Below are 71,736 nucleotides of genomic sequence, written 5' to 3' on the forward strand. Positions count from 1 at the left end.
AAAATTCCAACTCCTCCTTTGCTCAATGGATACTTCGCCGTTAAATGTCTTGTAGAAATGATCGCCCCCAATCTGTTTAGTGATGGCCTCCCAATAAGTACATTGTACGGTGAAGTACATTTTACTACCAAAAACTTAATAGCAAATGCCTCCGCATTCTTCCCTTCTCCAAAGACAGTTTTCAATTCCACATATCCTCGAACAAATACTTTTTCTCCAGAAAAACCCACTAAAGAACCATCACAAGGCAACAAATCAGATTCATTTAGCCCCAACTTTTCAAAAGCGTCACCATAAATCAAATCCGCCGAGCTTCCTTGATCCAGAAGTACCCTCTCAATTTCATAATCAGCAATCCTCAGCATTACAACAATTGGATCGTCTTCGTGAGGTTGTATTCCCTCAAAATCTCGCACAGTAAACGTTATATCGGGTTGATTGGTTGCCCAACTTCCCCAATCGTTAGAGTAAACAGCATTAATGGAGTGAACGTACCTCTTACGAGCTGAATTAGTCATTCCTCCGCCACGAAATCCACCAAAAATAGAATGAATTCGCCCCTTTGCTTTTCCATCTGACTGTCTATCTTGACCATCGCCCTCAATCTCTTTTCCATCTTCGGTTCGTCTTGTTGAAGTTCCTGCTTCATCTGAATTGCTTCGCCCCTCAAGCTGCTTCATATACCCAGCCTTTATCAATTTATCAATCTCCTTCTTCAAAGTAAAACAGTCATCAGTATTATGCCCTGAAATCCTATGATACTCGCACCACTTCTTCTTGTCCACGTAACCCGTTGACGGCTTTGGCTGCCGTGGAAAACGAATAACATTCGCCTCCAAACACGTGTGCAAAGCTTCAGTCAAATTAACCGCCAAAGGTACTGCACGGTCATTTTGGTTCCGAGTCCACGTCATCGAATGTCCTGGCCCACGCACTCCATACGGTTGAGCACGATTTTTGAAATTAGAACGGTTATCAAATCGGCCGTCATAACGGTTACGATTATTATACCCTGCGTTGCTACGTTCGGTCCATCCCTTCGAATATTGATCTGCAACCGCTCCCTTCTTCGTCTCAAACTGCTGTTTCTGCCCTGGAACCGCTGCATTCGGGCGGTTGTTCTTGATCCGATCACTCTGCTCCTCCCTGATGTACCCTTGTACCCTTTCGCGCAAATGCACCATTGTCTCCACAGGTTTTCTACTCAAATTACTGTTCAAACCACCAGGCTTCAAGCCCAATTCAAAAGCTGCAATGCAAATTTCTGGCATTTTATCCTCCAAATGAACAGATAATTGATTGAAACGCCCCATGTAAGACTGCAAAGTCTCATTTGGTCCTTGACGAACATTAAATAATGTCGCCGGAGTTACTTTTTGTGCACGACTGGTAGAAAACTGAGACAAGAACTTTGTAGATAATTCAGTGAAATTGACAATTGACCTTGACGGTAGAGTTGTAAACCAAATCATCGCCGATTTCTTAAAAGTTGATGGCAACATTTTGCACTTCAACGCGTCTGATGCGCCTACAATGACCATTTTCGTGTTGAAATACACTAAATGGTCCTTTGGATCTGAATCGCCATAGTAAGAGTCGAGTTTCAATGTCTTTAAATTGTCTGGGACGGCAGTGTTCGCTATTTCCTCTGTAAAAGGTTGAAAGTCCACCACCGTCTCAGCCATTCTTCGATCGCCCTCTCGTAAACCCTGAGTCTGATTGATATCAGTAAGTTGATTCTGTAACTGTTGATTATGTTGACGAAGTTCATTGAGATCGTCCATGATCCGCTGAAGAACATCGGGAGGAACATCATTTTGTTGAACACGATTCCTCTCTCCGTTCGCCCCGGATCGAGTCACCATTGCGGTGAAAATTGAAGCCTAGGAAAGTATCCAAGGCCCCACGGTGGGCGCCAATGTTCCGGTATGGAACCGCAGACTAAGGCTAACCAATATCGAGAGTAAGCGAGAGTAAACAAAGCGAATAAAATGCGTGAAAAATGATAGGCCCCTGCCGCTTGGGCGGTCCTTCTTTATTTATAGTTGGGTTTTGATCCGGTTGGATCATGGGTTACCCGGCCCATCTAATACATGATTCGGTCAACCTAAGTAATATACATATTGATCAGCCCATACCATACCAGATATCATGCACATTGATAAAAGAATTAGAATGCAATCAAATATAATCAAAAGATAACTAGTTTATAAAATTTTAAAGTATTACAATAAATATTAAATATTAATAATATTCAGCGTGGACCACTTTTCATTTGGACCATCCATTTTTGGTTCTGAACCATGTTCTATATATATAACTCTCTCTTGGAAGGCCAAGTGGATGGAACTGCAGGCTTATTTCTCTTTCAGCCTTTACTAATGGGACCAGTAGTGAAGCAGTGACAGTAGTACTAGAAGATAAAAAAAAAAACGTGTTGCGAACACAAATAAGGTAATGAAGAAATGAATAAGCGAACTAATATTTTGCTTGAATAAGTACTGAATTAATGTGCCCACTAGGGTGAGTAAGTTTGAAATTGGTCTATCGGTGGACCAGTCATTTTGACCGGGTTTTCAAGGTTAGTGGGTTGAGGGGTGCAGTTTGATTAATTTTCAAATAAGGGCTTCGTAAATACCCAAAATTAAATTATTGTCCCCAAATGCTGCTGTCGGATCTGAGAGCCTTCTTTTACGGTGGTGTCGGCAGTAGACAAAGGCGGAAACGGCGACGACGGCGGCAATGGCGAAACCGAGGAATTATAGGTATTTTAGTATTCTCCCGCTCATGGCCGCTGTCGACCATCGCGCAGCGCCTCTCCGCCTCCCGCCCTGGAAAAAAACGCCCACTAACACCTTGTCCTCCGCACCAACCACTCGCCCTCCGGAACGCCTAGCATCATCGTCGAGCGCGAGTTCTCCTGTGTTGATTTCGTTGCTTGCCTCGTGCAAGGGATTTGGTTCCACTGAATCTATTCTTCATATTTAAAAAGGTTTGATCTTCAATTTTCCTGAGCAGTTAATCATTGTTTCAATAAATTTTTCTTCCAAATTAATCTTCCTGTCTATGTAATAATTTGTCTGTGAAATTTGAAAATTGGGTTTGAGTTGTAATCTCTTATAATTCATGGTTGATTACTGTAATCATCTTCTAAACTTTTATGATTTCCATTGTTTTCCCCTTTTGTGAATCAAGCATCAGAATTGTATTAGCCTTCTTCCTCATCATCAATGACTTGCAAATTGTATTAGCCTTGAACAAGGAGTTTTATTAGTCTTGTTACTCATCAATGACAGTGAAAATTGTTCATATGTTGTGAATTATATTTTATGAATTTCAATTTCATTCATTACTAGTTTGATAATTTGCAAGCCAAAAAAAGTATTCAAGAATTGCAATTTCTTGTAGTACTAATTTCATTCAGTACTATTTTTGGATGCCAGATGGATAGGTTGAAGACGAAGCTTAGGCATGAGGAGAACATCAAAAAAGCATTGGAATTGAAATTGATGTCTGCTGCTAAGTTAGAAATTGCTGTCAGTTGCTAAGTTAGAAAGAAAGAAATTGAATCTGCCATTCTGATTCTTGAAGACAAAGGTTGTTTAGTAGTTGAAAAGCCAAGTGTGAAGAACATCTAGAATAGGAATTATGTACTCATTAGTTGTACCACCATGTTGTAACAAAAGTGTAACAAATAGGAATGAAATGATATTTGTCCAATTCCTTGTGGTTCATATACATTGAACTTTTTCATGTTTTCAAGCTTCTAATAGATTCTTTGTTAAAATGTTATATTTCTTTAACTTGTCAGCATACCTTTTCCAGTCTGGCTCATTCAAATAACTGTCCTTATGAAGGGTCAATGACACATTTGTGGTTCCTACCATTTGTCAATGAAGAAGACTCTGTAATTAATTGAAATTAAAAGAAAAGAAGATATCAAAGCAAATAATCTAGAAGAAAGAATAATAACAAGAAATACTATAGGATCCAAAATATAATAAGAGGTTATTGATTATGACCAAATGCCATTGTATAGAAGCAAAGGAAAAGAGAATAAAAATTATATCAATGAACGAGAAAGTGGGAGAAAATGAGATATCTTCCAAATTGAATAAGATGAACTGAGATGATAACAACTGATGCTATTTGCTGCTAGAGGAGAGCTTCTACCACATGTATTCGCCTTGGATCCATTGACAATGTCTATTGTCATCATAGCACACCACTATATTCATCGATCTCCTATTGTTATTTTGTAATGTATTTGAGGCACAAGAACAACTTTCAAATTTTATTTAGGGGTTGTTATTTTGCGATGTTGGGATGACATATAAGAAATGTACATAAAAAATTGGACTTTAAATCTCATTTTATTGTACTAATATATTTTGTTACATTATGGTAAATCTAATGAACAAAGAGTACATGAGTCCTATTCTATGTGTTCTTCACACTTCACTTCCAACTTCAAACTTGAACTACAATTGCTTTGGTGTGAGTTCTTGAAGCTTGACTTTCCAACAAACTTGAACTTCATTTGTTTTGGTGTAAGTTCCTCCCACTTAACTTTGCATATCCTGTCCTCAAGGATGAACAAATACTACAATCTGTAACTTCTGGATTCTGTTAACAATCTGTAGAAGACAAATCCACCAGAAATAAATATATAAATAGATTCATCATATCTCAGGCTATGTCAAAAAAATACTTAGATTGATTTGAGGAAGAGACTGTAAAAGCATAACTAGGATATTTCTTCATGGCAATTAGTTTACTCTCAAGCAGCTCCAGCTTCAAACAATGACTCATCGTTATGCAAGTCCAATATCACTAACACATCACCTAAAACAGACAAATATGGTATTCAAGAAAAAATCGAAGTCATCAATTCATAATTGAAAAATTACTACAGATAAGCTCATTTCTATAAGTTGCTACAGTGAGAGGAGCCATCATTAGTAATTTAAAACAACAATGAAACCATTTTGAACCTGATTAAAAAATTGAACCTAACATTTTCCTTTTCAATGTTATTTTACAGGGAACAGAATGGAACCATTTTCCTTTTCCCTTCAAATATAAACAAAACAAGCATAGTCAAAATGAAATTTCAGAACTCTTCAACAACAACAACAATAATAATAAAACCATAAATGGTGAACAAGACAGCAAGCAAGACCACTCAAACAGCCTCCACCCGCAGGTGCACAAGAGAACTACCCCAGAATCAAAACCACTCAAAGCACCAGAAGCAGTAACAGTTCAGAGCACTACAGCAGCAGCAGCAGCAGCAGCAGCAGCACCCGATGTCACTCCACCCCACCTATGCACATATCACATGGTAACCGCCAAACCCCCAACAAGACTAGGCCTTTCAGGCCTTCCAACCTTCCAATCACGTGAAGAGTTACCACCGCCAACATGGTTCCTCTACAACACACAGCTTAGGATTAAAATTCCACTCATAAAAGGAGAAATTGAAGTCCTTTAAGTTGCTCTTTAGCCAACACCAAGCTCTGAATTTAGTTAACTCCACTACCCTCTCTGCATCAACAGCAACACCTTTGAAAATATCCTTATTTCTATGAGACCAGAGCGACCACACACATGCAGCCCACACCGAACCCAAGCAATTCTTTGATTTTTAGTGACAAAGTTGATCTCACACAACCAAGTTAAAAACCAATCACACGTGGGGCATTTCGTCGAACAAGTGAAATGCAAATTTGGAGGACAAACCGCTGGCCTTCGTGAATTGGGTTTTGAACGAACACAGAGTGCAAGTGCTTGTTCTTCATAACCTAACAATCGTTCCACATATTTCTGGTTTCATGGATAGTGGAGTTGCCTATATTTTCCTTCATAACCTATCGTGTATATCAAACCTTGCCTATATTTGGGCGAACCAGCCCCCTCCTACCTCATCTCAAAATAGTGGACACCCATCTCTCTTCTACCTCTTGTTCTGCAAAACCACAGGATCATTTCACCGCCCACCAATCCGCCACTTCCGCCCCCGCAAATTAATTCATGCTCTTGAGAGTCTTCGTTCTACGATTCGTAGTATGGGGAGTAAGAACACAAACGAAACTGAGAATAGAACTTAGGTTTCAATTTCTGGGGCGTCAAGATTTGGGTTACAGGGAGAAGGGAATGGATTGCGTTTGGGTTACAACACAGGGATCTCTTAGCAAATTTCAAAAAGACTATATTAAACATCTACTTGACCTGTTCTAAAAGTCCAAGGTTGGAGATCCTGAACGCCCCTTTTAAAAACAATAAATCAACGGTGTAAGGGCCTATTTGATTGTGTTTTTGTTTTTTTGTTTTTGAAAACTGTTTTATAAATCACATTTTAAAAACTATTTTTGAGAACAAAACAAATAAAAAATCTGTTTGGTAACTCTGTTTTGAAAATGGATTTTAAAATGAGAAAATAAAGAAACTTGCTTGGTAAATAGATGCAAGTTTCTCATGATTTGTTCCTCTGAATGAAGATTGATTTTCTTTCCCTCACACCCACCAAGTTTTACCCTGAATTTAATATGTTTACTACTCTACTGTCATGTTGTTTCCATATCAGTGCCAATATCAGCCCTTGTAAAATTGCAATATGGAAGAGCACGAATTAGTCCCCACCCACCTAATGACCCAATCCAGATATCATAGACTTTCTTTTTTTGATTGTGAGATATCATAGACTTGCCTTCACACTTCCACCAATTTCACCCAATTCATAGTGGCCCCAACAACAACGCCATAACTTGGATCCAATGCACCAGATATATGCAACAAACTCCATGGCAGCCAGATAAGTCTCACGCTTCACCCTCTACACCTGTTGAAGGTCTCGCCGACAACTCCTTCACCGTTTTCCACCCCTCCTGACCCATTGTTCAATGCCACCATAGCTACGAGCTCGAAAGCAAAATCACTACCACCAGTCCCTTCTTCACTCCTTCAATTTCACAATCCTTCAGAGGGAGGGATTCCAATTTCGATTCTGATTCCAATTCCAAATTCCAATTGAAGAATTCAGGTTGGGAACAACTAGTGGTGTTTCAGAGGATCAGGAGTGAAAATGGCAGCAGCTCTGGCAAGGAGAGGGTGGAAGGGGATGAATTAGCTGGGTGGTGATCCACAAAGCAATACTGAGGGTGTCCCTGAAGAACAAGAAGAAACTGCTTGTGAAACAAGACCTAGAAGCTTTGAAAGAAGATGAAGCTCTGAAACGCGTCTCCGTGTTTTTTATTAAAAGCAAGAGTTTGTGAAAATTGCAATTTTGCCATTAATGAAAATAAGAGTTCTCCGTGCTTTTTTATCAAAAGTAAGAACAGAAAACAGAAACAACTTTTTGTTGTTCTCTAAAATCTATTTTAAAAACAGAAATAGGAACTGTTTTTAAAAACAATCTTAAAAAGCATCTATTGCCAAACAAATTTTATTGTTTTTTAATTTTTAAAAAAAGAAAACTGTTTTTAAAAACAGTAATCAATTAGGTCCATCCATGGACCAATTCCAAACTTGCCCACCCTAGTGGGCACCCTGAATTAATATGAAGGCCATGGTCTTAACCACTGGCCGGAAACATTCATTAATCTAACAATGATATATACACACCTCCTCATGTTTTAAACACTTTATTTCCACCTATTTTTATTTCTATCTCTCTCTTCTTATCATTTATCACATCTCATATTTTCTCTCTCTTATTTTTTCTTTTCTTCATATCTCTCTCATCCTCTGCCTCTCTCCACCTCATTTTAAAGGTGTGAACATAACATTATTTTTAATCTAACGAGAATTTATAATAAAAAAATGTGTTGTTCTCATATAATTTACTTCATTGACAATATGGTGAAATAACCGGAATGGTTAATTTGGTGATGTGAAGTTGGGTGGATATCCGTCAAATTTGGCCCAAAATACATTATCTAACCAAAATCGAATACACCATATTTTGAACCATCATCAAACGATTGTATCTTTGGACTGTTCGTATGCGATTTGGGTAGATATAGTATTTTAAAATTCAGCTTATATAGTAATCAACTTGGATGATGTACTGAGTCAATGAGTCAGTGCAGGCAGTGATGAATGCATAAATATTTTATTGTGGGGGCAATATGCACATGTGAATATATATATCCGACTAAAAGCATAATATGTTATTGTAATATTTTTTAATATACTACAAGAAAATTGCTATATACCAACAGTTGAAAACTGTCGGTAAAGGGTTAAAAACCGTGGGTATAACCCCAGAAAACCTTTACCGACGGTCAATTCATTTCGTAGACTTTGATTCGCTATACCTACGGATGTAATTCCGTTGGTATATCTTTCAGTTACGGTTGACCTTCTGTTGGTATATCTTTTAGCTACGGTTAAGCTACCGTTGGTATATCTTTCAGTTACAGTTCAGCTTCCGTTGGTATATCTTTCCGTTACGGTTAACCTTCTATCACTATAGGTATTAATGGCAAACAATAACTTCACTATACCCACGGAAAAATTCTTATCTCTATAGCCTTTAGTGACGGTAATAAGTCTAACAAAACTCAAGCATATACTATTTAGATTATTAATCCATCTGAATCTACAACACATTAACGATGAAGACAAAATTAATAAAACAAAAACTCATTCAATCTTAAAAATAAAATATGAATAATAACTATCAAAATCTAATTCATAAGTAAGAACATTTATACTAAACATCTAAAAGTTCAATATCAAATCCTACTAAAGTAAAATTTAAATACATATCTGCATGACACATCTTCCTAATCTTCGTACCATTAGGTTGCTTCTTTTATGAATCGGCCCTCGTGACTGGTGCCATCCTTTGTTTCTATTATTGTGGGTTTTAGATAGCTGGTGCGAAGTCTTTATCTTCACGAGTTTTCTCCTCATAGTTCGATTCTTCAGCTATAGTAGAGATTCTTGATCTTCTTGAAATTCGCTAGAAGCATCATCTTATGCTTATCCTCCATGAACTGGGCTATAGTAGAAAGACTTGAACTAAAATAAACAATTAACTTAATTATACAATCAAATTAAACTATCAGTAAATGTTATTGCAAAGATTTTCATAAAAGCTATACAACATCCTGATACAATCAAATCAAACTATCAGTAAATGTTATTGCAAAGATTTTCATAAAAGCTACACAACATCAAAATAATGTAGCCCAATAATTGTGAATACAATATAGACAATATAATGAACCAGAAGCCACTAAACCTATAACTCTAATTTGGCATCCTCATTCTAAACATTATACATCCATAGCCATAAAAAAATTACTTAGAATATGATTAAAATGATTCCCTTAAGCTATGAATCAAAGAAGAGAAGTGATTTATGTGTTTACTTGCTACCTAAAAGAAGTGAATGCCTCATTTAGAAACAGTAACTATAACAGGAATACCAAAGCCATTGAGCTCAGGAAATTTTATTCTCCCTAGCAGCCTTCCTTTAAGCCTTTGCACTAACGCTAGTTTAGAGAACAAATAAGAAGAAACAGTTGGTAAGATACCACAATTTAAAATGTTTATAACATGCTGGGTAGGGAGGAAACAAAAGAACTTACCCAGATTCTCATAGGACATCCCAATGGATGGGATGCAGAAAGCTTAACTAATGTCTTCAGCCTTCATTAGCAAAGAAATTTATCAACAGAAGGAACTCTTAAAGACTGAAACCATATGGAAAGTCAAATAAATTGCAATGGTTTATAAGTGCTTCGCACATCCTCTAGATTTCAAGTGATGTATCAAACTTAAATTCTATAATACCAATGAATAGAGAAAGTCATTTGCTAGTATCGCTCTCTGATTTTCCAGCAACTTAGCAGAGATTTTAAAAGAATAATGTCATATGAGAGAGAGATTGAATACCTTTCTCATTGTCAAAGCATGAATCAAATTCAATACTAGATCTCATAGGCACCTTAAATCCTCTTAATGTGATTGCAGTGGCATCCCCGTCTCAAAACACACAAATGTTCCACCCATTTAGACCCTACCAAATTAACATGTCAATCAACGAGAATTGATAATAACAAAGTTCAATCAATATAAGCAGAAAAGGAGTCCAACCTGTCCTTTCATAGAAGATAGTGCAGAAGTTGCACATCAAATTTTATCAAGCTAGTATTAAAACAAATATCATTTATATCAGTGGCTTCTTAAACCAGTTACGGGATTTAACCTTAAGTATTATCACCCACAATCTGCAACTAAAGCTCAAGTTGTATAAACAAGAAACAAAAGATTAAATTGGTAAATCAAGTAATTAAGCTATTGATAAATCAAGAAATTAATCGTAGAATTTTTCACCCAATTTTTCACCCAATTTGTCACCCATCAATTCACCTAACTTCATAGAGAAAACGTTAGAAAACCAAGTAAATATGGTTACCACTTACCAGCTACAGAAAATTAGAGAGAAGACCATGGTTACCAATTTTGGAGAGGAAATCGTACAAGTGCGATCGTTAGGGATTTGATTCGCAAGAGAGAGTAAAGACTAAAGAGTTTGATTCGTGAGAGAGATTCCATTGCGCTTCTGAATTCACCAAGAAAAATTCGTAGGAAAATGGTACCTATAGCCACGGTAAAATACATTTTGTTGCTAAATAATGTCTATACCTACACTATCCATTTCTATCACTAAATAATATACTGACACAATCTGTATCCGTAGGTATACGTGATATATACCCACAAATTTTAAACTCGTCACTAAAACATATAGTGACAAAATAAGATAGTTGTTAATAAATACTAAATAGTGTCTTTACCCATAGTTTATGTTTCGTTACTAAACGACTTAGTTATAGTAACAACAATCCGTAAGTATAGCACATCTATAGCCACGGTTATTAATGTGTCTATCGGTAAAGAATGTCTATAATTTTGGTATTACCGTGGTTTTTCATCATTTATCAAAATATGCAATCGGTTGTTTCAAGCCATTAAATATTTATCCATAACTAAATTAAATAATTACAGGCATAGTTATTTCTTTTTCACACATAGTAACTCTAAGTTAATGACTTAAATGGCAATATAAATAATTATATAAAAATATAAATAACACTTTTTTCATAATATAAATAATTACATCTAGTTGTGGGGTAAATAACACTAAGTAACATAATATTTAGCACTTTTTTCAAAATCATGTGGGGGAGATGCCCTACTCTTCCCTAAGTGGATCCATGCATGACTACAAGTGGGATTAGTGAGTTATTAGACGGATTGTTTGACTCGTTCATATTAAAAAAAATAAAAATACTAGCAAGAATTAATTTATAATTTGATATTTCAAATTTAAAAAACATTAGTAGTAGTGTTTTATACATTACCCTAAATTTTTTATTTGTTGTATTCACTTAAAAACTTACAATTTCACTTTTATTGTTTATTTATTATATGAATTTAATGTGTGTGTGCATTGTCAGTGTAAATTTTATTTACACAGTCACTCAATTGAATTCCGCTACATCAGCAAATATATTCTTGTTTTAATTAAAATTTTAGGTAAAAGTTATTATTCCAACTCATGGAATGTTGTGATTGGTTGTCAATATAAAACTATTTTACATTGATAGTGCATATCCAATAAACTCTTGTTATATTTAGTTGAGTTTAATTTTGATGCACCGACGGTGTAAAGTTTTTTTACACCATCAACCAATCAAATTTCAAGGATTTGAGAAAATCTCTGTTTTTATTTAATTTCATTAATTGACATGACACATCCTTAAAATTTGATTAATTGACGGTGTAAAAAAACTTTACACCGTCGTTGCATCAAACTTTTTCTCTATTTAGTTACTATATAAAAATTTACATGAGCAAATTAGGCCTAGTGGTAAAGCTATTATTAATCTCCTTCCAGGATACAGGTTCAATTCCTGCTTGGAGGTTTTTTTTATAAAATAAAAAACTCACACTGAAATGAATTTAGGAGGGTGACCCACCGGTTCAATCGGAGACTGGCCGAGTCACCAGCTTTATGATCAACTCGGCCGAGTCATATCGGTTCAATCAGTTCAGTTGTAATTTTGATCCAACTACTCACTCAGATCGATCACACCATCAAGTTTCAATCCGATCGACTGATTTGAGTTGAGTTTTAAAACTATGGGTAGATGAATGGATCATTCGAGTGGGTTCACATAGGAGCTGGGTCTAATGACTCTATTGGCGTAAATAAATTTTCCACACAAATTTATTGAGATAAAAAAGACAATTTCTTTGATATCCACTCAAAATTGCGGAGTTCCATATATTTTACTTTGATTTGTCAATTATCATGATTTCTCTTATCAATTTTTTTTTTAAATTTGTAATTCACTCCTTTTATGATTCATTACCACACTAAAGAATAGTAATCCTTTCAAATAAAAAAAAGAGTGATATATAATTTTCTATTAGGTTAACTGTTTACACCTATTTCACAATTCATGCTTATTTGCTTTGGAACTTTGATTTATTCACGCTTCATTTTTTATCCCTTCAATTTCGCTCATTTTTATTTCTATCTCTCTCCTCCGATCTTATCACAACTCATACTTTTTGTCTCTTTCTTTTTTCTTTTATTTTTATCTATCTACTCCTTCTAACTTTTTTCACTTAAAGATGAGTTATGAGGTGTGAATGAAACATTAGTGTTTCAATTGTATTGCTACATTTTTTATAAGTGTAAACATAGTGTAATGATGTAAAGTAACCATCGATCTTTTAAATCTCAACAATGATATGTTCATATTTCACTTTCTCTTCCATTTTATATCCACTTGATTTTTCTTCCTATCTCTTCATGTCTTTATCTATCACATCGCACAACATATCTCTTAATTCTCCCTCTTCTTTTCCTATCTTTCTCTATTAAATGAAGGTGGAGGGGTGTGTACAAGTCATTTTCTTTTAAATCTCTAACCAAAGAATATATATATATATATAGATGATGTATCATATGAGAAAGATGTTCTTATATGAGAAAATAAGAATAAATAATGAACGTTAGATCTGATCATGAATATTAAAGATTGGGCTGGCCAGATACTTCCCAGACATGATTTCACCATCTGGCGGACGATCTCCTCAAGCGTGGACGGTTCGGTGGCGCTTATGATTATTAGTTGCCCATTTTGGCGAGTTGTATGTTTATTATGCCATTGTTCGTACTTACTTTTATTAGTTGCCCCTTGCGGCGGGTTGTATGTTTATTACGCCATGTTGGCGACCTATATGCTTTATAGTGACTTATATGCTTTATAGAGGGCGAAGTTCATTGTCCAAGTCGAGATTAGAGCAATGTAGCCTGGAATGATTGCAATGTGGTTAAGCACTTAAATAATTGTTGCTTAGTTCAAAAGAATGAGGCTAACGAATATAATTATTTACATTTGATTGTTTAAGTAATTGTATGGTATGTACCAAATAAAAAGTAACTTTATGGTATTTAATTTTTCTAATACAAGTTTTCTTGTTCATTTACGATGGAGGAGAAAGAAAAAGCAACGCCAAGGGCGTTCAAAATGTTTGATTCGCCATAATGAGGCGATAAATCATGTTGATTATATTTATTGGAAAAACTAATTATTATTTTCAAGTTGACACATGTGAAAGACAGGTAACAGGTCATACAAAGTGGGGCTAAGATAAAGCTTGTGGCAATTAGCTTGAAAGGCGAGTATGACTTGAAACGAGCATGACTTGAGGCGATCATGACTTGATGGGAGAGCTTCATGGCGAGTCTTAAGGCACAACATGCAATCATGGGGATTCGAGGCAGTAAAGACACTTTGTCTTCATGCTTTAGACGCAGTGTCTTGTGGGCTGGTCAGATACTTCCTAGACTCGATTTCACCATCCGGCGGACGACCTCCTCAGGCGTGAACGGTTCAGTGGCGCTTATGATTATTAGTCGCCCCTTTTGGCGGGTTGTATGTTTATTATGCCATTGTTGGAACTTACTTTTATTAGTTGCCCCTTGCGGCGGGTTGTATGTTTATGACGCCATGTTGGCGACCTATATGCTTTATAGTGACTTATATGCTTTATAGAGGGCGAGCTTCATTGCCTAAGTCGATATTAGAGCAATGTAGCCTGTAAGACTAGTTGTGGGAAGACATCCTGTGGTATTGGTCGTGATCGTCAATCGAAGGGTTATCTCCATAACTAGTCATCCAAGGGCGGCATCTGTTCATTGAGACTTGCGACTATTAAGACACACTTTTCCCACATGCTTCGCTCGTGGGCTTGTGGACTGGGCGGGACCTGCCCATGATAGGACCCGCCCAGAGTTACAGCTTGGCCCAACCATCTGCATCTTTAGCTTGTGGGCTAGGCAGGTCCTTCACAAGCCCCGGGACCCGCCACACATGGTTAGACGAGCAAGTCAAGCGCCTGGTGTGCTTTCCCGGAAGCTGGATTGGAGCCTAGCATACTCTTTTATATTAGGAATTGGGCCTTGGTTGTAAGGCCCAATTTCCAAGTCAAGCGTCTGGTGTGCTTTCCCGGAAGCTGGATTGGGGCATAGCGTACTCTTTTATATTGTAAGACCCAATTCCCTTGAGCCTTCTAGAAGGAGATCCACCCACTATAAAAGGGGGGAGGGGGTCCTCCATTGTACTAAGGATCTTTTTACTCACTTAATGAAATAATAATTTTCTTACATGATATTTCTTTATTTAGTGCTCTGTGAGGGTTTACCTTGAGATTACTTATTGACTCATAAACCCTAGTATGGAACACACACATACACACACATATATATATATATAATATATATATATATATATATATATATATATATATATATATATATTTCTTTACGCTCCCATCACACTCACGCTAAGTGAGAGATATCAAATATGAAAAGAAGGGAGAGAAATGAGAGATATTTGATAGAGGAAGAATAGAGATATGGAAAAGAAAAAATCAAAGACGACGAAATATAAGATAGAGCGTGATATGAATGAATCAATATTACCTATCAAATTAAAAAGAAAATCATATAGAGATGGAAAAACTACAACTAAATAGAACCATTGACTAACTTGACACCAAAATAGTAATCCTTGCACTTCCTCAACTTAAGGAAAGAAGAAAAATCTTCTATGGGCTTTCCATTGCAGTAATGCTTGGGAGGAATATGATAACAAGGCTCCATTGAGAAGTCCCGTTCACATGGTGGAGAATGGGTCTCATTATTGACTAGCCTGTAAAGAAGCCAAGGCCTCAAATTTCCCAAACCCTGAGCAACATATCCAAAAGTTGATAGAGAGGTAGTGACCAACACATCAGATAAACTTAGTAGATACATGTCTACCCAAGCCTTCATATTATGCATGTTATCATTAATCTTTTGATGCTCTTCGTGACTAGCCTGATAAACCTCTACAATTTCCCCTGTTACTGTTGGTTTTCTCAGATATATAGCCCTTAAATTCTCACCATATTCTGGATATAAAGATGCCACCAGAACAACCTTTGTAGTCTGGTTTTTGATTGTAGAAGAAACTGATTTTTGCATTACTTCTGGTAGTAGCTTATGCTGTTTTGTACAACTTAAAACTAGATCCATAATTGCTTGTTGTGGAGTGGAAACAGGATTAAATACTCTTATCTGGAGGCCTATTTTTTCATCTGCCTTCTCCAAGTGTTCCTGATAGAAACTGCTGATTAGTCTCCATGCCTGATTTGAAGGGTGGAAAAGGTAGCGCCCTAAATGGTGGAAAATTGTGTCCTTTTCTGGGAACATTTTGTTAATCTTCAAATTGAAAAATGGGGTCATGAATAGAGAAGGGACAAAATACTGATCTGACCTCAAAATCAACAAAGGAACCTTCCGGAGAAGATCTTGACTATGATCACAGTGAAAAAACTTCTCAGGATCATCGCGGGTGTGTTTTAGATTAAGAAACAAAACTGATGGTAAATTCTCAATTGAAGTGTTGTTAGCCATGTCCTTGTCTATCATGCTTTGATATGTTTGTAATTTCCCCACATTCCAAAATGGAGACTCTTCAGGCAATATCCAAGTTGAATTGAGAAATGGCTCACAAAACAAACCATGCTTATCTTTCCCAAATTTGACAAGCAACACTCTATCTGTTAGGATAGCATAAAGAAACGTTGCAACCATGCTAATCATTTGGTTTCCTAAACCATTGGCAGGTGCCCACACAAGGTACTTACACATTGTACTAGCACTACCAATATTGTTCTTAGAACCTTCAATCTCAATCATGCTTATGTTGTAAGCTCTAGAATTAGGTCCACACCTAATATGAATTTCTTCATAGTTTCTTAATTTAGATACCAAATATGGAGATGGTATGTGAGGAGAAGCTTTGCGGTAAAACTGGGATTGTACCCTGCTTAAGCATGATGCTTCATCAAATCCAGAAGCTAGCAATCCATGAAGCAATTTTTCTTTGTCATCAGAGATTCCAATACGCGCTGTTGAATCATTTTTTTTGAACTTGTAACAAGTGTGTCATTTTTGGAGCCTGATGATTTGTGGTAGATAGATTGACAGAGAGAGAAACATTGACAAATTCCAAAACAAAAATAATCGGAAAATTCATATGTAAAAACAGGTGTTTGAAATCTGTTACATTACATACCTCCAATGGACACGGTATTATTATGGCTTCCAATTCCATCTCCTATGTTCTGATCTGATATATTATGAACACTTCCTCTTCCCCCTAACGGGAAATCGTTGTTGGTTGTATTGTTTAGCCCTCTATTTCCCAATTCATTTGTAACGTTATGAGTTTTTGCATCATGGACTTTCGATACCACCTCAAAAAGTGCAAAACTTGAGTTTTGGTACATGATTAGAGTGACTATGACAACAGGAAACGCTATGAAAAATACAACAATGGGTGTCATCAATCTCTTGAAACTATGTTCCACCTTCTCCAGTGTGGCTTGGAGGATTTCCATGATTTACAAACGGCTTGGCAGTGGTAATCAAACCATTATCACCACCTATTTCTAAATTGAGCTTTTAGATTTCATTGTGGTAAGAAAAGATACGACTACCTGATTTCTTAATTTACGTAGTCTTAATTGTCACTGTTTCAATTATACCCAACCCCAAGCATGATGTAGACATATCTCAAAACACGGAAAAAGGTGCATATGTTTTGGTCACAGTTTTATTACACGTCGTATTTATTAGTCTTAAATATCATATCATAATTGTCGTACATGATTACTTTTTAATCATCACAGCATAAATTTCAAAATTTATAGGACAAACAAATACAAAGGTTCGAGCAATGTATCTCAACAATACAAGGTGAAAATTATGATTGTCAATATTAAAATTGCTTATCTCACAGTGCATTTTACTACTTCTTTTTATTTGAGCATGATACATTATATTTTGCATTATTTTTGTTATCTTGACGTTGCATATACATTACATGTCAAGCTGGATGACTCTTGTTTTAGTCGGTCCAAATGACCACATAACTCATTATCATTCTAGTCGGCCAAAATGACTACACGACCAAGTGACGGCCAAACACATATAACTCTCACTTTCTAACCAACTAGTCTAACATAATGCTAAGTTGATAGAATCAATGGTCAAGTTCACCTAGGCAAGGTTTATACCTCAAATGGTCGCTAAACAACAAAATGGCAAAGGGTAAACATTCTCATCACTGTTCACTCCAAGCCTCTAGATATACAAGTTTGATAACATTGTAAATTAAGCATTGCTCATAATTGCTCTTCTAAAATTAGATAATTCTCTCTTTAATTCATTGCTGACTTGAGCGTCAAAGTTCCTTTCGCAGATACATTCTTTATCATGGATTCTCACTACATCACCATATTCTCCACTATTCACACCATGATGCTGCACTATAATGATTGAACATAATGTCTTATTTTAAAGAAATAAAACATAAATGGTTAACTATACGACGCAAGCATTTAAAAATTCAAACTATTAACTAAGTTTACCTAGCAAAATCATACATACACAAGTGATTAAGTTGATTAGGCTGAAAAACTACAAACAACATCCTCAAATTTTGGGAAATGCATACCCCAGTTTGCAAGTTTTTATTTTCCCACAAGTATTGTTAGGAAATAATCTGTTGGAGATATGCTGCAACTCTTGGATTGATGAAGATCTTGATGACGGAAGCACTTGAAGATTCAAAGCGTGCGTAAGCACTAACCTTTAGGTTCAATTCGCCCCCACCAATTAATATGTGTTGGAACATGTTGCCTTGCATTTTGTCAAAACAACTGATTGTCGAAGCAGATGTCGTGGCATCTGACCTCGTGAGGCTAGGACATCAGTCCTCAGCTTGTGTTTCTGTTATGGGCCTTCTGAAGATTTGTTGAAGATATGTTTTGAGTTACTTGAGGAGCAAGTAACTATCTCAGAAGGGTTTTAGTTGTTGGGTTGTTATTTGTTGAAACAATCTTTGTTAAAAGATTGATTTCTATCTTTACTTGTGCAGTAAGAAACCAAATCTATCAAGATTGCGTTTTCAAATTGCTGTTATTGGAATCTGTTTCTTCAGCCCGTGCTAACCCTAAAGCCCATGCTACCGCTGCTGAAGTCTATAAAAGGATGAAGACCTAAAACGTGAAGTCTACCGAAGCTGATAGAGAGAGATCGTGTGTTTTAGGATTTGTTAGTGTGCTTCGTTCTTTGTTATTTGTGAATCCTCTTTGCTCACTGATTCTATAAAGCAAAGAAGGGTTCTGTGTTGTTTGATTACATTCAAACTCTGATTGTTCATTGTGTTTACCAATCACTGTGGCAGTGATTGAGAGAAAGTGAGAGGGGCTCTCATACTTAGGTTGAGATTCTAAGTAGAAATACACTGGGTAGATTAGGAAGTGAACTATGAACTGAGGTGTTCATGAGTGTCTGTAATTCCTGAATCTTGAGATAGTGGATTTCCTTTCTTTGGGTGCAAACCCTCCAGATGTAGGTGAAAGTTTTCACTGAACTGGGTTAACAACTTCTGAGTGTTATTGTTTTGTTGTTAAGTTTTGTTTATTGTTAAGCGATTGTCGAACCCCTTGTCCCAGCATCGTGTAGGACAATCGTATCAGAGGGAACCTGAATTACAATTGGCATCAGAGCAGGCACCCTGTTCTGGTTGGGTGAGCTCCAGGGAGTTTATTCAAGTTCTCATGGATAACAAGGAGGGAGGATCAGTCAATAGGCCACCCATTCTGGATGGTACTAACTATGACTACTGGAAGGTTCGCATGACAGCCTTTCTCAAATCGATTGACAACAAGACTTGGAAAGCTATTGTCAAGGGTTGGAAGCACCCCACTAAGGCTGAGGTTGAAGGCACCTCTACTACTGTTGTTGAAAAACCTGAAGAAGAATGGACCAGTGTTGAAGATGAAGCTGCACTTGGAAATTCAAAGGCTCTAAATGCTATTTTTAATGGAGTTGACAAGAATATGTTTAGGCTGATCAATACGTGTACTGTGGCAAAGGATGCTTGGGAAATTCTGAAAATTGCACATGAAGGAACTACTCGAGTGAGGATGTCAAGGCTTCAGATGCTGACTACTCAATTTGAAAATCTGATGATGACTGAAGAAGAGACTATTTCAGAATTCCACATGCGTGTCCGTGACTTGTCTAATGCTTCATTTGCTTTGGGAGAACCTATGTCAGATGAGAAGCTTGTAAGGAAGATCCTGAGATCTCTTCCTCAGAAGTTTGCTATGAAAGTCACTGCAATTGAGGAGGCTCAAGACATTGAGAACATGAAGGTTGATGAACTTATTGGCTCTTTGCAGACATTTGAGTTGAAACTGAGTGGAAAATCTGAGAAGAAGAATAAGAGTATTGCTTTTGTGTCAAACACTGATGAAGGTGATGATGAAGATTGTGAGGGTGAAAATCTGACTGAGGCTCTGGCCATGCTAGCAAGAAAATTCAACAGAGCATTGAGAAAGATTGATAAAAGAACCAGGCCTAATGTCCAGGACATGAAGTTCGATAACAAACCCAAATTTACTAATTCACAGAGGAAGACCAAAGAAGACGAAAAATCTGGTCAGAATAAAGGAGTGCAGTGTCATGAATGTGAAGGATATGGTCACATCAGATCTGAATGCGCCACTTATCTAAAGAAGCAGAAGAAAGGTATGATGGTAACTTGGTCAGATGAAGACACTGAAGATGAGGAGGAGATATCTGCAAACAAAGTCAATGCTTTCTCTGGAACTGTATATGAGTCTGATACAAGTGATGAGGACATTACAGATGAGGAACTGGCTGAGACTTACAAGCTGCTACACATCAAGTGGGAAGAAGCATGTAAACTTGTGAAAGAAAAGCAAAGTGAGATAGAACAACTTGTCTCTCAGAATGAAAGGCTGAAAGAGCTCAGCACAAAGCTGAAGGAAGATCTGGAGGAATGTCAAACTCAATGGTGGAGCATTTCGTCCGACAAATGAAATCTGAATTTGAGATGAGCCTAGTTGGTGAATTGAACTATTTTCTAGGACTACAAGTCAAACAAATGGAGGATTCTATGTTCATATCTCAGAGTAAGTATGCTAAAGGCCTAGTCAAGAAATTTGGTCTTGAAAAGGCTGGTCACAAGAGAACTCCTTCTGCTACACACATCAAGATGTCCAAAGATGAGCAAGGAGAAGATGTTGATCAAAGTCTCTATAGAAGCATGATTGGAAGCTTGTTGTATCTCACTGCTAGCAGACCAGATATCACCTTTGCAGTTGGTGTATGTGCAAGATTTCAAGCAGCTCCTAAGGCTAGTCATCTGCTACAAGTCAAGAGAATTATCAAGTACATCAATGGCACGAGTGACTATGGTATTCTCTATACTCATGATACAAATTCTTCTTTAGTTGGTTTCTGTGATGCAGATTGGGCCGGTAGTGCAGATGATAGAAAGAGCACATCTGGTGGATGTTTCTTCCTAGGGAATAATTTGATTTCATGGTTTAGCAAGAAGCAGAACTGTGTCTCATTGTCTACAGCTGAAGCAGAGTATATTGCAGCCGGAAGTAGTTGTACTCAACTCATGTGGATGAAGCAAATGTTGAAAGAGTATGATGTTGAACAGGATGTCATGACATTGTACTGCGACAATCTCAGTGCAATCAATATTTCCAAGAATCCCATACAGCATAGCAGGACCAAGCATATTGATATTAGACATCATTTCATTAGAGACTTGGTGGAGGATAAAATTGTCAACTTGGAGCATGTGACAACTGACAAGCAGTTGGCTGATATTTTCACAAAACCCCTTGATGCTATCACTTTTGAAAAATTAAGAGGAAGTCTAGGGATTTGTCTTTCTGATGCATAGCAATTAGCGTGCCCTAGTGTGTCAACGGCTAGTTTATTCTTGGTCATCATTAACAGCCGTTGTGACATCAGCAGAGAGAAAGTTACTTCATGGTTCACATTTCCTATAACTACCTCCAACGGGCAAATTGTGTTCTCTCAACCGCTTGTGCATCTATCTTCTTCAAGACTCATCATCTCTGATTTGCAAATATGTTTCATTGTTCTGTACTTTGCTTGTATTTCCTCTCGATTCGTCATGTCTCAAAGTTCAGGAAAGAAGGAATCTGTCAAGGCCAAGATTGAAAGAACTGCTAAAGGAGTCAAGTGTATGGGTTTGAAGAGTGATCCTTCTCAACCGTCTTCTGTGTCCAAGAAAGCCTCCAAGAAGATGCGATCAAGAAACCCAACGTGTAAGGTCTACAAATCACAGGTCAAGAATAGCAAAGCTCCGAATGTTCCTATCCTTGAGGATGTTCCTGACGAAGAAGAAATCAATGATGAAGATTCTCCAGTGAAATCGCCTCCTGATGTTGTGCCTGATGTTGTGGCTGATGTTGAGACAACTGGGTCTAAGGGAAGTTCTGCTCAAGAAACTCCTGGAAAGGATTCCACTTCTCATGAAAATTCAGGCGATGCTACCACGCCTAATATCTCTGTTTCATCCTCGTCGAAGGATGCTAATCCAGCCTCTGTTCAGAACATCTCTGATGATGCTTCTGATGATGTTCCTCTGACTGAGACTTTTGCTGATAGTGTTGCTGCGAGAATGAAGAAGAAAAGAAGGATTTCTTCTCCTGAGATCACACCTACTCCATCAAAGAAATCCAGACAGGCCAATGTGAAGAGTAAGGGGAAGCAAAAGGAAGCAAAGGCTCCCACTGAGAAGAAGCAGAGGAAGATTCCAGTTGAAGTTGAAGACTCTGAGTCAGATGTTGAAGTCGGTGTTCAGGACATTCGATCTTCTGATAAAAAGAAGTTTTCTGGTAAGCGTGTTTCTCAGAATGTTCCTGCTGTCCCTATTGATAGAGTGTCCTTTCACTTATAAGAGAATGTTCAGAAGTGGAAGTTTGTTTGCAAGAGAAGAATGGCCAAGGAAAGGGATGTTGGTTCTGATGTTCTTGAATGCAGAGATGTTATTGCACTTATTGAGAAAGCAGGTCTGATGAAGACTATTCAGAATGTTGGAAGGTGCTATGAGAAGCTTGTGAGAGAGTTCCTGGTGAATCTCTCTGTTGATGTGGGACTTCCTGATAGTGCAGAGTTCAGAAAAGTCTATGTACGGGCTGAATGTGTATTGTTTTCCCCTGCTGTGATCAATCAAGCACTTGGACGGAGTGCTATTGAATTTGTTGATGAAGAAGTGTCCATGGATGATGTTGCCAAGGAGCTTACTGCCGGTCATATGAAGAAGTGGCCCAGCAAAAAGTTGTTGTCTACTGGAAATCTGAGTGTGAAGTATGCTATTCTTAACCGGATTGGTGCTGTGAATTGGGTTCCTACTCAACATACTTCTGGTGTTTCTGCAACGCTTGCCAAATTGATCTATAGGATTGGCAAGTCTATGGCTTTTGACTTTGGAACTTTTGTGTTTGAGCAGACATTGAAGCATGCTGATACTTGTGCTGTGAAGCTGCCTGTTTCATTTCCTTCACTTCTTACTGAGATAATCTTAAAGCAACATCCTCAGATTCTGAGGGCAGATGATGTGGCTATGTCTCGTGGAGTTCCAATCACTTTGGATCACCGTTTGTTTATGGAGTCACATGTTCTAGACATTGCCTTACCAACCAGCAGGACATCTGCTCCTCCTGTGACTGAATCTGACGCTAAGGCCATCATTGCTGAATTACTGAAGGTTTCCAAGGCCTTGCAGGAGACAATCAGGGTGAGCACTGCCAGGAAGCTCAGAGTTGATGCGTTGCTACTCAAGCTACAGGAAGAAGAACGTCAAGATGGTGAACACCGTGCTGCTGCTCCGAATGTGAGTAATGAAGAGGAGGAAGGATCTGAAGAGTGTAGTGCAGGAAAGGACTCCAGTTCTGAAGACTAGTTTGTTTTGTTTCTGCTGTATTCGTGCACCCTTTGCAAATTTGTGCTAAAAAGGGGGAGTAGTTGCTAGTATGCATAGTTGCTAGTATGCATGTGTTTTGTTCAGATGTTTAAGTGACAGATGTTTTCAGCTGTTTTTGAAGTTTCAGAAGTGTGTGAACAGTGTTTTCAGAAGTTGTTTATTTTCAGAAGTTTGTGGTTCAGAAGTTGTTTATTTTCAGAAGTTTGTGGTTCGGAAGTTGTTTATGTTCAGAAGTTTGTGGTTCAGAAGTTGTTTATTTTCAGAAGTTTGTGGTTCAGAAGTTGTTTATTTTCAGAAGTTTGTGGTTCAGAAGTTGTTTATGTTCAGAAGTTTGTGGTTCAGAAGTTGTTTATGTTCAGAAGTTAGTGGAAGTTGGTTCTGTTCAGATGTTCGCAGATTACAACCCTCCAGAAGTTTGTTTTGGTTCAGATGTTCATGTTCTCAGAAGTTAGGTGAAGTTGCTTCTGTTTCTACTGTGCTATGTGTGTTCTGAAAGTGTTAGCTCTGGTCTGAAGACAAGTTCAAGACGATGGCTATGTTTGTTTTCTGAAATGTTACTTCTGATGAGCGGTATTTCTGACGGTGCTTCTGATGAGCAGTATTTCTGTTAGCTGTACTTCTGGGTATGTGCTGCCAGCTTCAGATGGTAGTATTTCTGATACGATGATGTTCAAGCTAATCTATTTTGGTGTCATCATGTGCTAAGGCTGATTGTACCTTTGGTTTTGTGTTTGTGCTGCTAAGTGGTTGTTCCGACTATGTCTTCTGAAGTATGGTAGTTGGTTGTGTAGTTGCATCAGTTTGAGGGGGAGCTCTGACTAAGGGGGAGAATTGTCTCTCTAGTTTTTTATCCTCTCTGATTGTGAGTTGTTTTAGACAAAATTTGACAAAGGGGGAGATTGTTGGAACATGTTACCTTGCATTTTGTCAAAACAACTGATTGTCGAAGCAGATGTCGTGGCATCTGACCTCGTGAGGCTAGGACATCAGTCCTCAGCTTGTGTTTCTGTTATGGGCCTTCTGAAGATTTGTTGAAGATATGTTTTGAGTTACTTGAGGAGCAAGTAACTATCTCAGAAGGGTTTTAGTTGTTGGGTTGTTATTTGTTGAAACAATCTTTGTTAAAAGATTGATTTCTATCTTTACTTGTGCAGTAAGAAACCGAATCTATCAAGATTGCGTTTTCAAATTGCTGTTATTGGAATCTGTTTCTTCAGCCCGTGCTAACCCTAAAGCCCATGCTACCGCTGCTGAAGTCTATAAAAGGATGAAGACCTAAAACGTGAAGTCTACCGAAGCTGATAGAGAGAGATCGTGTGTTTTAGGATTTGTTAGTGTGCTTCGTTCTTTGTTATTTGTGAATCCTCTTTGCTCACTGATTCTATAAAGCAAAGAAGGGTTCTGTGTTGTTTGATTACATTCAAACTCTGATTGTTCATTGTGTTTACCAATCACTGTGGCAGTGATTGAGAGAAAGTGAGAGGGGCTCTCATACTTAGGTTGAGATTCTAAGTAGAAATACACTGGGTAGATTAGGAAGTGAACTATGAACTGAGGTGTTCATGAGTGTCTGTAATTCCTGAATCTTGAGATAGTGAATTTCCTTTCTTTGGGTGCAAACCCTCCAGACGTAGGTGAAAGTTTTCACTGAACTGGGTTAACAACTTCTGAGTGTTATTGTTTTGTTGTTAAGTTTTGTTTATTGTTAAGCGATTGTCGAACCCCTTGTCCCAGCATCGTGTAGGACAATCGTATCAGAGGGAACCTGAATTACAATATGTATTGGATGCAAATGAGAAAACCGGCGAATTCCCTTCAGGATACTTTGAATTCCTTGATGTGGTTTGCACTAACACACCAAGCGTATCTTTGATAATAGTTTACAGAAGTATGATTCCCACACTTCACTCATGCATTAGTGAAGTGGAGGATGATTTAGTATGAAGTAAATGGAAGAGAAATTGGCCAAAATGAAGACCAATTTCGTGCATATGTTATGTCTAAGTTTTCTGCCCAAATATCTCTTTATATAGAGATACTAACATCCCTTGGTGAAGAGACATATCTCTTTGAGGAACAACTTCCAGAAAACCGTTATATAATATTAATGTCCATAAAATGTCACAACTGTTAGTGACAAATCCATTATACCACAATCAACATGTTGCTATAACTTTGAACACTAATATTATAACTCATAATAGAATGCATATTTCCAATTTTATATATTTTGGAAATATCTATGACAATCCCCCACCATTTACAAAATATAACTAAATTTATATTTCTGGAAATATCATGGTTTCAGATAATGGTATCTTATGATTTGAACCATTACTTAGTAAGAAATGGGTTCCACTTATCCCGAATAGAAATTGGTAGACAAGCTTTGAACCAACTATTCAATGGAACAAGTGTGCATAACTTACACATGAAATCTCGGTATTATCAAAAGAATTTAAATTTGACACTTTCAATAAGGCCTTGTGTCACATATCCTTTTCATGAGAATTTAAGAGTCAAGCCCTTTAACTCTATGAAGCGGCCCCACTTCATTTTCATATAGGTAGACTATATCAGAAATGCACCCATAATTATGCATTCCAACAAATATATGTTATATGTCCATTAAGAAGAAACCTTCATCCTACCACTTTATTCTTATGGTCCAAGTACTTCTATTCCTTGGGATGTATCGATAATTAAGTACTTGCAATCACTCTTATAGTGTACTTTCACCATTGAACTCAAGACTTAATTTTACTTAAGTGTGAGTTGAGTTTCCACTATTGGTGATCAATTCGATATGGGCTTGAGACTCATCCCCAATGATGTCTTCAACATCATTTCCTTTGTCAGACCTTTCGTCAAAGGATCTGCAAGATTCTTTCTCAGTTCTTACGAACACTATGGAGATTACTCCATTTGTAATTAAATCCTTCACATAGCTATGTCTTAAACCAATATGTCTGGATTTTCCATTATATACTTGGATGTATGCTTTTGATAGTGTGCACTGACTATCACAATGTATGGATACTTGTCTCATTAGTTTTGGCCAAATAAGTATCTCATACAATAAATTTCTTAGTCATACAGTCTCTTTACTACATGCAGCAAGAACAATAAATTCTGCAGCCATGGTGGAGTAGGCAATGCAAGTTTGTTTCTTTTAACCCCAAGAAACTGCACCTCCACCAAGGTTGAAGATCCATCCACTAGTGGAAGCATGATCTTCTACATAAGTTACCCAACTGACATCTGTATATCCTTCCAAAACTGAAGGATAACCATTATAGGTCAAATTATAATTAATTGCCCCTTTCAAGTATTTCAATACTCTATTAACAGCATGTCAATGGTCTTTACTATAAACACATTTGTCAAACTCATTTATTTTATATTCATGAGCAAGCACAACTTGATCAAACTTTTGGTGCCATTTTTTGGGTGTTTGTTTTAACTCATATAACGACTTAGTCAATTTACACACTTTATGTACTTGGCCTTTGATAACAAACCCTTCAGGTTGTTTCATATACACCTCCTCATCCAACTCTCCATTTAGGAAAGCAGTCTTAACAACCATTTGATGGGCAAACTTATAAAGAGAAGCTAATGCCAACAACACTCTAATTGTTGCAATTCTTGCTACAGGTGCATAGGTATCAAAATAATCAATACCTTCCTTTTGTGTAAATAATCATGGTAATAAAACTTTCCTCCTCTATCACTTTCTAACATTTAATGAAAGTTTCATGGTGATAAAAATTATTTTGATAATTCATTAATTTCACATAATACAAGTGAAACACATTTATTTTAGTTTCACCATAGTATAATATATATGAAAATGATAAGACATACAAATTCGTTTCAAAAACAATAATGATATTAACATTTAATATCAAAGACTTGACAAAACCTTATAGCTGGTTGTGTGGTTTGTTAATACACATGGAACATCACGTCCTCTGTTCGAATCCCATTGAAATCACACGATTTCATTTTTAAATTTTGAATTTCACAAAAAATGAAAACCGGTGTCTAGTAGAATCGAACCCACACAACTTCCAGCAGAGAAAGACCATTCTTGCCAACGTTCATACATTGTCAACAATAGCAATTATAACTATCTTAAACGTAACAGTTCGTTTTCCATTTCCACATAACAAACAATGACGGAAGTCACATAAATCATAAAATTATATATGAATATATGATCATCATTTATCATCCTTATGAAGCGGAAATCATAAATAAGGATTCTCATGATACAAACACTTAACTCTAATTTTAAAAACATGATACATGCATTATTACTTGCATAATAAATGAAACTCAAGACATTCAAACATGAACAACAATAATTTAGATTGTTGCAATCACATAATCTCAACCATTCATTTTGACATCATATTCATGCAGCGGAAAATTAATAATTAAGTTCTCAAAAACATCAAGAATAATTTTAAGACATCATTCATGGATCAAATCACCATTAAAGAAAAACTACAAATTCTCTAACTCATGCTTTGCCACCACATGTAAATTTAATCATATTAAAGCATGTAGAAGATGTATCAGATCTTAAGAATTCATAGTCTTCACACAATACGAATGGTTGTGGGGTACTAACCTCTACTCATAAGTGTAAATGATCCCATTTGATCTTCCTCTTGTTTCAATCATGGTTTCATTTTCCTTCTCTAATGATCTTGTGGTGTTCAGAACATACACCACTTTCAAGGTTGTAAGAAGGAATTGCATCTTCTTCTGTCATCGGTTGAAATTGCCTCCATCAAATTTGTCCAATTTCAAAAAATTAGACCCCATAACTTTGAGTGATGCATCCATTGATTACGAAGAATTGAACCTAAAGATTGTTAGGAAATAATCTGTTGGGGATATGCTGCAACTCTTGGATTGATGAAGATCTTGATGACGGAAGCACTTGAAGATTCAAAGCGTGCGTAAGCACTAACCTTTAGGTTCAATTCGCCCCCACCAATTAATATGTATTGGATGCAAATGAGAAAACCGGCGAATTCCCTTCAGGATACTTTGAATTCCTTGATGTGGTTTGCACTAACACACCAAACGTATCTTTGATAATAGTTTACAGAAGTATGATTCCCACACTTCACTCATGCATTAGTGAAGTGGAGGGTGATTTAGTATGAAGTAAATGGAAGAGAAATTGGCCAAAATGAAGACCAATTTCGTGCATATGTTATGTCCAAGTTTTCTGCCCAAATATCTCTTTATATAGAGATACTAACATCCCTTGGTGAAGAGACATATCTCTTTGAGGAACAACTTCCAGAAAACCGTTATATAATATTAATGTCCATAAAATGTCACAACTGTTAGTGACAAATCCATTATACCACAATCAACATGTTGCTATAACTTTGAACACTAATATTATAACTCATAATAGAATGCATATTTCCAATTTTATATATTTTGAAAATATCTCTCACAAGTATGAGGAACCAATTAGCATGTCTCGTCCTTTTTCCACAAAAAGAAAAGGTTTACTGTTTTTTTTTTTATAAAATAAATTCCCAACAAAAGCAGCCTGAGTCGTGTATGAAGAAAAATGCAAAGTATAGCGCGCATGTGTCGGGGGACACATGTAACTGCCATAACGGTCGAAACTTCCTAAATCTACTCGAAAACAAATCTCTAACCAACAAGACAAGGTTTCTCATTCTAGCAATCTCTTTTTCTCTCTTCATTCATAAGCTGTTATTCCTCTCCAAACATCAATGTACCATTTTCTCAAGGCCTTAAAGCATTATCACTGTAAGTTCGTTTCTGTTGATTTTAGAGGAATTTTTTTTATCCATTCTGTCATCTTTCAATTTCCCCCCTCTAATTATGGAAAATGAGAAGTGGGATGAGTTGTTAGAAATCAACAACCCTGAAAACGATTGTTTCTCTGTTAATTTGGATTTGGAAATGGGATTGCTGAAAGACATTATCAACAAAATATCATAGATAATGTCTTATAACAAGTCAGAATGTTAAACCATGTTCAAACCTTAAAAGAGAGATATTATTGGAACTTGTAAGGTTTCCTTATGTGTGACTCATCATGGTACATTGTGTTTTTCCCTTTATTCTGTAACGATTGTTTTATCACATTTTTTTCCTTTTTTTCATTCAATTTCTTTGAATTTCATATTTTAGTACAAAAGAAAATTCCGGACATCGTTGTGTTTGTCTTCATTGTATGAAATTGAATGCTATATATACTTTTTTGTATCACAGGAAACTGCTAGACAGATCTGTATTCCTGTTCCTGGCTGGCTCTATGTTATTTGTTCAATATGTTTGACTCTGGTTACAAGTCACAGTATATTGGAGGCCAGAAGGAGAAGTTTGTAAGGTATAGAATACAAAAACATAATTATTTTACTACTTCATTTGTGTTTAAATGTAATATTTTCAAAAGTTCATATCTAGAGTCAGTTTATAGATTTCAATTTTGAAGCTATCTGCAATGTCAAAGCCCCTTATACTGATTTCATAACTTGGTTGCTTTAAGATCTCTTAGCTAAACTTTGATTTTGCTACCATTTTCTTGTCACATTCCATTTTTAGTTTAAGGTGCAAAGTTGTTAACACAAGTGTCTATTAATCTGACATACAGTGGATGATGCAGGTTGGATGATCTGGATTCCAATTTATCTATGTCAACTAGTTCTCCTGGTGGGATGAAGAACTTTGGATTTAATTTCGAATCTTGGCGTCCTCATCGTGAGAGAAAAAATACATCAAAATCCTTTAGACTAGGAGTGAAGAGGGGATCAGATGGACTAAAAACATTTGGAAGAACAATCAGAAGTGGGGTCGCCTGGTCAGTGTTCCCAGAAGATCTTAAAGTCTCAGAGAAAAAAGTATTTGACCCTCAAGATAAGATCCTTCTGTATTGGAACAAGTTTTTCGAGATTCTATGCATTTTGTCTGTAGCTTGTGATCCCTTCTTCTTCTACATCCCTTATTTCAACCACAAATCATTTTGCCTCGCCATAGATAACAAGCTAGCAAAGTTTGCCGCAATTTTGAGAACAATTTGTGATGTCATTTATGGTCTCCGCATAGTTTTTCAATTCCACACTGCTTACATCGCGCCTTCATCTCGGGTATTTGGACGAGGTGAACTTGTCATAGATCGTACACAGATTGGCAAGAGATATTTGCAACGTTACTTCATTGTTGACTTCATTTCTATTCTGCCTATGCCACAGGTTTGAGAAACTATCCATGACCACTCTGTTACATAATGTTTCATCCTTTCTTTCTTTCATTGAAAAGTGAATGAAATATGTAACTTGTTTTCATGAAAGGTTTATTATGTTGGCATGATAAACAAAGGTTAATAGAATGGCTCTTCTATCTGTTATATTATCTTCATGTTTGTTACAGATTATAGTGTTAAAATATCTTAACCAAGCAAGACGTGTGGAGGTATTGGCCACAAAAACAGCACTCTTGAGGATTGTCATCCTGCAATATTTCCCAAGATTTCTACGCTTTATACCATTAGCTTCTGAAGTTAAAAAGACAGCTGGTGTTTTTTCTGAAAATGCATTGCTCGGCGCCATATACTATTTGATCTGGTATATGCTTGCTAGCCATGTAAGTGCTTCTAATAAGATCCCTTTTTAGTTATTTGCTGCTAAATATGAAGGAATTTTCTGATATATAAAGTAATGAGTTTATTCTTGTAACTATATCATGTAATTACACAGATAACGGGTTCTGTGTGGTACTTACTAGCTATAGAAAGGAACGACACATGCTGGAAGAATGCCTGCAAAGAAGTTGAAGGCTGCAACACACATTTCTTGTATTGTGGGAGTACAAGTAAGCACATGACAGGTTATGAAAGTTGGAGAAATATCAGCGAGAATGTTCTTAGAAGTAAATGTTTTGTTGAGGACGACTCATCAGCATTTAATTATGGAATCTTCTCTCAAGCTATACAGTCTGGTATTGTTGCTTCCATAGAAGTCTTTCCAAAATTCTGCTACTGTTTATGGTGGGGCCTTCAAAATTTGAGGTACATTCCTTGTCTAATTCTTTAAAAATTGCTATATGTTCCCAACTTTTACAAGCCTAAGCACCTTCTGTTTTGTGTTTCACAGCACACTTGGTCAGGGGCTTCTAACAAGTACCTACCCTGGAGAGGTTATGTTTTCCATAGTAATAGCTATCATGGGGCTCGTCCTTTTTGCTCTTCTGATTGGAAACATGCAGGTAAACAAAAAGTTTACAGTCACTATAGATGTTCATTAGTTAAGGATGATTATTGGTAACTTGATTAATACAATCCTTAAAAAGCCAATCATCATTATTATAAAATGAGTGTTTGAATACAATTATCATCCAGAGCGATGATAATAAGGCAATTTATGAAGACTTAATAACATGATCTTCTGCAACCATACGTGCATTAGTGTTATCTACCTTGGTTCCAACTCAAATGAATGAACTAATTTACAGCACTTGATCACCCACAATTACCACCAACTTCTGTCTCTGCCTCTCTTCCATTAGAAATGCAGTTTATGGGTTTATACACTTAAAGTCTTAAACCATTTACATTTAAGCTTGTAAGGGATGGGCCAAAATCAAACTATCCTGATGCTTTAACATGGCATAGCCTTTAAGCTAGAACTATCAAGTTCCATGACAGTAAAAGGAGAGGACTAAAACAAATCTGCACTAGTTCTAATCTCTGTGTTATCATGCAATTTGACAGACCTACCTTCAATCAATGTCAGTTCGTCTTGAGGAAATGAGGATCAAAAGACGTGACTCTGAGCAGTGGATGCATCACCGCTTGCTTCCTCAAGAGCTAAGGGAAAGAGTCAGACGCTACGACCAATACAAGTGGCTGAACACCCGAGGTGTAGATGAAGAGAGCTTGGTTCAGAGTCTTCCAAAAGATCTCAGGAGAGATATCAAACGTCATCTTTGTTTGAATTTGGTCAGAAGGGTGAGTACTGAAAACACTGACATGTGCTTTTTTAGGTGCCTCATTGTTACAGTTAGAAATATAATACAGCATCATTCATATGTTTCACGAATAGTTTAAGCATTTACAATAAGATAGTTCAAAACATGGTATCAAAACCTCTATGATTAAGTAGTCTAGAGTTTGATTCTTGTCGCTTCATTATGTAATAAAAAGTGCTTCAAGCCCGATGGGCGCTTGTGTGAGTATATATATTAGAAAGGCTTAATCCAGTTTTTGGTCCTTATCCTTTGTCATAAATATGGCTTTAGTCCCTCGCCGGAGCAAAGGTGGGGATTGGTCCTCAGTTTTTTGCAAAATAGTTGGCTTTGGTCCTTCTGACCGGTTGAGTCAACGCCGGAGCTTCGCCAGCTGATGTGGCCCTTGACATGTCAATTAATGAGTCTCGCTGGATTTTTTTTCTTTTTTCATTAAATTAAAATAAATTTAAGACACACTAATTAATAATTAAATTAGCTAACAACATCATCTTCATTCATTGCATTTTCTTCATCATTATCAACATCATCTTCAATCCATCATCATCATAAAAAAAACCGAACCCATACTTGCAAAGAAAAACCCAGATCTGGTCTACAACCCATCATCATGTTACGACACTAAATCAAAGCAATTGAACCCAAAAACAGAGATCCTCATGACTTAAACACATAACATCTCTCCCTAGCAATCAAAAGCAATTGAACCCAAAAACCATTGAATGAAGCCAGGAAACTCAGAAACCAAACCCAAAACTCTGGACATAGATCTTGGTGTGGTGGTGGCAGAGAGTTGATCGAAGACTTGGGGGGTTTTTTGGGTTCGGAGAGACCCTGATAGACGACGAGAAGAGGATGACGGTGATGAGTTTGGAGAAAATGGGTTTTGTGGGTGGAGAAGAGAAGAGGTCTGGGTGTTGAAGAGAAAATGGGTTTGTGGGTGGAGAAGAAAGGGAATGGAAGCAGATCGAAGAAGAAAGGGAATGATAATCAATGAATGAATGAATTAAGGGTTGCTCGTTGAGTGAAACCACCAATAATGGCGACGGTGGTTGGCGTTGCTATGAAGGGAAGGAAATGGAAAAGGGGGAATTGGGGACAACGATGCAGCAAAATTGAAAATTCATTACTACTTTGATTTATTTTATTTTAAATAAATGAATGATTTAATTAGGTGAAGGATTAATTACGAAGAAGAGATTTAAGGGTTTTAACTTTTAATTATGGTTTTTTATTTTTAGAATTTTAATGAAAAAAGAAAAAAAATCCAGCGTGGCTCATTAATTGACGTGGCAAGGGCCACGTCAGCTGGCAGAGCTCCGGCGTTGACCCAACCGGTCGGAAGGACCAAAGCCAACTATTTTGCCAAAAACTGGGGACCAGTCCCCACCTTTACTCCGACGAGGGACTAAAGCCATATTTATGACAAAGGATAGGGACCAAAAATTGGATTAAGCCTATTAGAAATATAATATAAAAACTATTCACGTGTCTTCACCAACACTTTAACCTTTTACAATAGTTGGTTCATGACAGTTTTATACAGAATTCTTCATTTTCTAAGTAGCTTTTTTGAACAATACTGTTCAGGTTCCTCTCTTTGCGAACATGGACGAAAGGTTGCTTGATGCTATATGTGAGCGATTGAAACCAAGTTTATATACAGAGGGAACTTACATAGTTAGAGAAGGGGATCCAGTTAATGAGATGTTGTTCATCATTCGTGGTCATCTAGAGAGTGTGACCACAGATGGTGGAAGAAGTGGATTTTTCAACAGAGGACTTTTGAAGGAAGGTGACTTCTGTGGCGAAGAGCTGCTAACATGGGCACTGGACCCAAAATCTGCTGCTAACTTGCCATCATCTACAAGGACAGTGAAAGCCATAAATGAGGTGGAGGCATTTGCTTTGGAGGCAGAGGAGTTGAAGTTTGTTGCTTCCCAGTTCAGGCATATCCACAGCAGACAGGTTCAGCACACCTTCCGATTCTACTCGCAGCAGTGGAGGACATGGGCTGCAATCTACATTCAAGCTGCGTGGAGACGACATTCCAGGAGGAAAATCTTAGAACAACGCCGGAAGGAGGAAGAGGAATTGTATGAGTCTGATGATTATGAAGGAAGTGACGATTCTGCAAGGGCCTTGGTCTCGCCGCGTGGTGAAGGTTCATCATCCAGGCTTGGACTTCACTCAACCATCTATGCTTCTCGCTTTGCTTCTAATGCGCTTCGTGGTCATAGGCTTCGTTCTTCAAGTTCCATGAACCTGATGAAAATCCAAAAGCCCCAAGAGCCTGATTTCAGTGCTCTTGATAAAGAGTGAGTGATCACGCTCTGTTTTCAATCAAAATATGAGCTGAAAAAATGTGTTGCCTTGAATGGGGCGACACAAATTTTGGTTTAGGTGACCTATTACATGATTTTAGGTCTATTGAATTTCCATGGACATTTGATTTTAGATATAGTTGCTAGCACTTCAAGAGGCTTGCTATAACAGCTGTCATGTTATGTCTATATTGTTCAAAATATTTACTGATGAGCATGACATAACATATGCTATTTGTAAACAATATACAAACTGTATAGAAGATTCATTAAACAAATAATATGCTGCATTCCAAGCTGATGTACAAATTGAGTTTACTAAGTCCTCATATTTCTTTGTCAAAATGGATCACATCCATTCAAACTGAAAGGGGAAGAAAGAAGGCGAAAATATTACATTAAGGAATATTAAAATAACATAAAATAAAAATTGGGTGGTTCAGTGGGAAATGCCTTCCTTTACTGTATGCAAGCATTCAATGACCACCACATGAGGATGCTGTAAAAGACACAACCTATACTCTTCAGTGTACTACTCAATTCCGCCATGCAGAAGATAATTCCAAATCAGAATCCTCTTCCCACCACGTGCTTGCCTGCAATATTACACGATAATGCAACAGATTTATAAAGAATTTGAAGACTCAATGCCCAAGAAACAAGTAGGCAAATTAACAGAAACTTAAGCTAACTGAGAGAAAACCTTGTAGCCTCTTCGAAGAAATTGTAGAGAGCTTCCCTCTTCTTCTTGAAGTCCCAGGACTCTTAACAATTCTTCTTTGGCCTAGATAAGTCAACAGATTAATATGAAAGTATTTCCAGTTAATAAGCAAATGAGGTGAAGTTTATGAATTTACTTCACCAAGGGTGAAGCGGGTTGCACTCTCTGCTATGCAAGCAAAAGAGCCATCTGCTTGTTTAAGCATCACCTGCCAAGGACCTGAACAGTTTTGGAAGAAAATTTAGTGCATTACCCATATCGTTTGCAAATAAAGGTATACTAGTCATATGAAAACCAAATACAAATTACAGGATATCTGGTATCAACTGCTGGCTAAATATGCTTTGTGCCAGCTCCATTGTATGAATGGATATCCTGGCTTTTTTAAATTGTTATTAGATAACCCTGTTTTTTTTTTGTGGATATGGATATCCCACCTTTAATAACCATATAATATGTTCCAAAAAAGTCAGTAGACCACAAAGCTAGATTTTGATCATTCAGCAATCAACTCAATGGAGTTGGCCACAGCAATAGTGTGGACATTTAAAGACTGATGAGAAGTAAGAGGAACAATATGGCCATACTCCAACTTCCATAAATAATTAGTTGGTTTATTATAAGAAAAGTTGTCCCCGGCTCCAAAGGGAAGTATGTAATCACATTCTTCTTTTTATCAAAAATCATCTAATGTTGCTACTTGCTAGAAAAACTGGAAATATGGTCATTCTTGTAAGGGTTGATATTAATATTAAAAAACTGGTATAAAATGCAGTAGTTTATCATACTTCTCCACAACTTTCTCATCTTTGCATCCATTCTCGTTTTAGAAATTAACTAATTAATAACCTTAATAATCAATTTTAATAATATGTGACCAAATATTAATAGATAGAAAAAATAGAGATATATGGGGTGTGATTGTGTCTACACGCACACGCATATTCAGATACACGTATGAATATATAGCTGTACCAGGGTACTGACGAAACACAGCTCCACTGTAGTTGACAATATAAGGCGCTATTGCAACTGTCTTAAAAACAGAAAAATATAACAGTCAATGCCTATTATTGAGAAATTATAATCCAGATAACATTTAATAAAGAAGAAGTACCTTTGAATAATCTCTTATCCGAATGTAGAACACAGGAGTGAATTGAGAAAGAAAGCGGTAATGCAAATCTTTGGGTGGGAAGCCTAGAAGGCCTAAATCCGCACTGTAAATTCAATAATCATTCTCTTCAAACGTAACCAGTGTATAAAGTAGTTAATGATTTAGGCATGCATGAATACTCAAAAACAAAAAGAGTAAAATGTATACCGCAATGTATCTAGTTCAAGATTGAATAGAAGTGCTGGTGTTGACGGAGCAAATTTTTCCTGCAAGATTCAAGCAGCAACAATGGAAGATATGCATCAAACTAAAACAGCTAGGTGAAGTCAGTGTACATAATAAATCCTACTCGATCACAGATAGTTGTTTATCGGTATTAAGAATCTATCACACATTTTGCCAACAATGGCCATCAAAACAAGAGCCATGGTCAAGTTTAACCATCAAAGACCTTTCTACTATGAGGGATAAACTTCCAAACTAAACTCTATATGTTGCAGATATGCTGAACCAAAATCAAATGAAATAACTCAAGCCATAATATATTATTGCACATAATTCATCACCAATGAACAAAAAATAAACAATTCTGACCAAGATAGCCAAGATTGGAATGAAGTTTTATAAGCACATCAAAGGTTCTAATGGCAAAGACACCATACCACATACTTCTCTATATAACCAAGTTCTCGTGTACTGCAATTAATGAATATATAGAGAGATGGAGGCTCACTAGACTGCCAACGGCCTGCATTTACAAGAAACGAGATGGTCAAAATATTATTATTTCATCGTTCACATGTTTTACAAAGCAACACTGCTTAACCAATATATATCTCAAGAATAATGTAATGAATAGCCATCCATAAGTTTCGAACATGGTAACTACCAAGTAGAAAAAAAGATATTACTTAGATGGCTACGCTAATGCCATTTTTTCCCCAGAACTAACCTTCATTCTCATCTTCAAAGTCAAAGTCAAGGGTGCTCCTAACAGATCTGAAAAATGAAGTCATTGGTCCTCCTGGGACATCATCTAAGGAACCTATGGTAATGCCATCTATCTGGAAGCCAAACAAAAATGCACTTCAAAATTAATGCCAATAGAGCATGAAAATAAATAGTTTAACTACTTCAAAATTTACCAATGATGTGATCATTTGCTGGCATAATTTTAAAAGAAGTCATAAATTTGTTTAAGGTTTTAAAAAAAAGTGATTTTAGGATTACGTGAAAATATAATTTATTTTCCAGAGATTACATTAAGCAGAAGCTATTTTTTCTCAAATTCAGATCTTTCTTAAAAGCTTAAATAAACACTAAAAAAATTAAAGATTTTTTTTCAAAATTAAGTGATGTTTTCATGTAAAAAGTTGAAACAAATGGGGGATAAATTCATAATGAGTTATTTTTCATAACCGAATCCATAGCTGCTTTGAACAACTCAGAGGCTCGGCGCTTTTCCGGCTTATCAGGGAATACCTACAATAAGGCACAAATGTAATCATATCTTCTCTGAAAGAGAGAAAAAATTGTACATGAAAAGAAGTCCTTGCTTTGGAAGGAAACAAGAATGTGCCTTCTTACTATGCAAGCTCTGGTTTCCTTTTTCTCCTGGAGCTTTCTTACAACAGCCAGGGCAAGTTGAATGTTGGCATCAATGAAATCATCTGAAGACCCCTTGAAATATTTAGGAATTTGAGAAAATTATGTGCTATATATTCAAACAAGCATGCCTCACAAAGGTCAAGTAACTATGGAATAGAACAGTTTGTTGAAACAAGAAATCAAAGTTAGCCTAGTATATAGTTCGGACATAAAAAACAACTAAACATACGAATATGTTGAAACATACTGCTAATAAAAAAAAACAGCAGAAGATGAACTGAGGTATAAAGAGCTAAAATGAAAATTTGTTATGATCCATGACCAAGGCAAGGCACTGTCTGTCAATACTAACACCACGCGCGACCAGATTATCAATCATTTGAAAATGTTAAATTTAGCCTACTAACTTGGAAATTAGTAGTTAGCGCGACCAGATTGTCAATCATTTGAAAATGTGAGCCTATTAACTTGGGAATTAGTAGTTAGTACTGCCAAGCAACCAATTATCCCAAAAGCTTAAGTTGTTGGATAAGTCCACATGAATGATTTTATATTATTTGAAGAATTGGGGGCGGCAAGGATCGAACTCTGAACTGCATGGTCATAGATTTTCTGATACCATGTCATGCAACCAATTATCCCAAAAGCTTAAATTGTTAGGTAAGTGCCACATGAATGATTTTATATTATTTCTCTAACAAGCACACTCTCTGGAAACAAGCCTACATGCAATGAATGAGCAAAATTGACAATAATTAGTAACTTGAGATCAAAGAATAGTACCTTATATGAAGATATGCTACTGGGCAAAGGCCTAAAGACAAAACCAAGGGAACAAAATCAGTAAAAGAATGGCACCCCATGAAAGCTACAACTAAATCCTAGCTATTCCACATGAATTGAGAGCGAGTGAGTAGTATATACGGGAAATCAATCTCGAGGCGAAGTGTTCCATCTTGAAGAGCAAGAGCGAGGGACTTGGCAGCATCAGTGACGAGAACTTCATAGGATTTGGGTTTGTAAAGGGAAACACCGGCCTTGGGATCAGGACCTGACCCTGGTTGTGAGGATGCAGCTTCTCTTCCAACACCAACGCTTTGGATTCTGGTTGTGAGTCTGAATGGGAGGTTTCTGAGAGTTTGAGAGGAAGATGGAGATGGAGAGTGAAACTGCGCGAGTGGGTGGAGAAAGGTGGAGTTGTGAGGTAGAGATGAAATGGCCATGGACAACACCATCGTGTTTCTGTGGCACTCACAGTCTCACTCACACCACCAACAAGCACTACAAAGAGAAGGATGGATAGGATGATGATGTGTCATTTTACCAATTTTTTCGAATGTTTTTGTCTAACATTTTTACACACTAAAAAATAATTTCTTAAAAAAATGTAAATAACACTACTTATTCAAGTTTGGGCGAGACCGCCGTCTTTTGTTTATGATAGTTTGTATTTAAATGCAATTAGCTAGTTTTTCTGTTTTTTAGTTACTTTTCCTCCTGTAACCAAAAAAAAAAAACACTATATTTATGGTGAAAGTTTGTAGATTTCCAGCCTTATCTAATATACAAATTTTAAAAGTTTTTTCCCTTACTCTAGAAATTAATTGCTACGTACAATTGATAATGAGTGAAATCAGGTATCGGAAGAAAAAGGCTAACTTGAGACAAATTTTGTCATTAACTTTTATTTATGGTCATTAGAAAGTAGATATTGAAACTGAAAATTGTCTTTAATGAAATTTAAATGAAAACTTGGGATTTGAACTTTGAAAAAACTAACTTCATTGTAGGAACATATATAAGTCCGGTTTAACACTAAATGAAGCCTAAAATAAATTTTAAAATGATGTTTTTTTACCTAAAAAATATTTCTTTACAAAACATTTTACGTAAAAAAAAATTATTGAGAATTTATTTTTCGAGCTTTTTGAGAAGCAAAATTATTTATTATATTGTCATAATCAATTTGATTTAACATGATTTTTTTATGTAAGGCTTTGATTTTTATTTGAGGTATTATTTACAAAAAGACTATTGGATTTATCATATGAATGAGAGCACTTTTTTACTTAGTAATTTTTTTTGGGCTCCATAACCCTTGCTTGGGTCCGACCGTGAATTTCAAAAGCTTTCAATATCAGAGCCAAAATTGCTCTGCCTTGAAAGAAATTGAAATCAGCCATGTTGTGATTAAGTCATGCGCGTGCTCTTCTTTGATTAGTGCATTTGGGGTGTGTTAAGAAGAGTTCTTAAAAAGGGTGAACAAGATTGATTGAGAATCAATATAGAAGCAGAATGCACGAGGAACTGCCATGTCAACAAAATGGTTCTTCTCTTTTATTAACAAAGAAAAAATTATGAAATTATACTTCAAATGCGGTGTCGATGGTGGATTAGAACCAAGTGGTACTCGAATAATGTTTCTTCCACACCTCTCTTAGAGGTGGAAAGAGGTGGAATAAAGAGAGAGATCGGAAGAAATTGAAAAGTAAGAGAGAGAAAATATGATATGTGATACATGATAAGATGAGAGAGATAAAATTAAAAATATGTGAAAATGAAGTGTTTTAAAAATGAGGTATGTATATATTATTGTTGAATTTGATTTAAAAAACATATATTATTTATAGAGCTTATTTTTATGTTTCTTTTAGAAGCTACTATTTTTATCTTCATTTTCATTGACATATAGTAAAACACTTCAATGGCATCTTGACAATCTTCAATGTCACAGAGGACACCAACTAATTAAGTATGAAAAAAACATGATATGTTAGGAATAACAGCAAGTGCTGCTCTACCACCATACTTGTTTACCTCGTCACATGCCACTCGAAACTTAGAGCTAGGATTGACACCAATCTTAATACTAAGTAATTGAATAAAGACACTTCAATGAGGTATTTCATCAAACTACTTAAGGCCGTCATAAAAACCGGATTGTAGAAATGTAGAAATGCAACATCACAATTGCAGAAAAGAAACCAGACCCAGATAATATTCTTAAAATTCGATGAACACAATCAACCACTGAAATAAAAACAGTATAAAAAAATTGAACTTGTAAACTGTGTAAACAATTGAATTGAAGTAAAATGAACCAATTCAAGAAGGACATAAGAAGAAGAGGCAGACGACATCAGCATGTTGGTTGGAGAAGCTGCCTACCGGAGATCCACCACCGCACCACGTCGATCTACATCGTTGTTGGTGCTGTCAAAGGGGATTATATATATATATATATATATATATATATATATATATATAAATATTATATATATATAAATTAGTAGGTGTTATTCTGCAATTAAATTGATTAATGAAATATATATTACGAAAATAAAAAATTAAAACGGATGTGGATTATGAAGTAACACATGTCACAATATAATTGGAACAACTATGCAATGACTGATTTAACCCAAAATTCATCCCGGTCATTTACACAACCTCAAATTTTATTCTATTACTTTATTATATTTTTTATATATATATACTAATTAAATTATGTATTATTTTTAATTCATTCATTTTACGAAATATCTAGAATTCTTGATTTTTTTTAAATTAGATTTTTTTGAAATTAAACGAAATTACTAGATGCTTCTCAGAAATCTGCAAATCTCCACCGAACATGTCACTGTGTAACTTTATACGACGTTTGTCCAAACTCCAAATGGACAAGGACAACAAAACATCCACAACAAATAAAAACCAATCCGTGAAACATGTTACCTTATTAACAGGTAATAATACATTCATATAAATTATGTTTAAAAGTGTTTATAAAAAATGTGTCATACACGTTTTCTTTTATTGAAATATGGTAAATATATTATGTGTCATACACGTTGTTTGACCCCTTTGTACCCTTTTCCCAAAATGTGTAATTTTTTTTTAAGTAAAAAACTAAAAAAATGTCCATTTTTTAAAAAACAATATTAAAATAAAAAAAAACGTATCAATGAATGAATGATATTTCTGCCTAATTCAATTCATAATGTTTGTTATTCAATCAAATCTTTGGATAGATACCCACATTCCTAAACCATGAAATTTGAGATCCTCTCTCTAACACCTTCTTCAAGATTTCAACTTTTTCTCTGTCTCTAAATCTCTTTCATTGTCTTTATTTGATCTTCTGAAGCTATTACTCTGAAAAAATGGCTGTGGCTATGACTGCTTGGAGTCATGGACCTCACCTCAGTGCTTCTGATAATGGCTTGAAAGCTTTGGAAAAAACCCTGTGCTGTGCCCCTATCTTGAAGGCCTCTTCTAGGTTTGCTGCTGCTGCTAAGCCATGCCACCTCATTCACAAAGGAAGGTAGTCCTGGAATTGTTGGTTTAATAAAACCTGTGATTCTTAGTGTTCAATTTGTGTTCATTTTATGTTTCTGATTCATTTGCTGTTTTAACTTGTAATGCTCCATTTTAAAATTTACTTGATTCCATTAATACTCCCTAAAACTTGTGATTTAAACAAAAAAAATTGATCTAGTAGAAGTCATTCACTGATATTTGATTCTTCCTTTGCTTGGATGTGTAATTTATCCTGGCAAGTAAAGTGCCCTGCCAGGTTTGCATGTAGAACACCCTGTATGTATGGTGTGGCTAATTAAGGTAGTGAGCTGAATAATTCACTGATATAAAGCTATGGTATCCCCAAACATTTTTTGCGTCTTTGAGCCTGTTTGGATACGGACTAAAGAGTACTTATTGAAATTTATCTACTAGAAAAAGCATTGGATAATCTCCAAATAGTGCTCTTTGATCCGCATCCAAACGGGTTCTTTGTCTTCTTCTTTTTCCCTTTTTCGAAGACTGTTAAACATTTAAAACTTGCAATTGCAAATTGAGAGTAAGGTTCAGCTAGGATTGCACCAGAATGATGAATGATGTGTCCATTCTCTGTGTTAATTGTATGTACCCTTTTGTCAGATTGTCATCTTCTGGAACTACATTTATCCCTCGAGCAGCACCTGTTGCTGATGTGGAGGTATTTAGCGTGATCAACTTATATGGTTGTCTCTAATTGCATGTGGATGGCCAATATGACATTCTTATAATGCTTGTTGACTGTTCTCGCTGATACTTAAAGATTTTCTTTCAATTTCCTTTTGTTGAGAACAGGATGGAAATCAAGGTGAGACTGATACCATTCCAACCCCCATAGTTATAATTGACCAAGACTCTGATCCAGATGCAACTGTGGTGGAGATAACTTTTGGTGATAGGCTCGGGGCTCTTCTTGACACAGTAAGCCATTTTCTGAGTAAATCTATGCATGCGCTTGCTTATCTAATGCCTTGTTTTGTGATATTTTTATATACTCTGTGAACAATTTATGGGGTTAGCAATTTATTGCTGGATATCATTGAATTTCACGGTAAGATATCTGAATAAGAAGATTTAAAAATTTCCCAACCTTGAATGCAGATGAACGCATTAAAAAGCTTAGGTCTCAATGTTGTTAAGGCAAATGTCTTTTTGGACTCCTCTGGCAAGCACAACAAGTTTGCCATCACAAAAGCGTAAGTTTTATGTGATTGTTCTAATGCATATGTTACAGTCCTGTTGTTAGTTTTGCATTATTAACTATTTATGCTGAATGGTTGTTACTAATGATTATGTTGTTTTGTCCTTGGGAATAATTTCTTCTAGTCTCAGCAGAATCGGCTCCTCTTTGTTAAATTAAGTATAAAAATAAAATAAATGGTTGGAATCAGATGCTTTTCAATTACTATCGATGATTATTAGAATCATGTATTGAAAAGTCAAATTTCTCCTTTTAAACAATAAATCTAGCTTTGTTAGTTAACTCATTGGATATGCTGGTGGAGCTTTGTTTCAGTGATACTGGCAGAAAAGTTGAAGAGCCGGAGTTGTTAGAGGCAATTCGTTTGACAATTATAAATAATCTGCTTCAGTATCACCCGGTATGCTTACCAAATATCCTCCTTTTCACTGGAGTGATTTGATTAAATGCCAATAGGTAGTTCTCACTTCTCAGCTAATTAGTGTTTTTATACTGGTGGTCCAGGAATCAAGTTCTCTGTTAGCAATGGGAGCAGCTTTTGGACTTCTACCTCCAAAAGAGCAGGTAATGAATGCCTTTTCATTTTCAGTTGTAAATATGGATTTTTTGCTCAAACATGCTGTGATTTAAAACATGCTTGGTTTCTCCTTGGGCCAATTTTAATATATGCATTACTTTTCAACAATTTGTTAACATAACCTGGAAAAGAGGATGCTAGGTGGAGTTTGGTTGAGGATTTGGGAGAGTAATATGAAGTGGATTTTCCCCCTCATTTTTATATGTAAAGTTCAAAGCAATAATTCGTTTGAAAGAGAGCTCAGTACTGCGTACACAGGGGGGGGGGGGCTTGGTTGCAACTTGTAATACTGAGGTTTTTTTTTCAAGGATAGGAGGGTTACAAAGCAAAAGGGTAACAGGAGACCAGTGGTAAAATTAGATAGTCACACTTGATTAGTGAGTTAGAGGTGTGTTGTGTTAGTCATTTGATTTGTATATAAATTCAAATCTATCTTGTTTAGTATCTGTTAAAAATAATATATAAACTCATTTATGTGTCTTCACCAAACAACTTGGTCTTTTGGATGATTGGTTCATGACATGCCAGTCGATGTGGGATCTTAACCCCTTTGCACCACATGTCATGAACCAACTAGTCAAAAAGCTTAACCTATTTGGGTGAAGACACGCCAATGATTTTATATTATATTTCTCCTTCACGCAGAACCCTTTAGAGTTGCTATGCAGAGGTCCTCCTATCTTGTACTGAAGTTTATCAAATAAAATGGAGAGGAGGGGGAGGGGGGGGACATGATTGAACTCCAGACCAATTGTGTTTATAGAGACTCTAATATCATGTTATAAACCAATTATTCCAAAATCCTAAGCCATTAGGTGAACACACATGAGTGGTTTTATATTGTATTTATAGCAATATGAATCATTGCAGTTTCCCTAATATTATTTGATTTTACGCTGCCACATGAAGGCATGGGAAAACAAGAACATTGAAGTACATTCACCAAACTTATGTCTAACGAGCTTGTTTAATTAGGGTTCCAAGAAAAGTGTGAGAAATATTATAGAAAGGAACTTATCTTGTAAAAAAAAAATATATATACTTCATGGACTACTAATTGGTATTAGGTAATAATGACTTTTTTCTCCTATCAAGCCGTGTTCGAGGAAGAATTGTAGGAAACGTATTGAGAAAGCTTTGATATAGCCACATGATGCACCTCAATAAAGTATATTAAAATACATCATGTTTCTGTCTTGTAACTATATGTCTCTGATTTTATCGGTCCTGTACTACTGGTTTATATTTTGGTAGGTTGATGTGGACATAGCAACCCACATAAGCATTTCTGATGATGGCCCAGATAGAAGGTGATACATTTGGTTCTTCCTTAATACAAAGTTATTCTGATTGTAACAAAAAATTGCTTAGCTGAAGCGTGTAATGTTTAAGGTCTTAGAAGACTACTCGTATGGCTCTTCTGGGAAATATACTTATACTTACTTGTTTTTCATTTTGTAGTTTGCTGTATGTGGAGGCAGCTGATAGGCCTGGATTACTGGTAGATCTTGTAAAGATTATTACTGACATTGACATTGCTGTCGAATCTGGAGAATTTGATACTGAGGTATGTATATATACAAATTGTACCCAAACAAAATAAAAATAAAATTCTGATCTCGTCTTTCATAATGAATGTATCGATTTAACTATTGAGCCCCCCCAAAGAAAAAGGAGTGTGCCAGTCTGATATAAAAGCTTTGTTATTGAAACTAGGGGCTGTTGGCTAAGGCGAAGTTCCATGTTAGCTACAAGGGTAAAGCAATCATCAAGCCTCTCCAGCAGGTAACTTTAATCTTCTATTGAATGATAGAAATCAAAATTACCCCATACATTGAAGTAGCCAAGTAGGTTCTAATGAAGTTTAATTTGAGCATATCTGGTGGTAGACTTCACATGTTTTCAGTAGTAACATTCAGTTGCTGAACTAATTAAAATTCATGTTTATCATTTGGCAGGTTCTTGCTAACAGCTTAAGATATTTTTTGAGGCGTCCGACAACTGAGGAATCTAGTTTTTGAGAGAAATCTCTTTCAACTAAGTGCAGGACATTGTATTTTCGTTCGAAATATAAATATCATTGGAATTCTAGAATGTTTGTGTTCATTGTATCATTCGGAGGATAGATGAGGAATATAGTTAACAGATAACTGGAATGCATTATATCATAAAATTGAATTAACGAGGATATGATTGTAAACTTCCTGTTGTCAATTGCTTATATGAAATTGTTTTTAAGTTCAAATGCTTCTGATATTAGATCATAAGGCCCTTTTAGTTACGAATCGCGAAGTATGAAAATAGAAAATAACACATCTTAGAGACACTTTTCTTCACAAAAAGTAGTTTAAACACACTTAATGACATATGAAACTTGTAACCAAAGTGTCTATTCGGTTACTAGTTTCATTTTTACTAGTGCTTCCATATCCACTATTAGAAACCCACCATCAAACTAACCCAGAAATCCCAGGTCAGAGCCAAAATTGTCATCTCAACTCGCGGCCAAAGTCTCTCGCCATAACCTCTTCCATTGATCATGAATCATCAGCCGTGATACAATGCAGCTCCATCTCCTTTGGTTGTTGTAAATTCATGTATTGCTGCAAAAGACTCCACCTGCTCCCTCGAACCTTGTCAAACCCATCGTCGCAATGATTGAAGGACAGCTTTGGGCACCAAAAATGTCACTGGAGTGGTGAGAATGGGGTAGACCTGAGGCGATTCACAATCTGGCCTAGGAGAATGGAACGACGCCTCAGTAGGATCTCGTTTGATGGGGTTTAGGATTGGCAAGGTGAAAGGGAAACATGAAAGTGGTTTGTTGAAAGCCTTGCATCACTTGCTTCAATACTAGAAAGGGACCCCTGGACTGGGTATTCTCTTTTTAGCAACCTCTTCATTGCCTTTCACAACACATTTTGATGCCAATTGGGGGAAATTGTTTAGATATACACTACAAGGTTCTTCACATTTATTGGATAGTCATAGGTATACCAGAAATCCAAGAAGCAACCCAATGTGTCACGTTCCTCAGTTGAAATTGAGTACCAAGCCCTTGCTTATGTTACCAACTGTTGCTATTATAGTTAGCAACAGTTTGAGTTAGTTAAAATCAGTTGATTATGAGTAGAGAGTAGAGACGCATGGCTTAATACATCATTAACACCTGATGAGATAGTTGCTACTTTACATCTTGCAGTGGTACAAAGGAAAGGTCATCGCCATTCCCAATTGCCAATACCTTCCCTTACGATATATACAGTGGCGATTCATGAACCACGGTTTTTGAGCAACACCTGTAGTTTGTGGCGGTTTCTGTCGCTAAAAACTAGTGTACATTTTGCATTACATATGCATTATGATAGTGTCAAAAATCACGAGGATCAACAAAAATTACTGGCGAAGAGGACCTAGATGTGAAAAAACCAGATGGCCCACACTTTTCAGGTACTATCCCCTGCTTCGCGTCCTCAAGATTCTTAATGCACCACATGTCCTCAGCCCATGAAAACTTTCTCCAATGTGGGACTGCATCTCTAACAGGGTCCCTCTGGCCCAGTTCAGCCACAACGGCCCCACAACCACCATCATCTCTTGCCATGTTATGTACAAATCCACATAGACCCTTCATCAGGTGGTGACCACGCTTTCCTTCCATGTGCAGTCCATACAGAAAATAAACCCCAAATGGCCTAAAAATATCAGGAAATGAAGGTAACCTCAGCCATGGTAACCACTCATCCAACAACCTTGTACCTACACAGCAAGCATGTGCTAGTGGTGAAACCCCCTTAACTTGCAACTTGAACACTTCCTTGGTGTTCCACACACTCAACATTGCATAGCTAGGAGGGAGAATCCCCCTTGTTAGGTCACATTTGGAGAGGTGCTTCTTGGGGATGGCCATGAAAGTCCCCAAATTCAGCTTGTTTGATAAAATTGAGTCTATGTCTTTAGGGTAAAATTCTGAATTGGCAAACATGTGGTTGTACATGGACTTTGCTAGGCTTGGTGGAATGTGAAGGACTGCAATGCTTCTGCTGATTGGCTTGTAGTGAGCATGGACAGGTTGTACTAGCATGGTTAGAGACCTGAACTTTGAGTACCCACATTTTTTTGTGAACAAATTGATGGATGGCTCATTTGTACAGTCAGTTGCCATGTATGTATACTTTGCCCCCTTTTGCTTGCACCATTCTTCTAAATTTTCAACTAGTTTTGTGCCAATGCCAAGTCTCCTGCATATGTCAAAATAAGCTTTTAATTTATTGTTATCTCATCAAGTATTCAAAAGAACCGTGCTCATATTTGCAAGTGTGTTTTAGAAAGCCACGATAAAGTCAAAATCATGGTGGACAAAAGTTAAAATTAAGGAAAGTTGCTTTTATCACGGTGGATTTCTACCGTGTATCCAAACATGAATGAAATTCTTCAGCAATTGATTCTAAGCCAAATTTAACTACAGGTAGAAGCTTTTGTGGATAGTTTCTTGGTGCAAGAGTTGATTATGAGGAAAAGTTAGTTAATCCAAACATACTACTGCTTCTGGTCTTGGGGTTTTGTTTTGTTTTTGTATCAAAATATATTTATGATTAAAAATAATCAAACAGGAATTAGAATTAAGAGCAGAATGATCATAATGATTTGAACTGAATAGTAAAGTGGGTTTTGTGGACCTTGCTGTCTAGATGGAAATCTTTGTCCCAAATTCAGTGAGATATAGTTCAAATAAGAATAAGACATCCTATCCAATTGCAAATTTCTTACTAAAGTAGACATAGTGGAAACATCATACATGTGTCAATGACAGACTAGCTTAACCCAACTTTTTTCACCTTTCCATGATACGAGGAACAAAACCTTCTCTTTTTCTTAGAATCTAATCCCCCACCACTTCTTTTTCTGATTTTTCCGTTCCCCTTATTTTATAAGGTTAGAATGAGATAAGAGCCAAGAAAACACATAACAACTTGTGGAGAGAGAGAGAGAGAGAGAGAGAGAGAGAGAGAGAGAGAGAAATAGGACTAGTCAATGACATACAGGACAGAAGCAAAAGAGTTCTGAAGTGACTTTTGTGGAATAGGATTGAGCAAAACTGTTGTATGCCATGCTTTTAGTATTCATCTGAATGGCATGCACACTAACATTCAAAGTATACCAATCAATGGTACTCACTCTCATCACGTTTTCCTGAATTCCTTTTGATGCTTTTAGGCAATGTGCAATGCACAAACAGATGGAAGCAAACCAAAAACATGTGAGCAGAGTTGAAAATAACCTGTGTTGAGGGGAGACTCTAAGCCCCAAAACATAAGCCAACTCTACGTAAACCGAGTCCCCTCTTGTAACTGTTTTTACACACCCCCTTATCACCCCAACAACTTCTCCTTCTCCATATTCTGCAACCTGTTTTGGAGCAAATATAAGTATATGACATTGATTAGCCCGAAACCAAGTACTTATCTACAAATTCAAGTTTAAAAAGAATTTAAACTAACTATCATACAGTTTCAAATTCTAGGATTATAATAGTTCTGCAATAGCAGCATAATGAGTTGCACATTTTGTGTCTTTGGATACCTGTTGAGTGTAACATGAACGAACTTTCATTCAATTCATAAGGATTTTGTCTCAAAGTGAATGATAACGTTCATTTGCACTAGTATCAACCAGGCTTGTTAATAGCGCGCTATAGCGGCGCAATAGCCTATAGCGTAGCGGCCTGGGGGTTCACCGCTACTCCACTATTCACCGCTATTTGCGCTATTTTCCGCTATAGCGCCGCAATAGCGCTCGAAATAGCGTTTTTTGGGCTTGCCGCGACACTACGCTATCCGCCATTAACAACCCTGGTATCAACCCAAAGATAGTCTTAAATGTTGATATAATGTTTTTACAGTTATATTTCGAGTTCAAGATAGTGTAAAACTGAAAGAAATAGTGAATAACTCAGTAAGATTCATAGCTAGTTACCAGCATGACATGCAATTGAAAGTGACGAATTCGGCATATAGGGTCCCCCATGAGGTCAGTGACAAGAGATGGTTTTCCTCTCTGCCCAATTTCACAAAGCTTCTCCAGTTTCTCTACTGCCACCTTGTGCCTCTCTTCATCATACTCTCTCACCACCACCAATGGCTCCTCTACCCTCTCTAATGCTGATTTTGGCCAACTTTCAGCTGCTATCTTCAGAGACATAGTTTTACAGATTATGAAGATACTAAGCAACAGAGAAAGAAGATTATTTATGATATATGTCCCTTGCTTCTTCTTGGTTGTGATACCTTCTATGAGCTTTCAGTACCCACAGCTCTATCTGTATGTGTATTATGTATATGTATGTATATATATATATCTTAGGCCCCAAGAATATGCAGAGGTGGCACCTCCCCAAAGTTGAGTGGACCTTTTGCTTTTGGTAAAAATGAAAAAAGAAAAAAAAAATTCTAAGCCTGCATTCTGTTTGTGCTATTTCAGTAGTGTTACATCATGCTCATATGTTTTTGCTTGTAGTGAATGATCCAATAAAATTTGTTCATATCTAAGGGCTAGTTTTGAAACCCTTCTTGAATTGATTTTGAAGACCAAATCAATTTTGGGGAGAAATTTATGTGAGTAGCTACTGAGTTTCAGAATTGATTCTGATAAAAGAGAAGCTAACCTAAATATGCACTATTGAGCCAGTGCACTTTTTATGAGAGCTAATACACCATACTATTAATTTTGATTAGTCTTGACTCGAGTGTTGAAATTTCAAATTTATACGGCCTTCACATTTAATAGTGCGCAGAAGGGAGAGAAATAGAAACAATAGGTCAGTTTTCATGTTCACAATGTGTAATGCCCAAAATGGGAGAAAGATGTCTTTATAATGATAAGACTAATGACAACAAGAGCAGTTTAAGGTAATAGTTATCTTCAGTCAAAGTAGTTGCGACTATGCAATAATTGTCCTTTACCCTATCTAAATTTCAAGGCTTAGAATTTCTCAAGGTTTGAAATGAAAAACATTTCTCTATTCTTAGTCACATGCTGTTCAGTCTTGCAAATATAAGGTAAGATAGTCTACAATGTATCTATAATAAGTCCGACCATTCTCTAGACTCTACATTGCTTCATAATACCTAACTTGCCTTTTTATTGAAAGATAACTCTCTTAGAGTTCCCATCATAAGGCTAATTTATGACTGTATTGATTAACTTATATGTCTTCTCTGGTTAAATTTTTCTCATTCAGCTGTTGAAAGGGTTGGTGACTTGGTGGGGTGTCATTTAGTGTATTGAGATCAGTATTACCACAATTGATTTTGAATAAGATTGATTTTGGTAAAAATAATTATAGTAAAAGTAAAATAATTTATGTTTAACTCCGTCTATGCTTGCATACCCGGTCTCAAGCCCAGGTAAAGGATGAGGGTTTTAGGTCTTGGCAGCCAACGAACTAGTCGATATCTTCAATACGGATATGAAGTAATTTATGTTTGGGTAATTTATGAAAAAATGGTTTTTGTATAGTATTATTGTGAAATCAAGTTGTAAAATCTCACAATGGATTATGTTCAACGCAAAAGCTACTCAGATCTCTATTTTCCAACAGAATTAATTCTGGGATAGAGAAACAAACCCTTTAACTTGCTAGCTTCCTTAACAATACTCTAGTATTGTTAACAATCATGATGACAAGTGTTTCAAGGATAGAGAAACAAACCCTTTAACTTATTAGTTTCCTTTCACCAATTATTGAGGGAGGTGGCATGAAAAGCATGCCTTTCACCACGTTTTTTGGTGAACATGTGGGATGCTACTGTGAGAATTCAAAGTGGCCGGGGGTGTTGATCACCATCATCATATGCACAGATTAAGCTCTTTTATCAATTCTTGTGTCGTACAACTCTTTTGTTTGTTTATGTTCTAAAAGAATAGTGCAAGCCTTATAAAACAACAAGTCTTCAATGGCTATGCGAGTCCCTAGAAGCTTCACTCTAGCCCATATTATATAAGCTGATGTGTCTTATTTTCTATATTGAGTAGGCATTTGCTGTTTTGTGTATGTTAATGTGGTCCAAATGTACCAGAAGTTTCCTGTTTGGGAATAGAAAATTTAATCTGAAACTTTAGAGAGTCCTAGCATTGGATCTACTTGCTTCAAATGATACATACAGATGGTACAAAAGCAAAAAAATAACTCTTTTGGCATCAAAAGCAGAGGTGTGGATAGAGAAGAAAGCTATGTATTTACCAAAACCCATCATAAAAATGTGAAGCTGAATGCAAACTCTGATTTTCCATATTAACAGTCTACATATCCCAAGCTTATCCATTAGCTATACTTTAATTTATATGAGGAAGTTGCATTTGTTGTCCTTATACTATGAAAAATCATGAAAGTTTTGTAACTTTGGAAATCATAATCGTATGGTTAACAGCCTCTTTTCACATGCACCATTATGTATTCTTTCATTATTATGTAGTTCTTATGGCTGTTTGTTTGCTTGAAATTTCTCTTAAAGACAATACATTCACATGGTGAACATGATACTCCTAATCTCAAGATCAAAACCACACGTATCCTGAAGTTTTAATGCCAAATCTTTTGCAGGAATTTGATGCCTAGAAAACAAAGGAAAACTGATGTGACTGCATTGATGATGGGGTAATGTTTCATATGACTCTCCTGCCAAGTTTTTGGTCCTGACTTTCCCTGCTACTAAATGAAGCAGAAGTAAAAGTAAACCAACATTTACCAACATTCAGAAAGGGGAATGGTTTCTATGTATGTGTTCTTCAAGTCTAATACAGCTCTTCCGTTAGAGAAATAAGAATATACCTTACTCCTAATAAGGATACATGGAAAACCAAGTTGTCACTAAAATACTGAACTACAGGATGCCTAGCTATCAATCAATGACATGTGTACCCTGGAACAGTGTCATATAAAAAATAACAACGATAAAAATCAAAGATAATAATATGACCCAATAGGTAAGCAGTATAAAAGTATGAACTCTGTTGAACCACTTTTTTCTTTTAATAATTCCATCATCCATATTGAAGATATTGACTAGTTTTACGTTAGCTGTCAAGACCTAATAAAAATCTTCTCTTGTACCTGAGCTTGGGACTAACTATGCAAGTATAGGTGAAGTTTTAAACATATCTCAGATATGTGGAGGAGAAGTACTTTGTCCCTATATATAAAAGCAAGGGAAATATTCAGAATTGCAGGAACTATAGAGGGATAAAGCTTATAAGCCACACGATGAAATTATGGGAAAATGTAATTGAGCACAGACTAAAGGGGGAGACTAGGAATAATTATATCTTCACACCTCATTTTTGAGGTGTGGAGAGGTGGAGAAAGAGAGAGATAGGAAGAAAAGAGAAAAAAAGTAAAGATGTGATATGTAATTTGATTGATAGAGAAAAGAGAGGTAGATAGAAAATGAAGGTAGAAAAAGAGTGGAGAGGTGTGTATATATCATAACTCGGGAGACTAAGATAGAAGAGAATCAATTTGGTTTTATGCCAGGAAAGTCTACAATAAAAGTCATTTACCTCCTACGAAGGAAGGTCGATGAAAAACTATTGAAGTATAAAGAGAGACTTGCATATGGTTTTTATTGACTTGGAAAAAGCATATGAGCATGTGTCCGAGGAAGCGTTGTAGAGGCTATGGAAAAGAAAGGCGTTCATGTGGCGCATATACGATATGGATGAGGGAGAAACTGCTAGTGTGAGAACTCTTGGGGATTTAATTAATGGCTTCCCTATAAAGTGTTTACATCAAGGCTCAACCTTGTCACCTTGAGTCCATACTTGTTCATATGGATTTGGGCATGCTTATTAGAGATGTAGAAATAAGCATTCCGAACTGCATGTTATTTGCATATGATATAGTTCTAATTGAAGAATTAAGGGAAACAACTAAATTTAAACTTGAGAATTGGTGGAAGACTTTGGAATCTAACTGGCGTATGTATTGCAATTTTAGTAAGACGGGTGTTGGAAGTAAAAATTGGAAACATGATAAAGTTTTACAATTTAAGTACGTACATTGGGTTGATGAGATGTGTACAAAAAATACATTTTGAAGCAGCGTTGAGAAGAGTTGATAAATGTATTTAGTCATTTGAATGGAGAGATAAAAGTAAACAAAAAATACTTTACAAGATGTTGTTAAAAATAATCTCATTATCAATAGTATCTCTTATAATCTAATATTTTTATTGAGCTCAATGATGTAGTGTGATCCATATAGCTAATCATGCTTAATTTTGCTTAGTATAAAACTTTGGTGTTGTGATTGTTGTTGTAATTCCCTTCATCCACTACAAAGATTTATATGAAATCTTCTTATTATTCTATTGAACCCCTGTGGCTAAGAGTTTCACTGGTTGGATTAGTAATTTTTATTATGCTGTATACGTAATTGATTACAACAGCAAATACATATTCGATTCCGGTTCCTGAAATCAATGATAGAGTTGTATTGACTATATTCTTGTGTTCTTTATAAGTAAATTAATGAGAAGTAAAGAGTAGATGGTTATCGCTTATTGCACTCTTGCTGCACTTTTCTAGTCTTTGCTGCATATATATAAGATTGAAGATAAATTAACATGAGGGTCATGTTTAAGGTGCAAGGCATGGGAATTCATGCAGATTCCCTTGGGCAACTAGCTCTACATTATAGAACTTCATGCTTTAATTTATGTGTTAGTTTTTTAGTGTTTCAAAAAGATTTCGGCGCAAGTTGAGGCACATAGCATGTTTAGTTTTACCTCTACAAAGTTTGAGGTGTTTGAATATTTTCTTTCACAATAAATTATTATTTCAAAACCAATTTTTATAAATTCTAGCTTCAACATTACACATAATCAATTGTAAGATTTCACAACTGAATTCACATTACCTTATAAGATTACTTTCTCATATAAATGTATCTAATATAAATAATTATTTTCAACTCACTTTTATTATAATTAGTTTTGCCAAAATCAATTCTATTGATAATGAATTTAGCAAGTTGATTCAAACACACAATTAAACTATCTTGTAACTTTGACACACAATTTAACACACAAAATTACTTCGTCACATAACAAAGAACCTGGAAGGCTATCAAAAAAAACCGATTGAGCCATATAATTAACTCTATGGAAAATGACTGACCTCATATTTCATGTCTTACAAACTGGGCCGGGCGGGTCGTTATAAGTCCACTGACCCGCCCGGTAAGGCCAACAGGAAGGTGATTAGGACATGGACCCCAGCTTGAGGATGTGGGCCCGAGTTGTTTTGTCTTGTTATATTGTACACATGTATTTATCTTATTCAACATAGGGATTTGGGCCCTGCATGTAAGGCCCAAATCCATGAACATTCTAGATAAGGATCATTCCTACTATAAAAAGAATGTCCTCATCTTGTATTAAGGACCTTTTTTTCATCATTTATGAGATTATTTCCTTATTTACGTATTACTTACTTCTTTTAGCTCTGCTAGGGTTTTTCAAGGGTACTTTATTACCATTGTCATACCTTAGACAGGAACATTGGCGCCGTCTGTGGCTCTAACTCAGTGATTATTCTTCTGCTAACGTGAAAGACATATTTTTGGTTATGGAGACACGTTCTTGTGGTGGGCGAGTTCCCCGCCGTCGTGGTGGAGGTCGTCTTACGGGAGTCAGGAGCCAGGCTCCTGTAGGACAACCTGAGTTGGAAGGAGAAGCTTCTTCAGATGAAGCCTCGGTAGCGGTACGATCTCATGCTACCACGGTTCCAGATGTCCAGGCGCGGCCAGATGCGACTGTTGGATCGGGACTGGATCTTAAAGCGAAGCTTCCCACCCCGGAAGCGGATGCTTTGGGAGATCAGCAGGCTGACACACTTGTGCGAGCACCGGACAATGTGGTACGAGCCTCATCTGCGGAGCTCAGGCAGGTGTTGGACACTATCCAGGCGGTTCAACGTCAAAATGAGCATTTACAGGCTCAGGTGGAGTACCTTAATCAAATGTGTGACTTAAGGCGTGGGCAACGTGTGGACGCTGAGGATGTGGTGGATTTTCAGCCCTTTGCGCCCATAGTCGCCGCAGTTGAGATTCCAGAGCATCTGCAAACTCTGACTTTGGACATGTATGGGGGGGATACCGACCCAATTGATCATTTACGGTATTTTAATACTAAAATGGTCATTGGAGGGGCGACCGATGCTGTGAAGTGCAGATTGTTGCCTTCAACATTTAAGGGCGTGGCCATGACTTGGTTTATTAAGCAACCTCCGTATTCCATCTCCAACTTCACTGATTTGTCAACTAAGTTTCTAACACAATTCTCGGCCAATCAAGCACAAAAGGCGACCCCAGCTGATCTGTTCAATATTCGATAGCATTCGGGTGAGCGTATCAAAACTTACATGTCCCGATTTAGTTAGAGTGTCAGTGCAATTAGAGGACGCCAGTCCGGATGTGTGTGTGGCGGCCTTCAAAAATGGACTCAGATGCGGCTCATTGAACAAAGATTTAACTAGGCGGCCTGCCAAGGATATGATGGATTTGCGGGCACGGGTACAAGAGTTTATCTTGGTTGAACAGGATGAGCAAACTAAAAAAGATAGGGACGACTGGCGAGCTCAACCAGATGTCTCATATGAAAAAGGTCGCGCTCCTAAAGATCAGCGACTCGCTTAGACACCACGCCAGCCAAGGCCAGCGCCCTATCCAGCAGGGCGACAGGGGCCACAGAGTAACACTTGGCATCGGAACAGTCAACCCGCCTCAGCCCAAGGGGTACATGCTCCCGCCCAGGGCCATCAAACCAAATTAAACGCTCCTCTCAGCACAATACTGCGAGCGGTAGGGCAAACTAATGTGGTTCAGTACCCAAGGCCACCTAGGCGACCCCCTGCAAACGTAGACACAACAAAGTGGTGTGAATTCCATAAAGCCATGGGACACAATACAGATAATTGCTGGACTTTGCGCAAGGAAATTGAACGACTGATCAAGGCGGGGCATTTGTCCAATTTTGTCTCAGGAGACAATACACAACTTGATGCAGTCAAGAACAAGGGCGGTGATTCCGCAAAGGGAAAGGAGGTCGTTGAGGAGTTAGGGGTACCCGCCGGGTCTTGCTTGTCAATCGCAGGGGGATTTGGCGGTGGGCGCGCATATCTAGCAAGGGAAGGAAAAGATTTGTGGAGGTAGTAAACTCGGTTCACCACGCCTATGAGGGGGAATGTTGGCTGAGCCATACTCCAATTACTTTTTCACCAAAAGATTTTGATCATGTGATACCGCATGACAATGATCCCATAGTGGTGACTCTGCGCGTGAACAACTATGTTACCAAGAAAGTTTTTCTCGACCAAGGCAGTTCTGCTGACATCATATATGGTGATGTATTTGAAAGATTGGGCTTAAAGGAGTCGGATTTAAAACCATATATGGGGTGTCTGGTTGGATTCACAGGCGATCGGGCCAAGGTACGAGGTTACGTGGAGTTGGACACTGCTTTTGGTGAGGGTGAATACGTGAAGAAATTTCATGTAAAGTATTTGGTTCTCCCGTGTAAGGCGACGTATAATGTGCTTCTAGGGCGTGATACTTTGAACAAAATATGCAATAATTTCAACCGCCCATTTGACAGTAAAGTATCCGGCTTGCAATGGAAAGGTGGGAATCTTAAGGGTGGATCAAGAAGCCGCCCGAGCATGTTATGCACAAAGTCTGGAACTTTATGGCAAGAAGGTAGCCAAGGAAGCACATCGCGTCACAGAGATTTTTCCACATGAGAATTTCAATTTGGATCCTCGGGATGATTCGGAAGAGTTGAGACCTCAGCCGGCGGAAGAAACCAAATCTGTTCACTTATCTGGGCGTGCTTTGAAAATTGGAAGTACCTTGTCAAAGGAACAAGAGGACCGATTGGTTGAGTTACTCAAAAATAATTTGGATTTATTCGCATGGACAATTAAGGATGTTCCAGGCATTGATCCCAACGTTATATCTCATCATTTGTCAATTCAGCCAGGAGCAAAACCTGTTGTCCAAGCTCGTAGGCGGATGGGCGAGGAAAAGGAAAAGGCAGTACAAATAGAAACTCAAAAGTTGCTCGACGGAAAGTTCATTAGAGAAGTCCAATATCCAACATGGTTGGCAAATGTTGTTATGGTGCGCAAGGCTAATGGTAAATGGAGAATGTGTACAGATTACACAAGTCTAAACAAAGTTTGTCCAAAGGATTCTTATCCGCTCCCAAATGTGGACAAGTTGGTAGATGGGGCGTCCGGAAATGAACTGCTCAGTTTAATGGATGCATATTCCGGATACAACCAAATAATGACGCATCGCCCTGATGAGGAGAAAACGGCGTTCATGACAAGTCAGGCGAACTATTGCTACAGGACGATGCCCTTTGGTTCGAAGAATGCAGGGGCGACCTATCAGCGGTTGATGGACAAGGTTTTTGTAAATCAAGTAGGAAGAAACATGGAGGTATATGTGGATGACATGATTGTTAAGACTGTCAAAGGGGGCGCCCATCATGAAGACTTGGCGGAGGTATTTGCACAGATCCGGAAGTACAATATGCGGTTGAATCCAGAAAAATGCTCCTTTGGAATTTTAGGTGGCAAGTTTCTAGGATTCATGGTCACATCAAGGGGGATCGAGGTTAATCCCGACAAATGCAAAGCTATAGTGAACATGAAGAGCCCATCCAATATTCGTGAAGTTCAGAGATTAACAGGACGGTTGGCGGCCTTATCTCGCTTTTTGCCAAAAGCAGGTGACAGGGCAGCGCCATTCTTTGCGTGTTTGAAAAAGAATACGACTTTTCAGTGGACAGGGGCGTGTGAGGAGGCCTTCCAGCAGCTTAAGGAGTTATTAGCTTCACCTCCTATGCTAGCTAAGCCAACGCTCGGGATTCCTTTAATTCTCTACTTGGCGGTCACCGAGGCGGCGGTTAGCACGGTATTGCTTCAAGAAGAAAACAGGCAGTTTAAAATCATATACTTTGTTAGTCACACGCTGCAAGGGGCGGAAGCGCGTTACCAAAAAATAGAAAAGGCGGCTCTGGCAATACTAAAGACGGCCAGGCGACTTCGGCCATACTTTCAGAGTTTTCAGATAAAAGTCAAAACAGATATTCCCTTGAGGCAAGTTTTGCAAAAGCCTGATTTGTCAGGACGACTAATGAGTTGGTCGGTCGAGCTGTCGGAATATGACATTAGCTATGAACCGAGAGGACAAGTCACGATCCAAAGTCTGATCGACTTTGTGGCGGAGTTAACGCCCACAGAGGGTGACAAAGAAAATGCAGAGTGGGTACTTTCGGTGGATGGCTCGTCCAATGAATTAGGAAGTGGTGCAGGCGTGTCGATTGATAGTCCGGACAAAATGTTGATTGAGCAATCACTTAAGTTTGGATTCAGGGCGAGCAATAATCAGTCTGAGTATGAAGCATTAATAGCAGGTTTGAGACTCGCCATTGAATTGGGAGTACAAAAACTGTATATAAAGGGTGACTCTCAGCTGGTAGTGAAGCAAGTACGCGGGGAATATCAAGTGAAGGATCCGCAATTGTCCAAATACCTAGAAATTGTTCAAAGGCTTATGCAGGCGATTGGACATGTAAGGATCGAGCACATACCAAGAAGTCAAAACGAGCGTGCGGATGCATTGGCTAAATTAGCCAGCACAGGGCGCCTCGGAAACTATCAAACTGTAATACAAGAAGTGTGGCCTCACCCAAGTACAGAGATTGTTGGAACATGTTGCCTTGCATTTTGTCAAAACAACTGATTGTCGAAGCAGATGTCGTGGCATCTGACCTCGTGAGGCTAGGACATCAGTCCTCAGCTTGTGTTTCTGTTATGGGCCTTCTGAAGATTTGTTGAAGATATGTTTTGAGTTACTTGAGGAGCAAGTAACTATCTCAGAAGGGTTTTAGTTGTTGGGTTGTTATTTGTTGAAACAATATTTGTTAAAAGATTGATTTCTATCTTTACTTGTGCAGTAAGAAACCGAATCTATCAAGATTGCGTTTTCAAATTGCTGTTATTGGAATCTGTTTCTTCAGCCCGTGCTAACCCTAAAGCCCATGCTACCGCTGCTGAAGTCTATAAAAGGATGAAGACCTAAAACGTGAAGTCTACCGAAGCTGATAGAGAGAGATCGTGTGTTTTAGGATTTGTTAGTGTGCTTCGTTCTTTGTTATTTGTGAATCCTCTTTGCTCACTGATTCTATAAAGCAAAGAAGGGTTCTGTGTTGTTTGATTACATTCAAACTCTGATTGTTCATTGTGTTTACCAATCACTGTGGCAGTGATTGAGAGAAAGTGAGAGGGGCTCTCATACTTAGGTTGAGATTCTAAGTAGAAATACACTGGGTAGATTAGGAAGTGAACTATGAACTGAGGTGTTCATGAGTGTCTGTAATTCCTGAATCTTGAGATAGTGGATTTCCTTTCTTTGGGTGCAAACCCTCCAGACGTAGGTGAAAGTTTTCACTGAACTGGGTTAACAACTTCTGAGTGTTATTGTTTTGTTGTTAAGTTTTGTTTATTGTTAAGCGATTGTCGAACCTCTTGTCCCAGCATCGTGTAGGACAATCGTATCAGAGGGAACCTGAATTACAATTGGCATCAGAGCAGGCACCCTGTTTGGTTGGGTGAGCTCCAGGGAGTTTATTCAAGTTCTCATGGATAACAAGGAGGGAGGATCAGTCAATAGGCCACCCATTCTGGATGGTACTAACTATGACTACTGGAAGGTTCGCATGACAGCCTTTCTCAAATCGATTGACAACAAGACTTGGAAAGCTATTGTCAAGGGTTGGAAGCACCCCACTAAGGCTGAGGTTGAAGGCACCTCTACTACTGTTGTTGAAAAACCTGAAGAAGAATGGACCAGTGTTGAAGATGAAGCTGCACTTGGAAATTCAAAGGCTCTAAATGCTATTTTTAATGGAGTTGACAAGAATATGTTTAGGCTGATCAATACGTGTACTGTGGCAAAGGATGCTTGGGAAATTCTGAAAACTGCACATGAAGGAACTACTCGAGTGAGGATGTCAAGGCTTCAGATGCTTACTACTCAATTTGAAAATCTGATGATGACGGAAGAAGAGACTATTTCAGAATTCCACATGCGTGTCCGTGACTTGTCTAATGCTTCATTTGCTTTGGGAGAACCTATGTCAGATGAGAAGCTTGTAAGGAAGGTCCTGAGATCTCTTCCTCAGAAGTTTGCTATGAAAGTCACTGCAATTGAGGAGGCTCAAGACATTGAGAACATGAAGGTTGATGAACTTATTGGCTCTTTGCAGACATTTGAGTTGAAACTGAGTGGAAAACCTGAGAAGAAGAATAAGAGTATTGCTTTTGTGTCAAACACTGATGAAGGTGATGATGAAGATTGTGAGGGTGAAAATCTGACTGAGGCTCTGGCCATGCTAGCAAGAAAATTCAACAGAGCATTGAGAAAGATTGATAAAAGAACCAGGCCTAATGTCCAGGACATGAAGTTCGATAACAAACCCAAATTTACTAATTCACAGAGGAAGACCAAAGAAGACGAAAAATCTGGTCAGAATAAAGGAGTGCAGTGTCATGAATGTGAAGGATATGGTCACATCAGATCTGAATGCGCCACTTATCTAAAGAAGCAGAAGAAAGGTATGATGGTAACTTGGTCAGATGAAGACACTGAAGATGAGGAGGAGATATCTGCAAACAAAGTCAATGCTTTCTCTGGAACTGTCTATGAGTCTGATACAAGTGATGAGGACATTACAGATGAGGAACTGGCTGAGACTTACAAGCTGCTACACATCAAGTGGGAAGAAGCATGTAAACTTGTGAGAGAAAAGCAAAGTGAGATAGAACAACTTGTCTCTCAGAATGAAAGGCTGAAAGAGCTCAGCACAAAGCTGAAGGAAGATCTGGAGGAATGGCAAAGTAAGTTTAATAATGCTGATGTTATGGAAAAGGCTAATCTAGTGTTGATTAATGCAGGACTTCAAGAGGAAGTGGCAACTCTGACAAGAAAGCTTGAAGCTACTCACAAATCTGTTAGAATGTTGAATAGTGGTTCTGATATGCTTGATGAAATTCTGAAGGAAACTAGCAAGCAAGGAGGGAGTTTAAAGGGAATTGGCTTTGACTATAGAACTGCAAACAAAGAAAATCAGAAAGGTTCAAAGAAATTTGTGTCTGCTGCGAAACAAACTGAATTCAAGAAGCCTAGAAATTATCAGTTGTCAGATTCATTGCCCAGACATGTACCTCAACATGTGAAATCCCAGCTCAAGCTTGAGAAGATTGTACCTTGGAAGTGTCACTACTGTGGTAAGAATGGTCACATAAAGCCCTACTGTTACAGGTTATAAGGTTATCCTCAGATGCACGATAAAAAACCTGTTCAGATGAGGAAGGAATGGAAGCCCAAGGGTGAAGTCAGATGTCAGGTAGCTTACACGTCCTTCAGAGCATCATCAAAGGAAGATTGGTATTTTGATAGTGGCTGCTCAAAGCACATGACAGGAAACAAGAGCTTCTTGCAAGATATCAGAAGTCACTCCACCAACTATGTCACTTTTGGAGATGGAGCTAAAGGAAAGATCAAGGGAGTAGGAAAGCTTGTTAGCACAGAATCTCCTAACTTGAACAATGTGTTACTTGTAAATGGCTTAACTGCCAACCTAATCAGCATAAGTCAACTGTGTGATCAAGGGTATGATGTGAAGTTCAATAAGATAGAATGTGTTGTGACCACTGACGATGAGAGAGTTGTGATGAGAGGAGTCAGATCAAAGGACAACTGTTACATGTGGACATCAGAAGAAAAAGCTCATGTTTCCAGATGTTTGTTAACTAAAGAAGATGAGGTGAATGTATGGCATCAAAGACTAGGACATCTCAACTACAGGAGCATGCAAAAGATCATTGCTGATGAAGCAATAAGGGGATTGCCCAATTTGAGCTTGGGAGAAGGAAAGCTATGTGGAGAATGTCAGATTGGTAAGCAAACCAAGGTGCCACACAAGATGCTCCAGCATCAGACCACGACGAAGGTTCTGGAATTGCTTCACATGGATCTCATGGGTCCCATGCAGGTTGAAAGCTTGGGAGGAAAAAGGTATGTGTTTGTCTGTGTAGATGATTTTTCAAGGTATACATGGGTTGAATTTATGAGAGAAAAATCAGAGACTTTTGAAATATGCAAGAATTTATGTTTGAGACTTCAGAATGAGAAGGACTGTGTGATTGTAAGAATCAGAAGTGATCATGGAAGAGAGTTTGAGAATTCAAAATTCTTGGAGTTCTGTGGAACTGAAGGTATTAGCCATGAATTTTCTGCCCCCATCACTCCACAGCAGAATGGAATTGTTGAAAGGAAAAATAGAACTCTCTAGGAATCAGCTAGAGTAATGTTACATGCTAAGAAGATTCCACACCAATTCTGGGTTGAAGCCATGAGTACTGCTTGTTACATACATAATAGAGTCACCATCAGGGCAGGGACATCCTCTACACAATATGAGCTATGGAAAGGTAGAAAGCCGTCTGTAAAATACTTTCACATATTTGGAAGTAAATGTTATATTCTTGCAGATCGTGATCCTAAGAGGAAGCTTGATCCTAGAAGTGATGAAGGAATTTTCATGGGGTATTCTATGAACAGCAAAGCTTATAGAGTTTTTAACTCTCGCACAAGGACCATGATGGAATCTGTGAATGTGACTGTGGATGATGAACCAAGCAAGAAGGAAGAAGCAGTTCTGAATGAAGATGATGATGGTGCTGATGTTCCAGCTAATGCTCCAGCAACCGCCCTCGACAATGAGTCAGAAACAAGTGCTGATGAAAAGGAAGACAAAGATATCACAACAAACAAAGCTCCATCAATCAGGGTTCAGAAGAATCATCCTCAAGAAAACATTATTGGTAATCTTCAAGAAGGGGTGACTACCAGATCCAGAAGTATAATTGCTCATAGTTGTTTCATCTCTAAGATAGAACCCAAGAATGTTAATGAAGCTCTCACTGATGAATACTGGATAAATGCTATGCAAGAAGAGCTAGAGCAGTTCAGAAGAAATGAAGTGTGGGAGTTAGTGCCTAGACCTGAAGAAGTAAACATCATTGGCACTAAGTGGATCTTCAAGAACAAATCAGATGAAGCTGGAACAGTCACAAGGAATAAAGCAAGGCTTGTTGCTCAAGGATATACTCAGATAGAAGGAGTTGATTTTGATGAGACCTTTGCTCCAGTAGCTAGACTGGAATCTATAAGACTCTTGTTAGGTGTTGCTTGTCTTTTGAAGTTCAGACTTTATCAGATGGATGTGAAGAGTACTTTTCTGAATGGTTATTTGAATGAAGAAGTCTATGTTGAACAACCTAAAGGATTTACAGATCCGCATCATCCAGATCATGTGTACAAGTTGAGGAAGGCCTTGTATGGTTTGAAGCAAGCACCTAGGGCTTGGTATGAAAGGTTAACTGAATTTCTTGTAAGCAATGGGTACAGCAAGGGTGGAATTGATAAAACTCTGTTTGTGAAGAATGACAGAGGTAAGCTCATGATAGCACAGATTTATGTGGATGACATTGTCTTTGGAGGAATGTCAAACTCAATGGTGGAGCATTTCGTCCGACAAATGAAATCTGAATTTGAGATGAGCCTAGTTGGTGAATTGAACTATTTTCTAGGACTACAAGTCAAACAAATGGAGGATTCTATGTTCATATCTCAGAGTAAGTATGCTAAAGGCCTAGTCAAGAAATTTGGTCTTGAAAAGGCTGGTCACAAGAGAACTCCTGCAGCTACACACATCAAGATGTCCAAAGATGAGCAAGGAGAAGATGTTGATCAAAGTCTCTATAGAAGCTGAAGGTATGAAAAACGGTAGAAAGGGGGGGTTTGAATAACGTTTTCAGTACAAAACTACCACCTTAAAGATTTTAACAAATCTTTTCGAGAACTAAGTGCAAAAGATAGAGATAGAAAAGCACACAAGGATTTTATCCTGGTTCACTTGATAAATCACTCAAGCTACTCCAGTCCACCCGTTAAGGTGATTTCTTCCTTCTTAGAATGAAGGCAATCCACTAATCAGGTAAGAGTTACAACTGCACTTGAAACCTACAAGTGACTAACAATTACACTGACTTAGCTCACACTAAGATTCACTCTCTTAGTCTTCTCTAGGATCCGATCAACCTTGATCTCCTAAAGGAAAATCAAACAACTGTTTGAGGTTGGTGTTTACAAGGGTTTTCTTCTGAATAAGCTGAGTGTAAACTAAAATAAATTACAAGATGAAAGAAAGCTTAGAATATATCTTGCGCGTGTGTATTGCTTCTTGTATATTTTTTCTTCTAGCCGCTTCTTTCAATCTTCAGCCTCTATATATACTCCAAGGATTAGGGTTGAGCGTTGCATGGGAAATGCTACCGTTGGAGGGCAGTTCTGGAAAATCCAGTTTCTGCTGTGGCTGAGAACGTTAGGTAGGTCGTCAGGAAGGTACACTTGCTTTTGTACTTGGATAGCGACTTGACCTTTTAACCTAGGAGACTTCTGATCAGAGGAATGCTTCGTATTGGAACTTGTGAAGCCGGTTGATCAGAGTCAGAGGGAAAGCACAGATCCTCTGACCATTGTATCTTCTGATTCTGAACTCAGAGGGAAGAACATGGCCTTCAGAGTTTCTTGCTTCTGGACTTCAGAGTTTCCACTATTCAGCTTCTGGATCTTCAGAGTCTTCTACACCATCGGAACATCTGAACCTTCAGTGTTTCTTGGTTGTCAGAACTTCTGGATCATCAGAGCTTCTAGCGACTGAGTCCTCATCAGAGTTTGTATAGCTTCAGATCTTCTGAAGCTTTTCCACTGTTCATACTGAACATGGTGAATGCGAAAGCGTTGCTTGGGTTACCCTTTATACACAGTGCTTCTGATTTGTGTGAAATTGAGTCAGGGTCAGAGCCTGTAAATAGCACACTCAGAAAAACACGTTAGAGTACCACAATTGTTCATATCAAAAGGTTAACTTGTAATCATCAAAACATAGAGTTGTACTACTAGATCAAAACTTGATCTTACAATCTCCCCCTTTTTGATGATGACAAAACTAAGATTTTTTGATGAACAATTCTTAAACATTAAACTGAATTCACTCAGAGTTTAGAGATATAGAATAAGACTTATCCTGATGTGAATAGTTTATCTTGCTCATTCTGAATTCAAGTCACTGCTTGATTCTGAGCTTAGCTCCCCCTGAATCTAATACTTGATGAAAACGTTAGTAAAGTCTAGATTCTGAGCTAAATCATATAAGAGTTCAGAGTGAAAAGCTTATGACATAGATGAAAAACGAATAATCAGAGCGCATAAGTGATCAGAGTCATGGACAAGGTATCAGAGTCAACTTAGAATCACTTCAGAAGAAGTGAAATGTATTCCTTGTATTTGCCCAGTGACACATCTATGGTCATGAAGGTGGAACTCTTAAAATCTCCAAAAGAAAAATAAGTCACACTAACACATCTTACACATCAAAAACTGGGTTTACTCCCCCTTTTTGTCATAAGCAAAAAGCTTGGGGTGTGAAAAACTTAGCTTGAAGTACAAGGTACTTCCCCCTTAGAGAAGGTCTAAGTTGAAAGAAAATGAAGACGATGTAAGAATCAGAGTGAGGCGATAATAAATAGAAGAGTTAATGCAAGGGATGAACGTTGACCACCGGTCAAGTGAGGAAATGGAAGGGTCAGTTACCAAGTACTTAACCTCGAGAAACTGTAAGAGCATTAACTTTCAGAGAGAAAGTGAAGCCTATAAAAACGTTGGAGAGAAAGGTAAGCTTCACACCTCGAATAATATTCAGAGAAAAAAAAATGGCATCATACAGAATGGCATTAGAAGAGCTCAGAAGGAAGGCGTTTGAGGAAGATATGTTCCTCAATATTAGGCATCCCGATGGTACAAAGACCATACAAGAGCTGACGAAGACACTGCTTGAAGAAGATCTTGGTCCAGAGATGGAGAAAGATCTGAAGGAGTTCCTCTGCTTCGTGGAAGAGATTCAGGAGCTTTGCCAGCGGGAGCTGAATCTGCTGGAAGAGAAAGAGACTGTGGAAAAGAGACTTAAGACGACAGAAGATAGTCTAGAAAAAGATGATCTGAGCATCAAACTTGGCAACATAGAGTATGCATTGGATCGTCTGGAGAAGGAAAGAGTGGAGCAGCGCCAAGAATGCAGAAGAATGAGGAAGGATCCTCCATTCTAGATATAGGGAATAATGTATGATGTAAACATAGAACAATGATGAATAAAACAGGTTTTGCAAACATATGTGCCACAAATATATATAGATATATGCATATAGAATCACAAATGAACAAATTAAAGTAAGTAAATAAGCAGAGTTTAAATAAAACAACGTTAAATAAAAAGGAAAAGGAAGAAAAAGAAGAGATCCTAAAAAACTAAGATTTGTCAGTACGGCGCAGAAGTTCCATCATCATGTGCTTCATCTCAATCAGCATGGATTCATGAGTGTCAAGACGTTGTTCCATGATGTCGAGTCTGGATGAGCTTGTCGGAGTAGAGCTGGAAGGAACGTTCTGAGCAGCTTGAGGTTCTGGAATGGAAGCAGAAGCAGCAGGAGTAAACAGAACTGGTGCAAGTCGCTCTGCCTCAGCCTCAGCTTCAAGACGTTCTGCCTCAAGTCTGGCTTGTTCAGCCTGAGCTGCTGCTTGACGGGCAGCTTCTTCTTCTTGTTCTTTCTGTCTCTTGGCTTCTTCAATGGCTTCAAGAAGCTTGGTTCTCTGTTCGAGTTCATGAAGAGCCACCCTCCTAGCAAACCTTTGCTTTGCAGCCTCAATGCTCTGACTTCCCTCTGCATGCAGGAGCTGCAGCATAACGGGAAACTGAGCCACCAGCCAAGTGCTCAAATTGTTCCACTCATCAGCCACATTTTCAGCATTCTCACTGAGGTCAGTCTGACCGTGCACATTGCGGAGCCTCAAGGAGGCTTCATGATTGAAAATATTGATGCACTCAGAGAGAGATGTGGGTTGAAGGTGAGTATAGGGAATGATGGAGAGGTTGGGTGCAGGAGAGGCTGGGTGATTGCTGCTATGAGCTTCAGAGGCACCTTGTGGAGAACCAATGTTAATTATGGGAGCATTGGGTTCAGAGGTTCCACGGTGAGGGTCTGAAGTTTCAACCAGAGGGTGAGGTGATCTAACCGAGGATTGGTTAGATACTGATTGTTCAGGTTCAGGGTCTGGTTGAATTGGCTCTTGTTGGTCAGGGACAGGGTGAGCCTGTTGGACTAAGGGGTCTGCCTCTTGGATAGGATTGGCCAAGATAGGTTCATCTGGGTCAACTAGACGTTCAGGTCTAGGGCCAGGATATTGCCTAGGGCTTGGACAGGTAAGGTAATATTCTTCCAAGGCAGATACCTTCTCTTTCCTAACCTCCATGAATTTTCTAAGTGATTCAGAGGTATTGGAGGGAGGAGAGTCAAAGACATTGATGGGGAAGGATACAGGTGTGAAGGCTGATGAAGAGTCTGTATCCGTGGTTCTGACAGCAGGACGTGCTGATGCTCTGGGAGCAGAGTGATCAGACGTTCTGGGTTGTGGTTCTGTTGGTTTGGGTTCTGGTTGGTTGGGGATGATGGGTTCAGAAGTTAATGGGTCGTATGGAATGGTAAGGAGAGAGGTTGGATCTTCTGACCTAGAGGGTTGGTTCTGAAGCAAATTCCAGAGTGGTGCTTCAGTAGGAGAAGGTTGAAAGAATGAAGATCTTGGGGAATGTGGTGGAGAGGTGGTTTGTGCGGCTGGCTGGGATTCATGAATAGGAGTGAGGGGATTTGAAGAGTGTTGGAGTAAGGCAGAAATTGGGAGTGCATCAAATAAATTCAAATCATCATCAGAGGTAAGTGCAGGCTTACTTGTATGTGCTGATGATCGAGTCACTCTGGCAGGAGGTTCAGTCCTTCTGACCTCTGCAGCAGCTGGTTCCACCCGAGTAGGCTTCACCACAATTCTGACTTTCTTCTGCTTCTTCTTTGGAGGACCATCCTCACTATCATCACCATCATCATCATCAGGCTTGCTCTTCGCCTTCTTGACCAGAGGGACATCAGATTCCTCTGAGGATTCGTCCAGAACCATCTTCCTCTTGGTTTTCTTCTTGGGGGGAGAAGGAAACTCTGGAGCTGGTGGAAGTCTGCTGACGAAATCATCAAGGTCAATCTCGAATCCTTGAGCCCTGAGGTCTTCAACATAGCATCTGATGGCTTCAGGATGGTCTGCTTGAGTCCACAGAGGGTAGTCATTCAGAGGCATTCTTCTTCCTCTGATCTCAGAAGATGTGTCCTCATGAGCAGGAGCAATCTTCTTCTGGACCAAACCCATCTTCTTCAGAGAGTTGGCAGTGAAGACATCGCTAACAATGGTGCTCAAGTCCTCTGTGCAACCAGCATTGATCAAATCTTGCACCAAGTTGCTTTCAATGAGAAAGTCTGAGATCAGCCTCCCAAAAGGGATATATTTGATGGCTGACTTGATGGAGGAGGTGGTGCGAGACTTCCGGATGCATTCCTTCAAATAGGAGAACAGGAAGTAGGGAAGGCAGATCTTCTCCTTGTCTTGAATGAAGAACAGCATCGCCTTCTGATTGAAGTTGATGTAGTCTGGAGAACTGCCCTTTGGTCGTTGATTGATGCAGTTGAGCAGGATCTTGTGCCAGACCCTGAGTTTGGGTTGAAGGTCCATCACTTTGTAGCTCGTCTTGCCCGGTTTGAAGGTGGTGTACAGGGCCTTGTTGACGATGTCCTTGGTTCTGGGTTTCAGCTTCGATTCCGTCAGTGAGAACCGATACCCATGAGCAGTTTCTGCACCTAGCAGATTCACGAATGACTTCTCCGTGATGATGATCTTCCTACCCAGTATGTAAGAGACCACCTGAGTGTCATCACAATCAGCGTGCTTCCAGAATTCCTTTACTAGCTTCTCATACACCGGTCCTCGAAGTCGATTGAAGTAGTTTCCCCAACCTTGAGCTTGGACTTCAGGACGAAGATCAAACCCATTTGCAGCCAAGTTGTCGAGGTTGAATCTCCATTCTGCAAGGACTTGGAGTTCCTCAGGAGGAAATACACAGTGAACGGCACAGCCCCGTTCTGCAATAGGAACAATCTCCTCTTGAGCTTGAGCTTGTTCTTGTGCTGGGTTCTCAGAGCCCCGTTGACCCGTTGCCAAACCGACTACCATGTGAGGGAACTGAGGTGCATCTGCAGTAGATCTTCTGGTTTGTCTCACCATTTTGAAGAGGTTGAAGGTTTGAGGTAGAAGATGAAGTTTGAAGGATGAAGAGAGATCGAGAGAGAAATCACGAAGGAGGCGGTTTTGAAAAGCAGGGAGTGCGAGAGTGAAAACCGGAAGTGAGAGAGAACGTGTGTGTATAGTGGGTTTTATCAAATAACCGTTGTTGATTCAAAAAGCACTTTAAGATCAACGGTTGAAAATTAAAGATAGACAGTAACAGTAAAATACACAATCACACACAGGAGATAAGCATATCTACACGCAATCACAACAGACTGTCACACGGGCACAAGGAACTATGCATCAGAAATTCTGACGCACGTGTTGTTGTCTCAGCTTCAGAGTCAGTACCAGTGGGCACACACACTCTGATTGAGTTACCTTCTGGACTAGACATCTTCTGATCAAGAAGTATCATAGTCAGAGGTTCTGATCTATCTTCACTCTGGACAAAAGTCCATGTTTAGATTTTTCAGAATAAAATTAAATCTATCTTCAGCTAAGGGCTTTGTAAAGATATCTGCCCATTGATGGTCAGTATCAACAAACTTCAGAAGAAGTACGCCCTTCTGCACATAATCTCTAATGAAGTGATACTTTACCTCAATGTGCTTTGCCCTTGAATGCAAGATAGGATTCTTGCTCAACGAAATTGCAGCAGTGTTATCACAATAGATTGGGATATTGCTCTCAAGGATCTGATAATCCTCCAGCTGATGTTTCATCCAGAGCATCTGAGTGCTGCATATTGCTGCTGAGATATATTCTGCCTCTGCAGTTGATAGAGCAATGGTTGATTGCCTCTTGCTTGCCCATGAGACTAGATTGCTTCCCAGAAATTGACAATTTCCAGAAGTACTTTTTCTCTCTGTTCTATCTCCAGCATAATCAGCATCACAATAACCTGAAAGCTTATACTCTGATGTTTTCTTATACATCAAGCCAAGGTTAGTGGTGCCTTTCAGATACCTTAGGATCCTCTTAACAGCAGTTAAGTGGGTTTCCCTTGGATCTGATTGGAAACGAGCACATAAATGAACACTA

General features: G+C 37.9%; 4 protein-coding genes and 1 pseudogene across 5 annotated transcripts; 2 read left to right on the forward strand and 3 right to left on the reverse strand.

Annotated features, from left to right (window-relative positions):
- Positions 1–15,061: 15,061 nt before the first annotated feature.
- LOC130744677 (probable fucosyltransferase 8) lies at positions 15,062–16,980 on the reverse strand (annotated as a pseudogene).
- Positions 16,981–29,120: 12,140 nt separating this feature from the next.
- On the forward strand, positions 29,121–34,913 carry LOC130745727 (putative cyclic nucleotide-gated ion channel 8). Of its 2 annotated transcripts, none has more exons than XM_057598095.1 (8): positions 29,121–29,240; positions 29,709–29,826; positions 30,103–30,688; positions 30,867–31,079; positions 31,193–31,503; positions 31,589–31,700; positions 32,206–32,442; positions 34,050–34,913. In XM_057598095.1, the coding sequence occupies exons 2-8, from the start codon at positions 29,768–29,770 to the stop codon at positions 34,779–34,781; spliced, it is 2,250 nt and encodes a 749-aa protein (XP_057454078.1). In that variant the 5' UTR covers positions 29,121–29,240; positions 29,709–29,767; the 3' UTR covers positions 34,782–34,913. The 2 variants fall into 2 exon arrangements, with proteins under 2 accessions (XP_057454078.1, XP_057454079.1); XM_057598096.1 differs by lacking the exon at positions 29,121–29,240 and adding an exon at positions 29,415–29,535.
- Positions 34,914–35,052: 139 nt separating this feature from the next.
- On the reverse strand, positions 35,053–39,528 carry LOC130745728 (protein LPA3). The gene is made up of 12 exons (XM_057598097.1): positions 39,154–39,528; positions 39,013–39,043; positions 38,209–38,301; positions 38,041–38,103; positions 37,574–37,685; positions 37,284–37,369; positions 36,829–36,887; positions 36,622–36,724; positions 36,480–36,540; positions 35,641–35,723; positions 35,487–35,567; positions 35,053–35,379 (listed from the first exon to the last, which is right to left on the reverse strand). The coding sequence occupies exons 1-12, from the start codon at positions 39,462–39,464 to the stop codon at positions 35,320–35,322; spliced, it is 1,143 nt and encodes a 380-aa protein (XP_057454080.1). The 5' UTR covers positions 39,465–39,528; the 3' UTR covers positions 35,053–35,319.
- A 2,717-nt stretch (positions 39,529–42,245) lies between these two features.
- LOC130745729 (ACT domain-containing protein ACR11-like) lies at positions 42,246–46,587 on the forward strand. The gene is made up of 10 exons (XM_057598098.1): positions 42,246–42,553; positions 43,168–43,225; positions 43,360–43,485; positions 43,666–43,760; positions 44,081–44,165; positions 44,270–44,329; positions 45,597–45,652; positions 45,804–45,909; positions 46,059–46,127; positions 46,301–46,587. Exons 1-10 carry the CDS (start codon positions 42,393–42,395, stop codon positions 46,361–46,363), a joined length of 879 nt encoding a protein of 292 aa, XP_057454081.1. The 5' UTR covers positions 42,246–42,392; the 3' UTR covers positions 46,364–46,587.
- Positions 46,588–46,664: 77 nt separating this feature from the next.
- Positions 46,665–50,689, reverse strand: LOC130745730 (probable N-acetyltransferase HLS1). Its single transcript, XM_057598099.1, has 3 exons — positions 50,319–50,689; positions 49,624–49,751; positions 46,665–48,583 (listed from the first exon to the last, which is right to left on the reverse strand). The coding sequence occupies exons 1-3, from the start codon at positions 50,541–50,543 to the stop codon at positions 47,713–47,715; spliced, it is 1,224 nt and encodes a 407-aa protein (XP_057454082.1). The 5' UTR covers positions 50,544–50,689; the 3' UTR covers positions 46,665–47,712.
- Between the last annotated feature and the right edge of the window lie 21,047 nt (positions 50,690–71,736).

This window comes from Lotus japonicus, chromosome 3 (genome assembly GCF_012489685.1).
Source record: "Lotus japonicus ecotype B-129 chromosome 3, LjGifu_v1.2".
Classification (NCBI taxonomy): Eukaryota; Viridiplantae; Streptophyta; class Magnoliopsida; order Fabales; family Fabaceae; genus Lotus; species Lotus japonicus.

Excerpts from the sequence above, each read along its gene's own strand:
- LOC130745727 (XM_057598095.1), top strand. The coding sequence starts at position 29,768 with ATGTTTGACTCTGGTTACAAGTCACAGTATATTGGAGGCCAGAAGGAG. Across the intron at positions 29,827-30,102 it reads CAGAAGGAGAAGTTTGTAAG|GTTGGATGATCTGGATTCCA; the intron begins GTATAGAATACA and ends TGGATGATGCAG. Across the intron at positions 30,689-30,866 it reads CTATTCTGCCTATGCCACAG|ATTATAGTGTTAAAATATCT; the intron begins GTTTGAGAAACT and ends TGTTTGTTACAG.
- LOC130745730 (XM_057598099.1), bottom strand. The coding sequence starts at position 50,543 with ATGTCTCTGAAGATAGCAGCTGAAAGTTGGCCAAAATCAGCATTAGAG. Across the intron at positions 49,752-50,318 it reads TTCAATTGCATGTCATGCTG|GTTGCAGAATATGGAGAAGG; the intron begins GTAACTAGCTAT and ends GCTCCAAAACAG. Across the intron at positions 48,584-49,623 it reads AGAGTCTCCCCTCAACACAG|GAGACTTGGCATTGGCACAA; the intron begins GTTATTTTCAAC and ends TGACATATGCAG.
- LOC130745728 (XM_057598097.1), bottom strand. The coding sequence starts at position 39,464 with ATGGTGTTGTCCATGGCCATTTCATCTCTACCTCACAACTCCACCTTT. Across the intron at positions 36,725-36,828 it reads CTTGAACTAGATACATTGCG|TGCGGATTTAGGCCTTCTAG; the intron begins GTATACATTTTA and ends TTGAATTTACAG. Across the intron at positions 35,568-35,640 it reads CCCGCTTCACCCTTGGTGAA|GCCAAAGAAGAATTGTTAAG; the intron begins GTAAATTCATAA and ends TGACTTATCTAG.
- LOC130745729 (XM_057598098.1), top strand. The coding sequence starts at position 42,393 with ATGGCTGTGGCTATGACTGCTTGGAGTCATGGACCTCACCTCAGTGCT. Across the intron at positions 44,166-44,269 it reads ATCTGCTTCAGTATCACCCG|GAATCAAGTTCTCTGTTAGC; the intron begins GTATGCTTACCA and ends CTGGTGGTCCAG. Across the intron at positions 45,653-45,803 it reads GATGATGGCCCAGATAGAAG|TTTGCTGTATGTGGAGGCAG; the intron begins GTGATACATTTG and ends TTCATTTTGTAG.